Consider the following 72,089-nt stretch of genomic DNA (forward strand, 5'->3'; position numbering starts at 1 on the left):
ATCAACCCAAAGTGAGAGTTCGCTTTAGAAATCCGGTGCGGAAAGTGTGAAAGTATTCGAATTAAGTTTCGGAGTGTTCCTAATTTTATGTTATGTATTTAAGATCGTGATTTCAGTTGGGATGTATAGCCCTTTGAATAAGCTTTCCGTAGAGTCCAAAATCGTCAAAATAATACATCGAGATCAAAAGTTATCGTCGTTTTCAGAGGAACAGTTGTGTTGAACTCGGATATTCCAGGCTAACCCGGATACTCCGAGCTGGGTTATCTGTTAGGACCTAAGTGATTCACCTGGATACTCTGGGTTGACCCTGAGACTCCGGTTCTGATAGTTGTCTGGACTCTTCGAGTTGTACTCCGACCAGAGCTCTTGGTTATACGTTCTAGTGTCAACCCGGAGACTTCGGGTTGACCCGGATACTCTGGGTCTATACAAAAAGCTGTGTAATGGTTAGTTTTTGGGGAATGAATATAAATAACCCCTCACCCCCACCCTTGTTTGCTGCTGCTTGGGCATGAAAGAAAAATCTTCTAGAGTCAAAAGAACTCCCTCCCACTCCAATCTAGTGTGTGATTTTAGAAAAAAGTGAGTTGGGTTGAGAGATTGAAAGATTGAGTGTAAGTGAGCTAAATCTCATTTTAAGCACCTGAGTTCATCAGTAAGAAGTTCACGAAGCATTTATTAGTCTAGAGGATTCAATCCCCTAGGCTGTTAGGCATCGCTGGCAAGCACCCAAGGTTGTGATGTACAGTGGGAAGTTTATGAAGGCTTCAATTTCGCCTTCGAAAGGGAAGAAATCAAAAGTGGAAACCCAAACTCAAGTGCCAAGCTTGGAGAGGAAAAGGGTTGAGAGAGATCCGACTTAAGTGTGATCGAGCCCCTCAACGGAGACGTATGAACCTCTAGAGGAGGTGTCCGAACTTCGAGAAATAAATCTTGTGTCTCTTCTCTTGTGTTCCTTGTTCTTAAGTTATTGCTTAATATTTATGCATATTGCTCAATCTACTTGATCGTGTGAAATTGATTGTAGGTTCTCCGTGCATTTACTTGGAATTATCATTTAGAACACACGACTTCATTCGGTTTGAGCTAGAACTTTTTTGTCATCCTTTAATTTCAGTTTCAAGTTCATTCTCTGCTGAATCCGGAAGTTCCAGATATAACCCGAAATGTCCGGATTCTGTATAATCAGATTTGAACCCGAAGCCTTCGGCGAACAGTGTTTTCAGGATTTTAAACTAGCATTTTCTTGTATATATTTTACTAGTTCTGAATAATTTTTGTCACTCTAGGATTGTAACTTTTACACTTATTTAAAGTGATTGTGCACTAGTTGAGCCTAATATATTTAGGATTTTCACTTGTGAAAAATCCGTTAGTTTATTTTCTGCTGCAAGTTTAGACAACGATAAAAGAGGACGAATTTTTGTAAAAATACATATTCACTCCCCTCTAGGCGATATCATTGCCCTTTCAGTTGCCCAACCACCCACGTTTTCTGTAAACACTGGATGATCCGTTGTACACCATCTCACACACACCGGATCATCTGGTGTGTACAATTTTCAAATCCCACATTGTGCTAGCTATCATTAGTCGTTACTGCTAAGAAATGCTCCGACGCTTCTGCTGTCTACACACCAGACCATCTGGTGAATATCATCTCCACTGTGTCGAAAAGTAATTTTCCTGTGAAATGCTCTGGTGTTGCAACCCATTGAACATCTGACCATCTGGTGTATTCAACTCCATCTTCAGTGAATTTGCACAAGTCCTATAAAATGCTCCGGTGTTCTCTTCACTCTAACACCGGACAATCCGGTGTTGAATTGTGATTTTTCCAGCCAAAAATACTCCAGTGAAACTTGTTCATCGTCGGACCATCCAGTGTACTTATCATCTCTCTGACATGAGCCAAGAATGCTCTGGTGAGTTTAACTCATTAAGCGTCGGACCATCCGGTGAGAATAATTTTTTCTGAGCTCGTATAATTCAAACTTTCTTGAGCTCTAACTTCTCGATATCTCAACCATGAGCTTCTCTAAGCTACCTATTGCTAGAACCTCACAAGTGTGCTTCTAACCAAGTCTAGACTTAACTATGTCAAGTTACTACTCTTAGCCCCGATTTATAGTATGATCAAAAGACTAAGAAAAGAGACATATACTACTCTAAGTGTCTTTCATCTACTTATAATACTTAGAACTAGAAGATCCTTAATCTTGATGCTCATATCATCTGATCGTCCATAGAATCAACTTAGGAATCAAAAATACCCAATCATCATTATGAACTAAATTTTTGATCCATTCAAAATAAACTTGTTAGCTACAATAATACGGTTATTAATCATTGAAACATTTACTACTTACCTAGGGGCTTAGATGCTACAATAGTTAAGGCATATGATACAACTGCACACACCTTCACAGCGAAGCCCATCAAGCATGACACTGGCGAGCCATTTGGGACTAACACCTTTGGGAATATTATGATTGATTACCCGTAACATACAATAACCCTTTCATTCAGTTCTTGGTATGGTTATCATGCAAAACAAATTGAAAAAAAATACAAAACTCATTTGGTAGGTATGTAGAATGTACATCAACAACAATTGAGGCGCTGACATCTTCAAGAAGCTCTACCCTGGGCATCACAGGAAAGATGTGGACAACTGGATCAGCAAGGCTGCTAATTTCATTGACATCATTCAAAGAAGCGATGGTTCATGGTTAGTACATGGACTCCTTTGAAAATATTAGACATGGTTAGTACATGCACCAGTGGGATGAGCGTTGAGCGACCAAGTATTTGCACCCACTTTTGTCGGTCAACATCACTGCTTATGAAACTTTACTGACCATTTTATATCAATTACACTGCCTATTTCCTCCTTGTGTGCCGCTGCAATCCGCATCACATGATCATCTTGTCTTAATTACTATCCAAGAAATGCTACGCCGGAACAAAACCGCTTGTCCGTTCCCTCGGTGCAAACAAGCAAATACCACCAACATGAAACATCTATCCTCCCGCCGGTTATAATCCAGATGAATTCATCAATTTCCAAGTTCCTAAATCCAGAGGCCACCGTTCCTTTAGGTGGTTTACTAGAACGAGAGATGTTTGTTGAAAGAAAAAACTTTATTTCGTGTAAATTTTTGGCTATCGTTACAACGCACGGGCACTCAACTAGTTACTCCATATGTTTGCTTTTGGATTTCATTTTCCATTTTTCTTTCCCTTTTTACTCCATATGTTTGCTTTTGGAAACTGTTGGAAATTCCTACTTCTCCGCATAGTCTTGGAGGCCTGAATATCCATTGAGATAGGGATGTGTATTTATTTATCCTTTTTCTTTCCAAGTTTAGAAAAGGAACTAGAAAAATGGCATGCAATTAGCGCGCTATAATGACCTGACTGTGCTCTCTGTAGAACCCAAAAGTTTTTTAGTATAAACACATACGCGCACACCATACCACCTAAATTGTGTGCACCTCGGAAATCCTAAAACTTGATCCCGGGGCGGGTGGGGCACTGCCACTATACGCCCCACCAACAGCTTGAACCCAGGTTGCCTTCGTAAAACTTGAGCGAACTACCACCCGGGTCGACAACTGTTCGCTGTAGAATCTAGAAGTTTGTGAATCTTACTATATGAATTACGTCTCTCTCAATTCTCTTATTTATAATGGCATAAAGTCCATCAAGCAACACCTTGTTTAGCCTAATCACATGTAAATATGTACTAATCACATGAAAGATAGAATTAATCTATGATAGAAAGATAATCTTAAAAGTAGAAAAGAACACTTACTTGCCTCAACTGAGCACTAACTTTTGATAGGAATACCAGGATGGCATAAAATAACACATTAGAAATATGGAAGCAAAACATTGGCAATTTGGCATTTCTAGGTACACAATGTGATATAGTAACAACCGAATCTCTCAAGCCCCAAAGAAAGTTTGTTGAAAAGTAGAGACAAAGTTCCATTTGCCTCCAGTATACTAAACCAAGAATTCTTTCTAAAATCTAATTGCACTTATAAACTATCACTCAAAAACATTAAATTCCAATATAACAGGCATAGAAATCACCTCATCCAAGATAATCTAGTTCCACCGCATCATGTGCAAGAGATGAGTATAGCTTGTAGTTAGACTAAACAAATGTAATAATATGCGTAAGTAAAAAATGCAAAGACTATCAATATTGTTCTCCTATACATACCATAACTTATTCATAAATATACATATTTTTAGTAGACTTGAAAGAGAATATATTGAATTATATCTTGAGAAGGAGGAAGTGGGGGTTGTTGAGCATTACGCAGTTGACTACTAATTTATCACTGTGAAGTATATTGTTGGTGCAAGCTTCTTCAGATAAGGATATTAATCTTCTTGAAGATTGAAGTAAAAAATTATTTTAATTGCAACAAATAAATTCATAGCACAAGTAATTGCAATATCGAAATGAAATGTGTAATTAAATCGATAGCATAAGCTTTATAGAAATAGCTAAGATCCATTGTATATTAAAAGAAAAGATTTAGTTTTCTGGGATATTTGCAAATTGTTGGTTGTCATTTATGGATCAACGTTTGACATGCAAATAATTTGCATACCAAAAGTCAATTCATAAATGTCAACTAACAATTTGCAACCATACCATAAATCTTAGTATTTTTTTTAATATACGATAGACCTTACATGTTTCTCTACATGTTTCTCTAAAGCTAATGCTTTAAACATTTGTTTTGGGTACACAATTGATATTTATATTACAATACAAGAACTTGTTGGATGCTAAATTTATAATAAAAATTCTATAGGGGACTCTGTTTCTGCATCCAATAGTTGTGCCTTATGGTGTAACAACAGAACAAACTAATAGTAAAATAGCAAAAACAGCTATAATATGTCAAACAACGAAGTTATAAGTGTAATATGGAACTAAACAAATACTCAAACTGGGCATATATATTTTAAAAAGCTATTAATAGTCAAAATTTCAAAAAATTGACTTCATGTATGTCCAAAATATCATGTATTTGTGACGGAGAGTTGGATTTTCTGTTTTAATCTGATTGTCATGTTATGTAAGTATTCTCATTGCAACATGTGGTAGGAGGGATCACATTCTGTTGAACCTAGTGATCTCCCTTACGTCCTTTATCTTGGTGGTTCTACTTTAAAATTTTATACAAAATGTGGAGCATTTAAAAATGTAATAGATGAATCATGAATCCATATAGTGGTTTCACATTACTTAATTCATAATTTTGGTCTTTGATAGGTAAACGATTGAAGGGGCAAACTCAAAATACACAACAAGCTAGTCTACTTTGAGTCTGTGTTGATGTCTAGAACAACATGGTTTTGTGACTGGAGGGAGTAAAATAACCACTAATCAAAACTAACAAAAATATATTTACAAGTCTTACTTCTGCAAAATCAGAATGATTTCAAATGAAACGGGTAAATATCTGCATACCTACTGAGCTTTGACCAATGAATTCAACATGTCTGATAAGTCTATTATCAATACTTTGTAGTGAGCAATATGTTTATCTGCATCGCAAAGCAAGCACCAAAATATTCAACCTTTATAATAAATTGACGAACAACAATGGGAATAACATCGACATGCTTAAATTATAGCAGTATGTTTGCGATCACCAGTACAATAGGAATAACAGTGTCATTTTCACATAAATATGGTTTTGACCATGAACACTTAACACCACTTCATAGGTTGGTGACCATGAGCACTTAGCTGATGTCCTCCGCAAAGCAAAATTGAATATGTCAGATATTTTTTGTCGGTCTCATCTGGAATCTAACTTCTGACTTGCTGTAGTTATAATGTAGATGACCCTACCCTGAATACCAAGGTACCATGTCTAGGAAATCTGGTTTCATATGTCTCTTCAGCTTCTCCTCCTCCAAATTTATTGATGGGTGTGTAAGAACGCAGCTGAAAACCAAAAATAATTAAGAAATGCAAAATACTAAATATTCAAATGAGAGAATTTGAGGTCTCAGAAAGAAACAATAGTAGCCTCCATCACGACAACAAGTAATGCATCAATAATAATAAACACTAAACACATACCCAGTTAATCTCTCGACAACAAAGTTTGTGTTACAGAGGCCCATGAATGTAGCCCACAATGAGTACAAAAGAGATAGTTCATCCGATGGGCCAGCATAGGATCCACTACAAACTAACTAGATGTCATACAGAAGTATGAGAAGAACAAATAGATGAATAAAGGAGAAGCTAGTGGTACCTCCCCATAGATAACCCATTTGGCAAGAAGAGTATAATCACTTGCAGATCCAACAGGAGCAAACCAAGATGAATATATCTAATCTTTCAACTGATTCATACGGAGAAATCTTGATATTCACGTACTTCCATTTTCATTTTCAACAAAATCAAGCAAATTTGGATTAGAACTACTACCAAAAGATTTGCTTTTGTGCATAGCACAATTACCACAATAACTGTAGAATACACAATAGGCAATACTGATTATCTGAAAGAATTGCAAAATTAATCTTCTGAGGAGCAACAATATGGAGGAAAATAGAAATGGCCAATTTAGAAAACTTATAGTACAGTTTTGGACAATTGTCCATATTCCTGGCCTCGTTCCTGCCATGCGAGCAACCAACCTAATGTGCCAGAGACCAATAAATATGACATGAAAGGCAATTATGAAAAGAACCGAGGAGAAATATATTGTCAAAAAAGTGAAAGGTTCATGCGCATATCAACCCCCATTGATTGGAAGGTAGGAAGATGGTACAAAGATGTGAAGAAAATCCAAGCAACATGCCTACAAATGTGCAATATATCGAGTTTTCAAGAAGTCTGAAAACATAAACATAATAACATACCAACGGTTGAAATTTGAGTAACATGGTTGAATGGTTCATCCAAGAAAAGCATATGAAAAGAAATAGAAGAAACCAATAAGGCAAACATACATAGACCACCACTTGATATTGTCGTAGTTTATGTATGAGTGAATGTATATTTTAGATGATATAAAAAAGAGACAGATAATAATCAGTGCAATCATGATATGCCTAGAGTGTTCATGAGGATATGGATAGGTATGCATTAGGATAGTCCTAACCCTCCCCATCTTGAGGTTCCCAAGAGTGGGCTACCATTCTACTTGTCTGAACTCATCTAAATATTTGTGTATAAGTAATATAGCTAGTTTGCTCAGAAAGATAGTGTGCCACCGAACTTCTCCTTCAAACTTCAAGCAAAACTGATGTACTGCATGATTAAATACCATGTCAGATTTCCGCAAAAGAGAGTTGATTATATGAATGTGAGACGCTTGCTCGTTACCATGGAAAGAAGGAATGAATCCGAGCCGAATGGATCGAGTGGAATTCAATCCAACACAGAAACAACAGATTATAACCTGCAAAAATAATTCAGGATTGTAAAGAATAGTAGTCTCACACCTTAGGAGTAAACTCATGTAAAATCGGCCGACTAATGCGGTACACAGTGAGCTATTAAGGAAAAAAAATTACATAGATCAAAATAAAATCTTTATCTTGATCTATGGTTTCTTCAATTATACCTTCGATCTGAGTTGTTTTCTTGCGGCAGAGAGTGGGGGATAGAGAGAGAGGGAGAGAGAAAGAGAGACGGATAGAGAGTGTGAGAGAGATAGATTCTTCGATCCAAGTTGCTTTCTTATGACAGCCAGAGAGAGACTCACAGAGAGAGAGAGAGAGAAAGAGAAAGAGAGGAAACTGACTCTTCAGGAGGACATCGTCGTCCACCACCTAGTGCAGCACCACTCTGTCTAATGCGTCCAGCACCTAGAGGCGGGCGTCGATTTGGTCCCGGTGGCACTGCCATGGCGGATACTAAGCACACCGACGGCGGACAGGGGGTAAGTGGCTCGATGGTGGAAAGAAGACCAGAGAGGAGGGGGAATCTCGGCGAAGAGGGAGATGGCTGGAGAGGGCGACCGGGAGAGGGGCTCGCTGGTGGCGATTCTTGGCCGAGCAACGCGAGAGGAAGACCATGGGGGGGGGGGAGGAAACCGGCTGGGGAAAGGAGTTCACCGATGGTAGACTCCACGCCCGAGCAGAGAAAGAAGAGCGCCGATAGGTCGAGTGGTGCAATAGGAGGCGAGCCATGGCGGGGAGAGCTGTGGCTTCGCGGAGCCGAGCGGCGAGGCACAACGGTGAAGATGGGTGCGGCGGCAAGAAGGAGGACGTGGGAACAGATTGTCGGAGCGGATGTGGGAGGCACAACGCACGGCCTTGGCTATGGAGGTGGTTAGCTTAGTTGGGATCTTGGACTATTCGAAGGAGCTCTTCCTCTCGAGAGGGTTCCACAGCTCTAAGGAATCGATTGGAATGGAGTCGTCGCTGGTTGCTCATGAAGATTACCGTCACATGTCGATAGAAGATTGGACGGCTGATGTCGAGCTGGATGATGTGGCCTAGCTGGTTGGCCTCGAACGAGACCACATTTAGAATGTTAAAGGTGTGATTTTTTCTCTTTCCTTTTACTTTTGCTGCCTTAAATTAAATTACAGAATGCTGCACATGGGTTTGGCTAGTTGCAGCTTGGGGACTGAAGATACCGTAATGGATCAGAAGAATTAAATGCAAGAGGGGAGGATCATCACTGAATCAGAACAATAAGAATAAAGAAGTAAAATTAGTGAAATTACATAGAGAAAAACAATATCGTTAAAGAAAGAAATATTACTAAATTAGGAAAATCTTTCTCAGTATTTTTTTTTGTCCTCTAGAATCCGTGCCAGTAAACTTTCCAAAGTTTGAACATTGATATGTTCAAATCTCTAAACATCGATTATATGAAAATCATACTATTTAGAATCATTTTTTGATAATCTTCCATAAAAGAATAAATGTATTATTACCTATAGAATAAAGTTGCACAAGTAGAGTTCGAAGGTGCAACTCGAAGATGCACAGCATGGTGGAGGTGGTCGACGACGCCAAGACGCATACTCCGGCGACAACCACGTCAGGCTCACTGGCGACTGGGAGCAGAGTTTATTTTTTATTTTTATATTTCTAACATTAATATTTAAATAAAAAGATCTCTGATGGATAGAGTAGCAAGAATAGACGCTCACCGCTTTTTCATAGGACGGTGCATCGGACTGCTTATCGTCCTATGAAAGGATGGTAAGGGTCTTATGGGAGGATAGTAGACGTCTATTCTTGTAATTTTTTTCATCAGAGATATATTTATTTAAGTATTAATGTTAAAAAATATAAAAATAAAAAAACTCCTGGGAGCAAGGTCATACGGGTCGTGCCCCTCGTGTGTAGCGGGCCAAAGCCCAGCACGGAGACGCCAGCCAACACTCGTGGGGGCCCTGGCCCGGGGCAACGATGGACCCACTTGCCAGTGCACTCCACACGTGGGCCCACAAGGCCCGCGAGCCTCGCATCCCGACCTCACGTGCCCCTCTTCCTCCGTCGCTCGCATCTGAGACGAGGAATAGGGAGCCGATCTTGTTCGCGGTGGGAGCCGAGGGGTGGGTGTTTGACGTTTTTGACTCGGATCATGGCGAGCAGTGGCTCGAGCAGGTAGAGAGCTGACCTGAGGTCGGAGACGCGGATCGTTGGGTAGAGGTAGAGCCAAGGAGGAGATCAAGAAGAGGGAGAGGGAGAGGGAGAGGGAGAAGGCGCGAGGGAGGAGGATGGTGCTGGTGCTTGCGCTGGGGGATCTGCACATTCCGCACCGTGCGCCCGACCTGCCTGCCAAATTCAAGTCCATGCTCGTGCCCGGCAAGATCCAGCACGTCATCTGCACCGGGAACCTCTGCATCAAGGTCAGCTTCCTCTCCTGGCCAGCCCGCTGGCTACCCCGCAATCCCTCTTCGATCTTACTATCTCTCTCTCTCTCGCTTCCTGTGTCCAATCTGGGCGCGTTGGCTACTTCGTAGCGCCATGGATAGTATCATCCGGAGATGAATCTTTTTTGTTCTCAGATGGGGATGAGATCAGCGGCATCGGTGTATGACAGTATGAGTCTTCTGCGGTCGTTTTTTTGGTACGGTTTGGCAGCCTAGGTGCGGCGATTTGGGCTCCTGGGTGGAGAGAGCACCGAGCTTACATGCGATAAAGTATATGACCGAACGTGATTCTGTGAGCTTTCCTTTTATATGGAAACGAATTGATGATCGCTGGACACCAACTGTCTGGATTCATGGCAGCCATCCTGTAATAGCTATATACAACCTAAGATATATTAGTGTTCCAGCTGGAGTATAGTATAGCCGATGATGGCCTTTCCCCCTTGAGATCAGGAATGTTAAGTTAATGCTGTGAACTTGGCTTTGTTTACCATTTCGTGTCCTGTTCACAGATTGTACCCCATTGTTGATGCTTTTTCTCTGTCAAAAATCAATGGTTTATGATTTTGTATGCTTACTATTTATCCTAGGTTTGTCAAAAACCACAAACATTGCATCTTGCACATTAATTATAGAGCTCCAATTCTTGTTACAAACTGTCTAGGGAAAATTCTCAATTGGCAACATGTGCACCATATCTATGTCTACTAGGCATTATGCAATTGTATACATTGTGGAGTTTTTTCCAGAAAGAACTTTGGTTACCGAAGCAACTCTGGAATTGCCTTATTGTCTGAGTAGTTTTCTCCTTGTGCAAATATCATGTCTATTTGTAGGTAGGTTGATGATATCACAGTTTACAGATGTGCTTACAAAAAAAAAGTGCGATTATTTCATACTTTTAGCAAGTTCTCCATTTTAATGGTGAGCTTCTAAAATTACAAATTCTCTAAATCAATTTATTGTCAGCTCTTCCTTGATGAAACTATATTCTCTTCGTTGATTTTTGAAAGTAAACTGCATGAAATGCATAATATCTGCCACCAGTAGACTTATCAAATGAAGAACCTAGAATGCATTATTCTACCACTAATCTTCATTTTACTATCTAGCTCCAAACGATTGGCTGAATTACCTCTTTTTTCATCATTCATATTTATTATTATTGAATACTTATCATAAGTTTAGTCGCTTCCTAATGTCTTAGAGGGCAGAGTATCGTAGGTTTATGAAATGTTGCCGAAACTGAGAACTGTAGGGGAGGGCCCTATTGGATACATATTAATTATTAAATATAATAGGCACAAATGGAATCTGTATAGAAGAGCCCATAGGATCCAATTTAGCTAGACAAAGCTGCAAAATAATCAAACCTAAAAGATGGAAATTTCAGATTCATTCAAATGGAAGCCTGAATCAAAGCCTCTTCTTAAAGCAAAACGAGTTATCTAGAGATATCATGTATCATCATCTGAGGAATTCCAAATCTTGAAGCAGAGATTTCTTGCATCGTGTATATTTGGAGGAACCTTGTCACATATCATTCTAGGTATTCTGACAGGCAAGGGTGACTAGCTCCTTGAGAAATAATTCAAGTTCCATTGGCTTAAAAGTGCTACTCAAATTTGTCAAAGAATGATTTCAATCTTCGTCTTTTTGAGAAAACATCGGAGAGATAATAACAGTAGTGCACATTTTTCATGATTTTTATTGCATTTAACTGAGCTAGATTACTACATTCGGAGGGAAAATGAAAGCTGACAGTGTCTTCTGGTTAATCCATTCAAACAGCAGCTCGTAAATATATGGGCAGGTTGGTTCTTAATTACCAAATTCTCAGTTCTCTCTGATCGCCATATCTCCAAGGAAACAGAAGAAAGTAATTTCGTGACTGCTAACTTGCATGTTGACAAGGATAGCTGCGGAGAATAGTGCTTCAGGTCCCATATATTTGCTACTTAATCACTTACAAGTTTTTAGGCATCACATAAACATGCCAATTGATATGGTCCTATTTGGCCTAAACTTCTCCAATAAACTAGTTTTGGCCTAGCTTTGGCTTGGAATATCGCAGAAGGTGAAGTTGAAGCTAGGCCAAACAGGCCCATATATCTGATTTGGTGTCATCTTTTTTGTAAGCATAGGACTATATTACATGCCAAATACACCAAGTTCTAATGTTTAAACTTGCTTTGTTGGCAAGAGTATCAAATTCCTTTGTTTTGTCTTGCTGTGCTGTCAATGATGTGTTTGAATTACCCATTTGGAACCGAAAAGAGACCAGGAGTATACCAAGAGCGCTACTCCTGCATATATAGGAGTCATTCTGAGGCAAATCTTGTGCATCAGGCACCAATACATAGGATTTTTAAACACTGACTGGAACTCCACCCAGTAGAAGTGTTTCTGGCTTAATGCAACCTACATATAGAAGATTTTTTTAAAAAGAAAAGGAACAGTAGAGAAAAAAATTGCATTGCATCTTGATCAAGTTGGTGTTTACGTCTTATTTTATTCTATGTGTGGGTGGGGGTGGGGTTCTGTATCTACTACCTACATTTGTTGGTAGATGTGCACTTAAAAATATGGAGGCATGAGGAGATGACAGTTCTAAGTCGGTTTTCAATGGAACCATTGCATTTCCCCTGGGGCATACCTACTCTTTTTTCGCAGGATAATGGATATGCTATCCTTGTCAAGGAGTGTTTGATTTTTGTATACGATCATGTATTGGTTATTCCGATGTGGGACTTGGTATTCCAGTATTCAACTTGTCATTATTTCAGTAGGACTTTAGAATCGGGTTGTGGTTTTCCCATTTTTCTAATGCAGATTGATGTACTTGTATGAACTATGTGTTATTATGTTTTTATTCTGATGAAGTATGGACTGATAAATTTCATAATTTCCATCTAGGAAGTCCATGACTACCTGAAAAGCCTTTGTCCTGATCTCCATATTACCAAAGGTGAATATGATGAGGATGCTCGGTACCCAGAGACTAAGACACTTACAATTGGCCAGTTTAAACTAGGCTTGTGCCATGGTCATCAGGTTTGTTTTTTACTTCATAATATAAATGAGAACTGTTACTTTCATGCCCATGAGGCCATGATAATACATTTTAGTCTTACACATACTCCTTGGTATGTATAGAATCTCGAACACGCAGGAGAGCTGCATATCATTGCATTAGGAGAAAAAGAGTATAAGAATACAACACCCCCCCCCAAGGCAAATAGGTTATATTAGCGCTAGTTACAGAATAAAACGACCCCACAACAAGCCGACTCTAGATCACACACCTAACTACAAAATCCCCCTGGCACTAGCCAAGCCCCACAGCTGTGCCTCTTCTCTAGCAAGTAGTAAAACCCGTTGAATGCTAGGAGACGCTCCATTGAAGACGCAATCATTTCAATGTTTCCAAATCATCCAAGCACCAAGAATTATTAGCGAGTGCAAGCCCTGTTTTAGTGGTTGAGCCACCAGAGAATCAACCTTAACCCACCAAGCACTGAACAGAACATCTTCCAAAGTTGGCGCGAACTCCTGGAGGCCAACCTGTTGAGCAAAGAAAACCAAACCTGTCTGGAGAAAGCACAGGTGATAAGTGGTGCATATTTTCTTGCTCTTGATCACATAGAGGGCATGTCTCCGGATGTGGTAAACCTCTTCGAGCTAGCCGGTTTGCTATCCAACATCTATTGTGGACAGCCAACCATAAGAAGAATTGACACTTTTTAGGAGCCCAACTTTTCCAAATTAGCTTCCAAGGTTCAAATGAAACCGATCCTATGAAAAAGGCTTCATATGCTGACTTAGCCGTATACTGTTGTGATGGAGAGAGTTTCCACTGATGTTCATCCTGGCACTTAGGTTGGAGGACCACCTCGGACAAAAGATCCCAAATGTCCAAATATTCAGACAAAGCCACCACCGAAAGGGCCCCTTGTATATCCTGTATCCAAGCAAATCCTTCCAAGGCATCCCTCACAGTACGCTTGTTGGCTCGACGCTTTGGCACAAGGGCGAACAGATGGGTGGCCAGATTAGCAATTGAGTTATTGTGCAACCTTCTATCAGTCCAAAACAGCGTATTAGCTCCATTGCTCACCTTGGTCACCACAGCTACCGAAAATAGAGCCTTGACATTCGCATGTCCAAACAATGCCCAAGGTTTATTAGGATCGGTTTTGTGCAGCCACATCCATCTCATCCTCAAGGCCCAACCAAGGGACTTTAGATCATGGATCCCTAATCCGCCTAACTCTTTTGGCCGGCAACATTTAGGCCATGCAATCAAGCAATGACCTCCATTAGCTTCTTTCCTTACTCTTCATAAAAAACCTCGACGAATCTTGTCAATCACCTTGAGAGCCCAAGGGGGAAGATCCATAGCAATTGCAAGATACACCACCATCTAAGCGAGCACAAACTTGATTTGTACTAACCTGCCCTCCTCGTTAAATCAGCTTTCTACCCCGGGAGTTGGTTAGTGATACGATCAATGATTGGTAGAATTTGTGCCCTTGTCAGCTTCTTGAAAGAGAGCGGCAAACCAAGATATTTGCAAGGAAAATCCTTTATGTCACATGGCAGGTGCCGCTGGACCACCGATAGATTCTCCGAGGAGCATTGAATTGGTGCAACACTACTTTTCCGAATGTTGGTTTTGAGCCTAGATGCTTCACCGAACAGCTGCAATATGTCCAAGATGAATTCCAAATCTGATGCCACTGGTCTCAGAAATTACACCACATCATCAGCATAGAGGGAAACGATGATGAAGTGGTCGATGAGATAACGGTTGCAGGAAGCCCTCATCGTTTGCCTTCTGAAATAGACCATTTAAAACATCCATAATGATCACAAAAAGCATTGGGGACAAGGGATCACGTTGTCTCAATCCACGTTGATGTTGAATTTCCTCTCCTGGAATACCATTAAGTAAAACCTTAGTGGATGAAGAGACCAACGAACCACATATTTGTTGGGGAACGGGGTTGGCTACGCTAGCCTAAAAACAAATTTATTCTACCGCATTCATCCAGAAAACTATGCAAGTAGGAGATCATAGATCGTTACCACTTGACGCGCAGTGCAGCGGAAGAAGAGTTAGAGTAGACCGATCTAATGTCGTGCGCGTCAAACTCCTTGAGCAGCTTCTCGATCAGATACGTGACCAGCCCTGCACAGGTAGTCACGCTCCTCGACCAGTTCCTCGAGCAGGTCTATCGCGTCCTCAATTAGCTCCGAGTGGTTGTGTCGTGCTCCACGACTAGGCGAGCAAGTATGACGACCAGCCGAGTAGGTCCTCGACCAGCTGGACAGAAGAGTTGCAATCTTCACGTCGAGGAGATTAGCGTCGCAATAGCAGCAACACCTTTACTGTATCCAAACGTACTGAGCAAGATGGCTGATCGCCAATGTGCTAGTACTGCGCGCACGGCTAGGCTTTTGGGAGATCGTGTGGAGGGTTGTGGCTAAGGTTTCGGAGTTGCTCACCACCCCATGCCCCACCCCACGCCTCTCATATAGAGCTCGCTAATGGGCTCCCACGTTGGAAGTCCTTTAGGACTCTCACACCTCACGGATCATAATTCAATCAAACCTATATACGAATCCAATTCGTATGTTTTGGTCCAACCCATTAAGTGTGTGACCTGTTAAGTTAATGTACAAACGGTTACGACTCGAAAACCCTTTTCAAACCGAAATCAATAGCGGTTCCTAGCAGGACATGTTGACTCCCGAGTATACACAAAGATCATATCGGCTAAACCTTGATATACACATGTACCGATCTTTTCGCCTCAGGATACCAGTCAAGCTTAAGACGAGATACGTGCCACTCTTGTAATAGCTCAACTATTTACTCGAATCCGAAAACTACCTTTATGATTACCCAATTACAGAATAGTGTTTGGCAACCCTAATAATGTTCTAGGAGTCAATGATGATCTCAGATCTAAGGATCCTGCAGATACACCATCTGAGATAACAACTGATGACACATCATAAATAACAATCTCAGCAATATCTCAAGATGAGTCTATCCAACACCATGTTCTTCAACATAAATATCCACATTATTGACCTGGTATCTCTATATCTATGATCTGCGAAACGTGATTATCAATCAAAAGATATGCTGGTTTTATGAATTATCACAATGACACGTGACCAGGGATCAATTTAGAATAACATCATGATACACACAAAGAGTTCTACGAACAAATCACATACTTGCCGATCAATGTAAATAATAGTCATTCTTTGAATAACACATTATTCAAAAATATATAAACATAGAGTGATACAATCATCTCTATGTTTGCCTTTAGGGCATATCACCTTCAAAATTAGCCTCCTCCAGACAGGGCCAAAACCCACATGGCGCATTACTTCCAATGAGAACGACCAAGAGACGAAGTCAAATGCTTTAGATATATCCAACTTTAAGAGGATATGTGGCTGTTTTTGTTGGTGTAAAAATCCCGTAGTCTACTGCACCAACATGAAATTATCCTGAATACATCTCCCTTTGATGAAAGCACTTTGATTCTTTGCAACCATATCATTCAGCTGACCAGCCAAGCGATTTGCTAACACTTTTGTCACCAATTTAGCAAAACTATGAATTAAACTAATTGGCATGAAGTCCTTGACGTGTACTGCACCATCCATCTTTGGGATCAATGTTAAATAAGCAGAATTCAGAATCCACAAGTTTCTGTAATTCCCTCCATAGACTGCAGAAATCGCTGCCATTACATCATTCTTGATGAATGACCAACAAACTTTGTAAAAACGTCCTGTAAAACCATCTGGACCGGGGCTTTGTCCGGAGGCAAATGTTTAGTGGTAGCCCATACTTCTTCTGTAATAGGAGCATCAAGGGACTCCAACTCATGTTGCTGCAATTGCAGTTCCTCCAAATCAATTGTGACAGCCCACTGATCCACTGAACCAAGAAGGTTCGAATAAAAAACAAAGACGGCCTATGCTTTATCCTCGTGACTGATTAGAGTCTGCTCCCCATTACGTAACTTGGGTATGAAATTCTTCCTCTTCCGGTGACGCGCATGTAAATGGAACGGCGCGGTGTTGGCATCACCCTCCTTGATCCACCCTATTCGGGAGCGTAATCTCGCAATAGTGCACAGCAAAGAGGCCAGAGCAAGAGTGTGTTTCTTGAGAAGACATCGCATCCAAGATTCCTCACTAGAAAGAACTCTTGAGTCCCATGCAATCTCTAATTGATGTAATATTTCCTTGGCCAACATGAGCTGCGTTTTAACATGCCCTACATTCTTTTGGCTCCAACTCTGTAAAGCCCTGGCAAGAGCTTTGAATTTGACTGACAGGGTCTCAATTGGGCAATGCCGCGGCTGTACCTCAGACCAAGCCCGTTAAACTTCCTCCATAAATCCTTCAATCTTTGGCCAAAATGCCTCAAAATGGAAGCGTCCCTTGCCTGGAACATTAGCCTGTAAACCGAGCAGCAAAAGGCAGTGATCAGAGTCTTCTGTTGCAGCACTTTGTAGAGGACAGCTCGGGAACAACTGCTCCCATTCCACAGTACAGAATACATGGTCGAGTTTAACCAAAGTTGGAGAGTCCCTTTCATTTGACCATGTAAATTTGCGGCCAAGTAATGGGATTTCTTTGAGTGCCGTATAATCGAGGCACCGGCGAAAATGACCCATCATTGCTTGGTTGAGGTTTGTATTATTCTTGTCCTCTGCTCGGTAAATAAAATTGAAATCACCTGCTACCATCCATGGGCTTGGACAGTGAGCACAGATATCTCTTAACTTTAGGAAGAGGAGCTTATTTGCTGTTTCTTGAGGACCATATACACACATCTGCCACCAAGATTCACCCTCCACCGAGCTGAATTGCATAGAAGCTGAAAAAGAGCCCACCCGTTTTGCAAGGGCTTGGCCAATTCTGTCCCTCCAGGAAATCAAAACTCCTCGCAGACCAGCCGAAGGTAGGTAAACATAGTTGCAAAAATTCGGCCTCAACATGGATAACATAAGCTGTTGTATAATAATGTCCATTTTAGTTTCCTGAAAACACACAATGTCCACTTTGGCGGTGTCAACCATTACCCGAACTGAATCTTGTCTCGCGGTCGAATTCAAACCACGGACATTCCAAACAAGAATGCAAGATGGATTCATGATCTCCAAACGAGAAGTACGACCAAAGAACACCTCTTTACAGAGAACTGAAGATACCCCCAATATCTGATGCTACAAACTCAGAAGGGGCCCATCCAAAAAGAGCAGCTAAAGCATGTATGTGAGCTGCTGACAGTGGCTGACCAAAAAGCTTTGCATAATCATCCAGAGCACGCTGAACTATCCTTTCGTTATTTTGAATTATTCCCAATGATCGCATCACCTTCTTCTTAGGTTCATTAATGGCTGTCTCAGGGGCTCCACACCAACACCAGTGATCCTCTTGCTGCGACGAGGCAAGGTACCAGGAGGCTAGGTTTTCGTTCTTCTTTTGTTGATTCGTGGAGCCTGCATAAGGTCTGACGTTTTCTTGGGGACCCTGGCAATGAAATCAACCCAGTTGGCCTCTAGTGTTGAGAATTGCAGGGGCCTATGGGGATGGAGCAACAGACGCCTGAGGGGAGGCCGCACTCGACAACTCTATGCCAATTGTTGCCGCTGGTATAGGGACAGGACCACAAGTCGTCGAGACCAATAGCGAGAGGTGTGCGAGGAGATGCAACATTTGCCGCCCTTGTGTTCCCCGATGCCCGTCAACGAGAATAAGTTTTGAGGCCGATAACTGAGAACGGTCGCAGTGGAGTATAGAACTTGCGTGGGCATGATGAAGTAATGTCCCGCGTCGTTGTCACATCACGTCAAGGCAATCCTTTGACAGGTAGGGGCGCGCCTTCGGTTGAAGGGCAACCACCTTCTCCAGCAAGAACATTAGCAGCGTATGGTTCATTCGAAGAGCCTAGCCTAAAAGAAACTGGGGACACATGCCTCTGATGGAATTGGGCTGTTCTTGGGTGATAGAAGGCCTATAGTGAACCAAGCCAGACACGGGAGAGTGAGGCCCAATCTCAACCGGGCCATGCAAAGGAGAACGAGGTCCAGCTTCCACCAAGCCAAGCCCGGGCGAATAGCAGTCGCTAGCGCCAGCAACATCAGACGTCTGACCCGCCGCGTCAGTTGAAGGAACAAGGGGGCAGCAAGATGCCTCATGCCGGATCTAAAGGCACGTGAGATCCGCTTTGTGCTTCAAGAAAGAGCCATTCCCAAGAGGCTCATCAATGTGAGCCATCGGACTAGTCAGCTCGTGGGACGAGGGGACGTCGCCGCCATCTTGTGCCGCGGTCGTTTTTGGGGCCTCGAGCGAAGCCTACTGAGACCACTGCCTTTTGACTTGCCAGGACGAGTAGTCCTGATGTTCTCCACAGCCCTCGACGAAAAGGTTGTAGAATGTTGGCCTCCCTCCCCAGTGTATAGTGGGCCCAACCCCCTCTTCACCAAGACTCGCACAGGAGCTCCGCTCCCATGGTCGCCAGCGACATACGAACCCCGGTGTGAGGTCGGAGCTGGAGAACGCTGGCGTCGACGTTGCCGTCTCTCGTCATTGTCATCATTAGGATCTGACGTGGGAGGCGGATCCGAGAACGATGGAGCAGACTGAAGCACATTCGACACGACGATGCTGATAGGGTAGATCAATGTCCTTGGTACCATGAACTCGCCCTCCATGGATGGCATCCAAGGCTCCACAATTAGCAGGTCCATGAGGTGAGGGGTGAGGTCTGGTCGAGTCGTTCACGCAGATAGCCGAAAAATTGACAAGTTCGACCGATCCGCAGTGGAAGGATGAAGCTCGTGAGACCAGCAGAAATGATTGAGGAGTTGCGCTGCAGTGCTAAGATCCCATGCATGTGCAGGCACACTAGGGAGCTCAAGTTGAACTTTAAACGATAATGAGCCGCCAGAGGAGTGGGCCTGACGAGTCCATCGCCTGATGTGTAGTCGAAAATAGCTGTACACACAGGCTGTCCATTGTTGTAGACCAACACCGCAGATGGTTCATCCGGGAGAACGATGAGATAATCTTCAGGCTGCGTACGACGTACGCTAAGCTAGTCAGCTTCGAGGTTGATCTTGATACATATTTCCCCCAACACCTCCGCAGCCGTGACCGTCGGCCTGCTACCAATGATCGTGACAAACGTGGCGCGCCGGAGATCGTCTTCCGCACAGGCAATGTTCTCCGAGAGATCAATGAAGCAGCACCTCTGAAGAACACCATCTACAACAACTACGACATCCTCACGGGGGGCACGTCGGGCTGGCGAGGGTTCACGAGGATCCTGATCGCACCATCTAAGAAGGGAGGTGGTGGAGCACTAGCGCTGCCAGTAGAGCGACGCCTACGTGAACGACGTCGCGGACGCCTACTGCGCGCCTCCTACGCCGATGACTCACCCGCCGCGGCAGCGCCAGAGGACGACTGTGCGCCACCAGCTAGAGATGCACCAGCCCTAGTCGCAGCAACAGCGGTGCCATGCGCAGGCATCCGGCAGCGCCAAACCAGCTGAGGAACCACGCAAGGCCACGAAATACCACCGCCTGGGAGGACACTGTGTTGTTAGGGTTTCGCCGTGGACATCCATGAGCACGGTGACCCAAGGCCGAGCACCTGAAACAACGCATGCTCGATCGGCACTCGGCAGCACGATGTGATCTTGAGAAACAGTTGAAGTATTTTCCTCGAAGGTCCGTCGACACGCGATTGCCGAGTAGACAAGTCGACTCGACTCGAGTTCTCCAGGATCGTCTGCTCTCCACCACCACCTAGCTGTCCGCATCTGGACCGCGCCTCACCGAGGCATGATGTACCTTAGAGCGGACAGTGGGACCTTGCCGGATTCGAGGAAGCTTGAGGGTCTTCGGCCTTGGGGAGCCCGCGGTAGTCGAACCGTCAACCCCGGCCGCCATTGATGCTAGAGGGGCCACTGAGGAGGAGGCAATCACCACCATGATAGCATGGTGGCCGCACCGTCTCCAACCTCGAATCACCGGATATGGTAGGCGATGGGGTGTCGTCTTTCCAACGGAGTTCCTTTGAGTGGCCAGACGGGTAGAAAGGCCGTGCCAACAAGGAGAGAGGGGAGGGAGAAGGGGAGCCCGACGCCTCGGGGAGAGGAGCGGATGGCAAGGTGGCCGCCAGGCCTGGGCGGGTAACCGGCGTGGGGCTGGAGGGAACGGAGGCGCAGGCGCCGGGAGAGGGCGAGGGGGAAACGGAAAGCATTTTCCTGGCATGTATAGAAAACCTATGCTTGTTTTATAATGTGTGGAATTTATTTCACATGATATCGTGTTCATTAACCTGGTTAATTATGCTGCATTGTTCTACGCTGATGAAATGTCTCGCTGTTGTTTGCATATTCTTGATACTAGACTGTGGCTTTAGTTGCATGAAATTAAATCAGTTATGAAATTTTGTTTGTGTTAAGTGATCTCACTTTAGCGCAGGTTCCATAAACAGTTTTGTTTCTCTGTACATTAGCACATCCATTTCCTTCGTGTAGATTTGACATTTCTTTGCAACTACCACCAATTATGCTGCCATCACGGATCATTCATTCATAATTACTTGGGAGAATTTTCTTTCTGATCTTCTTAAGATCAGTAGAGAAGTAATTCTCTCCATTTCCATAATGAAAACCTGGGTGTGGCAACTGCCTAGGCTTTTTTTTAAGTACAAATCGGACGCACGCATGCACACACCACACTCACGTCTACATATATCCACGTGGGTGCGTTCTAGCACACGTCTAAACAAGATTAGAGGCATAACCTCATATAGCACGAGCATGTGCTTGCACCCATGTGTGCATGTACTATTTCTCTCGGGATTTAATACCAAGAAAATACAAGCACCCATGCCTGAATCTAGGGCTCGAACCCGGGTAAGCAGGTTTCACCACAAGAACCTTAACCAACCGAGCTATGCTCAGTTCGCTACAACTGTCTAGACTGCTAGACCACAATAGCAACTTTCATTTTTGCACTTCTCTTCCAACCTGTTCTGGACCAGGAACAATACACCATCAACTTGGAGTTTGATTGGTGATGAAAATGAACATATTGGCAGTTCCTTACACGAAAACGAAAAGAAACACGGGTCTCTCTAATGTGGCAATATGTTTCTCAGTTTTTCTCTGGAGAGGACATTTGACTTTTAGTTATAGAATTACCGAATTAGGTGTGTATCTATTGAAAAACATGAAGATCAAAACATGAGTTGTAGGCTTCAGTGTCATTTGTAAGGTCAACTGTCTTGTCCTCCAAAATGCAGTTCCATAAAGTGTAACCAGTGTGTCTACTGGTCCAACTTTTGCAACGAAACACATGGCTGCGCTGTTGCAATATGGCAGCATTCAACGCATCTTCTAATTGTCTTGAGTTTCATTCAAAGAACAGATATTATTTTTTTGTAGTTTAGACTACTGATGGTGACATTGTGTCTCATGGGAGTAGGAGAGAGTGGTCCATTTCCATCGACCATATCCATAAAGTGATTTGATATACTCCCGCCTTGGGGACATCAAGTCTGTCCACAAAAGAAAACATACTTGGTACCTTGAACTTTACTTCTGGAGGACCATGCACGATGTCGGTTCATTGTATCTACCAGTGCATACACCATGTTCTGCACTATTTCTTGCATACCACTTATGAATTTTTTTGGCACTCCATATCCTCTTTCATTCTGTACTTCGGCATTTGTAGCCATACGACTTTACTGAACATGATTAAGGGGCAGGAGCTGACTGTAAGCGCATCATTTGCGAATTATGTAGGCCATGAATTCCAGTAGACCAGTACTATATCAACTCTTTTTTAAAAAAATCTAATATATCGACTCATGATTAACCCCAATGTCAAATATCCACTTGTTCTTATGCGGTGTGCCAATGACTGTCAAATCTATATTTTTCCTAACCATTTTCCCGCAACTTGTGTATGGACCATCAGGTTGTTCCATGGGGCGACCTGGATTCACTGGCGATGCTCCAGCGGCAGCTGGACGTGGACATCCTCGTCACCGGGCACAACCATCAGTTCAAGGCCTACAAGCACGAGGGGGGCGTGGTCATCAACCCGGGCTCCGCCACCGGCGCCTACAGCAGCATCACCTACGACGTGAACCCGAGCTTCGTGCTCATGGACATCGACGGCCTCCGCGTGGTGGTGTACGTCTACGAGCTGATCGACGGCGAGGTGAAGGTGGACAAGATCGACTTCAAGAAGACGGCGACGATGCACGCGTAGCTTGGCCCGGCACAGAAAATGCTGCAACGAGTTTCCGACCTGTCCAGTTCCTGTTTTCCCCCTCTGCTTGATTCAGAGCTCCCTTGAACTCTTGTTTCTACCGATTGTTCTCGCATGTTCATGTGCAAAACACTGGAGCTGTTTTACAGTTTTAGCTAATCAGATTGTCAGGGTGGTGATGTTAAAATAAATGTTGAGTCAATAGTATTGCATTTGGCCCCGTTTGAAGCAAAAACAGCTGAGCCTTAATCTGTACTTATTTATATGCACAAGTGAAGAGAATCCGGGCAATTCAGAGAGCAATGGCCAATGGAGCATCCTTGAATTCAGCTTGCCAAGTCGCCGTTCAGCGCCCATGGCGTCAGTCGTTTTAACTCGTGTGTCTCCGTGCGGCGGCATGGCCGGGCCCCCAAGGTTGCATGGAGCCCACACGTGCCACGGCATGGGAACTGGGAAGGCATGCATTGGGCGCTGGACGGCACCGACGCGGCACGCGCAGAGGCAGGCCAGCGTGGCTGTGGGTACGGTGGAAACGGACAGGATACAAATAGAAATAGTTCATTTTTCGTATTGCTATTCATGTTTTAGGGTATTTTTTATTGGCAGTTATAAATTGTTACGTTTAAGGTTAGGTATCAGCCATACTTGTGGCTAGCCATATTATGTGGTAATGTTTGGTTGGTAACTAAGGTGTGGCAAATAAATAATGGTAGCTGTTTGGATGGTGCCACATACGTTTGGCAAAAAAACACTGACAGCTGTTTGGTTTGCTTCCACAAGTGGTTCAGATCACCTTAATGCTAGAGTGGTAAAATTATCAACCCTTTTATCTCATGAAACAATTATATTTCAGCATATGCTAAGAAAATTTATGCATTACAATAATATTTCAATCACAAAGAGATAATGAAGAATTGAATGGTAAGTAGCTCAACTCCATGGCCCGATTCAATTGATCTCTCGGTTCAATTCATATGCACACGGCCGATACAAGTTTCGGCACATGGCTCACACAAAATAAACATACAGTTGTTCATACAAGTTCCAGCAAAAATACACTTCAAATGCAATTACAATTCATGGAGTTCAACTTCGAAAAGCACCCAAAATGATAACATAGCTACTACTAAACTTCATAGGTTAACACTAGTATTAATAACTCAATGGCTACTAAACACACAGCACAAAGTTGTTCACCAAACAACTACATCACAAACTAAACTTCAGAGATTAATACCTTATTTGTCACATAAGAACTTAAACACCCAGGCATGTAGAGTATCAACGCTTGCATTGCACAACCAGCCACGCCTACCTTTGTTCTCCTTGGAGGATAAATGCACACCCACAAGAACCCTCTGATCAGATGTTATTGGGATTGCCCCTAGTCTCTGCCACAAAGTAGCATGAGGGTCAGTAGGCTGTGGCATTTGGGGAAGAGCAGTGGCAACAAGTGTTTCCCGAAGTGATTTCACTGTAGTAGTGATTTCATCAGTGGACTTTGCAAAATAACTCTTGTTTTTTGATGGCTTCTTAGCTGGTGACTTGTTGCCTCTTGGACGCTTCTTACTAGCTCGACTAGTGCTGAAAGAGCTATTATCAACACTTGCATGCCTGATTGGTGTTGGTAAAGTGTCAGAATCCTCACCAAGTGGGTCTTCAGGTTGTGTGTAGCAGTTGAGGTCAAGTAGCTCTCATGAATCATCACTATCTGACCCATCACTAACATACATGCATGTGTTCTGGTCCATAGCCAAAGAACCATTAGCACTAGATCCTGCGAATAGCTCCTGCATCTCATTGAAGAACTTGATGGGCTTAGTGAAAGGATTGAATGGCCCAAGAGGGGGGAGGGGTGAATTGGGCTATTGTTATTTTTTTACTCCTACTGAATTCTAAAACAAGAAGCAACTTTAATCTAGATGAATTGAAATACGACTACACGATCAAACTAGACGGAAGCATGAAAAACAAGAAGCTAGAACACAAAGTAAATACAGAAAGTAAAACTTGTAAGTAAGTAAAATTCTCAAATATAAATATGGAAAAGTAAGGAGATAGAAAAGAGAATACCAATTTTTCTCGAGGTATCGAGGAGTTGACACTCCTCCTAGTCCTCATTGGAGCATCCACAAAAAATATCACTCCCTCTTGAGTCACGAAGTCTCAAGTGCTCACTCATGATTGCCACTTCTTTATCTCCGGATTGGCGGGTATCAAACCAAACACATAGCTCTTCTTATGACTCTTACAAGAACTCCAAGAGCTCACCAAGACACCTTGAGTCATGAAGTCTCAAGTGCTCACTCATGATTGTCACTTCTCTATCTCTGGATTGGCGAGCATCATACCAAGCACATAGCTATTCTGGGGCTCCAACAAGAACTACAAGAGTTCACCAAGATATCTCTAATCACCAAAACTAGCTAGGTGTTGTCAACCACAAGAGTAACAAGTCAATAACTTCGCTTGACCAAGATCATACCTAGACTACAGCTAGATGCACACTTGCTACTCTCCAAGTACTAAAGATATCCTTAACTGTTGAGTTTAACTTTATTTTTCCAAGCACTAAAAATTCTTCTCTGCAAGAAAAGCTCCAGTGCTCCCATCTTTCCATCACTAGATAATCCATTGAGTTCAACTTTATTTTTCCTGGGAAAAAATTGCTTCTGCTAAAAAAGCTTTGGTGCTCTCACGGGAGTAACACTGGACCATCTTGTGCAACACTTTGAAAATTTCAGGACACATGTCACCAAGAAAAAGTTCTAGTGATACCTGCATGTTAATCACCGGACCATCCAATCAACACATGTGATTTCAGTCTGAACAAAAAAAATGCTCCGGTGAGAACACGAGTCACATCATTGGACTATTCGATAAGGCTAACTTCACTGAGCTCTTCCAATTCAATCTTTTCTTGAGCTCTAACTTTACGACATCTCAACCAAAGACTTCTATGAGCTATCTGGTGCTAGAATTTTATAAGTATGCATCAAACCAAGTCTAGACTCAACTAGATCAAACTACTACTCTTAGCCGCTCTTAATAGTACGGTCAAAAGACTAAAAAAGAAGACATATACTACTCTAAGTATCCTTTCTCTCACTAGTGACACTTAGAACTAGAAGATCCTTAATCTTAATGCACATCTCCTTTAATCATCTATATAATCGCCTTAGGGACCACGAATATTCTATCATCATTGTGAACTAAATTGTTTGATACTCTTCAAAACAAGTTTATTAGACACAAGGATACGATTGTCATTAATCACCGAAACACTTACCACTTACCTAGAAGTCTAGATGCTACACTTAGAGAGCAGACGCTTGCTCTGTCCTGCATTCAGTGCAAACAAGTTGGATTGCTATATGTAGTTCAGATTCTAAAATAGAACAAATAATTAAATTCAGTACAAACAACTTACACATAGGGATGCCTTTTCAGATTCTGAAATAGTCGGTAAGCATCTAGTATGGTCAAATGCATTGCCACTCTTGCTCAATGCTGCTCCAATTTTCTTCGTGGTACCTATAGTGACGGTCCACATAATCAACAGTCACCCCCATAGCAAACTTCTTGTTTAAAGCATCAACACACATCATGAGATGTTGCTTCATAAACTTAAATCCTACATGTTGTTTTTTGAAGTACTATATGCACCACTCTAGCACGAATCTGGTCTGATCCTCATGCAGGTTAGAGTCCTCTCACGAGAGGGTGCACAAGCATCAACCTTCCCCTTTCCCTTGGTCATTGTTGTTTTCCATGACAAGAGATATTTCAACTTAAACACATATGAAGTAAATCAACAAGAAACTACCAACAAGAGCTCAAGACATAATAAAGCATCACGCTCATAAGAATAAATACATATTGTCAAAACAAAATAAAGCATGACACTCATTTGTTTCATACATAGAAATATGGAACAACTTCAATCTAAGCTACAACTAGTCCGACTCTATCTTCCCACATCTTTTGAGCTATGTCATCTCTTTTGTGTGTCCATGCCACATTCTCTTGGTGCATATCACCATGGTTTCTTCGACTCCGTGGCAGCGCTGCATACCAAGAATCATCATCATACACATACTCATCTGGACCATCCTCTAAGATCCAGTTATGAAGCGCACAACAAGCCATCACAATTTTCACTTGTGTTTTCAAAGGGAAGAATAGCTAACTTCCAAATATTTTGAAACGGGTCTTCAAGGTACCAAATACTCGTTCAACAGTTGTTCTAGTTGTTCTAAGTGAGGAATGGCGCATGTTGAATAACTCCCTTGGGCTCTCTGGTTCTCTAGTGCCCATATATTCTTTTAGGCGATATCGAGCACCATGTTCTGGGGGTAATATACCAAGTCTTGCTACATATCCAGCGTCAACTAGAAAATATTTACCTACATCACTATTTTGTACATATTAATTAGATAAGAACTAAATTAAAGTTTTAGATTGGAGCTTCCTTCTAGTATTTTAAGGCCATTAGGACGTGCTAGAGCATCTTAAAGCACATAAGAATCATAGACAGAGTCCTCCCATCCAACAAGAACATACATGAACCTTATGTCAAAATCAACCGTTGCTAGCACATTTGGGTGGTAATGGACTTTCTAACCCTAAACCTCTTGCATATGGATAGGTGTGCACGCTGGTATATGTGTACCATCTAGTGCTCCTATGCATCCCTACGAAAATAAGCTTTATTCAATTAAATGAACATGACACCTAAGGTATACTTGAAATAGTGATCACCAATCTAGATGTACCTCAAAGTAAAGGTGAAATCTACTTGCAGAATTTATTATCTTTGAATGTGTGTCAATCGATCTGATGCCTATGAGGTAATATGCAAGGATACAAAGGGCATCTAAAATAAGATTGAAATACCTACTAACAGTCTCACTTGATTGATGGAACTCAAAAGCGGTTGATCTGATTGACCAATTTTGACCCATAGCATGAATAAACATGGCGACTTGTTCCTCTATTGTGACATGAAAGATGTCCTCTAGCAGAACACGTGATCTAAGCTCAGCACACAGCTTGTGAAAGACATCTTTCCTCATACGCAACTCACTTATGCAACGGGCCTCAGTTCCATAATACAATCGATTTAGACGTGACAATCTTTTAACATCTCTATCAAGCATGGGAGCATATGTTATGGCTCTTTTCCTTTTCCTTGTATGAATTCTATACCAATACATGGCTAGATACATAAGAATACCAGCAATCAATCTTCTCTACATGTAATGGTAGTAGTCCAAGTAATATTGTAAATATAATTTCCTTTGACCCCATCTAAAACATATTTTAATAAATAAGATGGAATCAGTAAAGAAAAGGAATGAAACAGATACTACTCTTGTCCAAATTTTACAAACAGAGGAGATAGCTCAAAAAAAAAAACAGAGGAGATTTTACAAACAGAGGATAAAAAATTATCTTCTCTCGCTGCATGGACTAGGCAACAAAAAAAAGATGAGATATCTCAAGAGAATGTGGATTACCAAATGATACGGTGTACAACTAAAATTTGCATATTCTCAAACATCATCAATTAAACAACACAGGGGACTACTAATTATTCAGTCATCATCAACTAAACACGGAAGCACCTGTTGACATATATGCATGCATACGGGATGAAAAAAAATGAGAAGTTGGTGGGGATGGTTACTCTAGGGAGATGGGGAGATGGCGCTTGTTACCTTGCAAGACCAGGCTGCAGCCAACAACTGCTCTTCCGTCGACAGCTTCGGTGAGGACAGGCAGACGAGCTCACAGCTTTTGCAACTCTAGAATCGTCCAGATTTGAGGAAGGGAGGTGATGAGATGGTGGTGGTGAAGACCACCGCTGCAGCACCCTTGAGAGAGATGCGGCAGCAATTCATCAAGCATGGCGACGAGGACAAGCGGTAGCCATGGTGGAGTGGTTCTCGCGGTGGTGAAGGACTCGGTGTGAAAAGGGGAGGATATGGGTGACTTTAACGTGGTAGGGAGGTGATGAGATGGTGGTGGTGAAGACCGCCGCCACAACACCCTTGAGAGAGATGCGGCAGCAGTTCATTGAGCACGGCGACAAGGACAAGCGATAGCCATGGTGGAGGTGGTTCTCGCGGTGGTGAAGGACTCGGTGTGAACAGGGGAGGATATGGGTGACTTTAACACGGTCGGTGTGGAATATTGTGGTTTCTTTGGCGCACGGGGGGTGTTGTGGCGCGAAAAAGCCCGCCACATATTTGGTAAAAAAAACTGAAGGAAATTACCCTTGTATCATTATAAAGATCTGTATCTTATCAAAATACCACTGGTATGTCTATAACATATGGGGTTAGGTTTCACATGTTATTGGGACAGTTCGGTGGTATTTTGACAAATTAGAAGAAAGAGTGGTATGATGGTAATTCTCCTAAAAAACCTGTGGTGAGTGATTTTTGGAGTTGTGGCTAGCTGAACCGTAGTGGTCAACAAAACACCTACCAAAGCAACTGTAACAAACCTAACTTTAAGCGTGATAATTTATGGCTGGCAACCAAACAGATCCTTAATACGAATACAAATACAACTTCAAATATTTTTTTATAATACAAATGCAAATCAGATTATTTGAATATTAATTCGCATCTAAATACGTATTAGATTCAGTTCTACACGAATATCCTACAGTTTTAACAATAAATTATGAAATAATAAATTTACTTGATATCAACATGATGGCAATTTAACATAAGTAACTTTATTGTTAATGGATCGATCATCTAACTTAAGTCAAAGAACCACTTTTAATATAATTATATGACTTTAGAGATTTTGAACTATTGGATGGGAGATGACGGGCTAGATTTATCGTCAAAGTAAATGGTATATTATCAAATAGTAAAATAATAGGTATGATAGAAAGAATTAAGTAAGGGAACAATATATTTGAATACTGTAGTGCTACAGAACAAGATAAAAAAATAGAACTTTATGTTACTCAAATCTATACTCTATAGAAGTATTTGTAGATATTATCCATATTCAAATCTATTTCTGGGAAATAGATCCAGATATATCTATATTCATATATATCTGTCAATTGGATATAATTTTTATTACCATATTTATATTTTGCAAAATAAAAATATCGAATAATACGAAATAGATATCACGTGCCCACCCTCACGTGTGCAAGTGGAGTCCCCATCACATCAGCATTCCGCCACGTACCAACTCAACAGGGCCTGTACATTTTTAGGACATTCTTGTATCACAGAAACCTCATTGTAGTTATTTTAAAAAAGAAAAGAAAAGAAAGGAACTTCATTGTACGACGGCCTGGCGCCTGCCGTAGTTACTTCGAAAAAACAAAGGAAATTCACGATGCTTTCACAGGAATTTCATGTAAACTATTTGATTCTCGTCATCTCGTGGGAAAAAAGGTAAATTTTCTTCATGTTCAAGCATGTTCTGTCATTCAAAAACGCACTGACGGTCTTTCTAAATAAATAATTTGGCCCTTTTTACTGAGGTTGTCTCGTACCCACGCTAACGAAGCACTTGGACAACGAAATCATCACGTGGCGTCGTGTCTTCGCACTTTGTAACAAAAAAGCTACTAGTAGTAATAGAATCCAGATGTGTACTGTCGTTTGTGCACTTATCTCCCACGTACGTGTGCATAATCGGCCGTTTGGCAGACCACACCCGAAGCCCGGTGTCCGACTTGGAAAGCAAATTTTATGGGATTATATTTTATTAAAGATTTTTTTTAATGATATGTATCTATTTTTTTTTTCTTCAGTCTAACTCTTAGATCACAAGATCGATAATTTAAATAGAATCTCATAAGAATCTTTTTAAACAAAATACTATAAAATTTACTTCATCCGCCTCCTTTCTTAAAAATATGCCAGAAGCTCCCCATTCCGTCTAAAAAAATGTGCATAATTGGCGAGATTGCAACCAGTTATGTTACAATCCATCCATCAAGTTGCATGTTTTTAGATCGGATGGTTAGCGGAGACGGTGTACTTCTTACCCATTAAAGATTAAACTTTAAGTTTCTCTTTTATGTGTCTCACCAAAATAAAAAAAATTCAGTGATAAGTGACTGAAAGGATCAAATGGCTTAAGAGTAAGAGTGAATTCGGTTCTAATTAAAACTATTTTAATCAAACTCTAGAATAAGTAAACAACTTTATCCTAGATAAATAGTAAATCAATAACAACGACTAAATTTGATAAAATGCTAAGTAAAAAAACATGCAAGCTATAACAATAAAAGAATTATGGAACATTAGTTTACAAGAAAGTAAATACGGGAAACTAAAGAGATGGGCAAGAAGACACTAAAATTTTTTCTGAGGTATCGAGCAGTTGGCACTCTTTCCTAATTCTTGTTAGAGTATCCAATAAGGATATCGCTCACTCTTGAGTCACCAAGACTCAAGTGCTCCCTAGTGATAGCCATTTCTTCATCTCCGGATTGACAGGTTTCAAACTAAGCACAAAACTTCCTCTTAGTGCTCCTACAAGAACTTCAAGAGCTTAGCAAGACACCTCTAATCCTCAAGACCGGCTAGGTGTTGCTAACCATCAAGAGTAACAATCAAATAACTTCACTTCACCCAAATCAAGCCTATACAACAGCTAGATGTACACTTCACTACTCTTATACACTAATGATGTCCTTAATCTTCAATTAAGAACTTTGCAAATCACTCTAGTGCACTCACTTACCTTTTGATCACACACTAAGTATTTCAGATCTTCTAAATCGAAAGGGTGCCTAGTGAGATGAAATGAGGGGGTATATATAGGCAATATGTGCAAAACTACTGTTGCCCAACTACCCATATTTTTCGTGAATGTTGGATAATTCGACGTGCACAGGCTCCAAATACTAGACCATCATGTGTAAATCGTACACCCAAAACTAGCCGTTTCAAGCATTGAATCCTCTGATGAAGCCTTTGATACATACGCTGGACCATCTTGAGTGCATGAGTCCAACTTCCATTGAACTGAAAGAAATTCATCTAGACTTTACTCTAGCAACGCCTCTAATATATGTGCCGGACAAAGAAATCCTATGGACTTTACTTGAGCGATGCTTCTGATATATGCGTCAGACCATCCGACGTGTATAATTCAGTCTTCTAGAGAACACAAAGAAATTCTTTGGACTTTACTCCGGCGAAGCCTCTGATGGTACACCGGACCATCCGTCGTGTTCAACTCGAAATCCCACTTTTGAGGGATACTCCGGCGTTGCCAACTTCTCTTCGCTGGATCATCCGGTGTGTACAAGAGCGCTGAGATAAAAGCTCTGACGTGTATAATAGCCTCACCGCCGGACCATCTAACGAATATAGAGTTTTTAGAACTTATTCAACTCAAACTTCTTTAAGCCCCATCTTCACTCTAACTCATTCATAGGCTTCTATGAGCTATCTAGTGCTAGAATTTCACGAGTGTGCATCCAACCAAATCTAGATTCAACTAGGTTAAGCTACTACTCTTAGCCCCTCTTTACAGTACAATCAAAGAACAAAAGAGACTATGCTACTCTAAGTGTCCTTCATTTCTTATGACACTTAGAACTAGAAGGTCCTTAATCTTGGTATTTACATCCTTTGATCGCTCAACCATTTAATTAAAGGACCAAGATCACCCAACAACATTGTGAACTAATCTTTTAATTACCCTTCAAAATAAACTTGTTAGTCACAATGATATGGTTATCATTAATCGATGAAACAATTACCACTTACCTAGGGACCTAGATGCTACAATCTCCCTATTTTTTGTGATTGATGACAATACAAATGAGTAGAGAAATTTAAATAAAATATACCATAGCATAATAGGAATACAATGACATAGAATAATAATCAAGGGAAAACATAGCATTAGAAAAATCTATCATGCTAGTTTGAAAGAGAATTAAGCCAAGCACGAATTAAACCACAATGATATGTGTCGGTGAATCAGGAACCGGGGGTCCCCGAATTCCGAGGCCAGGCCAGCAATCCGCCACGTGGCGCCATCCCGCGGAGTCTCCTCCGTGAAGTACAAAAGATTAAGTCCCGGGAGAGGGCGCTCGGGGCCACAGTCAGTGGTCCCCGAGTACCCAAGTTCCCCGATGATCTGCGAAGTCTAAGTGCCGGGAAGAAAGTGCTCGGGGAGGTATACGGTGGCCCCAGAGCACCCGAGTCCCCCGACGATCAGGAAAGCTAAGTACCGGGAGAAATGTGCCCGGGGCCGCGAGCGGTGGCCCCCTGGGCACCTAAGTATCCCGAGGACCCACTGAAGGAAGTTCCGGGAGAGAGTGCTCGGGGCTGCGTGCAGCAGCCCCCGAGCACTCGGTCCCCCGAGGATCCGTACTAGCGTGCCCAGGAGAGAGTGCTCGGGGAGGTGAACAGTACCCCAGAGCACTCGGTTCCCCGAGGATCAAGAAAGGGCATTCTCAGGAGAGAGTGCTCAGGGAGGTGAACAGTGACCCCTGAGCACTCGGTTCCCCGACGACTCAGAGAGCCCCCTGACAGTGGCCCCCGAGGGGCCCACTGATGAGGTGTCAGCCAGTCAAAGGCCCAAGGCCGCATTTAAAAAGCACGCGTGGCCTGTCACCCTAACTGCTCCCGCCACGCTCGGTGTCAGTTCCTGCCACATTCTGGCAGAAGGGTGTGGGGTCATTAAATGCACGGGTCCCATCTCATGCCATCCGGCCCATCTCAGGATAACGTCGTAAGGGTCGAGGCGTTCCGTCTGTCGCGCTGCTGTGGCAAGAGAACAAGACAGGGCGGGCACACCGGGCCACTCTGCGGCTGCCCGGTGGTCCCTCTGAATGGTGACGGATGACCGGGCGTGGGGCGCATTTTCCACCCCCGGTCACTTCGCACAGAGGCTATGATGATGCCCTTTCCATTTATGGTATCTTGGAACTCGTGCCCCCCTCCTGTTCGGGGCACGCTACTGCCGGCGGGTATTTAAAGCCGCCGGCAGCACGGACAAAAAGAGGGAGTTTTTTAGAGAGAGTTTTTGAGAGGCTCTGAAGTGAATCAACCACCCACAAGCAAAAGAAGTTCTTGAAGCTTTGAAATCTCTGAGCAAGCTGAGCAGCGAAGAGAAGAGAAGATCGAGAGCACCCAGAGCCAGCAGACACGCGCAGACTGAAGAGTAAGGAGCCTCAGGCTCTAAGATAGACAAACATTCTTGTAACCAGCAATATCTTTGAGGAACATTCTCAAGGCATTTATAGTATCCATACAGGAGTAGGGTGTTACGCCTCCGTGCGGCCTGAACCTGTCTAAACACCAGCGCATTTACTCCGTTCCACACTAGATCATTCCACCCCACCGGCCATCGTATTCATACCCATTTATTTCTCCGGCGAACATATTCAGGATCATTCTCCCGGCCGAATTTCTAAAAAGGGGTCCCTCAGGATCCCTACGACATGAGTTAACCCTCCGATAGCTGGCGCGCCAGGTAGGGGGGGAAGCATCCCTGAATTTGTTTTTTGGTTTTCCTCTGCAGAAAAAATGACCGGTGGTCATCGTCTCCAGCGCTCCGGCTCCAGCTCCAGTGGGGAAATGGAGCCCCTCTCTCAGGAGGCCCCAGTCGCTGTTGCGTCCCAGCAGCAGCCGCGATCTGCACGCACGGTGTTCCCCTCTCAAGGGGACTAGGGCGCTGGGCCTAGCAGGGTGGCCGCCGCCGTCGCCGGTGCACCACCCAACCCCCAGCAGGTGGCCGAAACTCCTGCCGCCAGGTCCGCGTCTGGACAGCGCCGGGCGCCGCTACGGCGTAGGCTCGCCTTCGGCGAGGCCAGTCCCGGGAGCGCACTGCTTGCGGCGCACACTCTCCTCAGGCATCCGCCAGTCCAGGCGGCGGGGGAAACCTTGGAGGGCTGCTGGCTCCTGGAAGTCGCCACCCTAGTCGGCACGGCCCACCGCCAGGTGCTGGTCGAAAGTTCCCGCGCCACCTCCCAACGTGGCGCCGCTAGGACCGGCCCATTGTCAGGTGGCGGTCGCGCTGGCTGCGGGGCCTCCAGGCGGAGCGCCGCCCCCCTGGCCACTTCCGGAACCCAGGACCTCCGCTTACACCTCAACGAGCGGAGGGGCATCGAAGACGCGCGCGTCACTCTCGAGCGGCAGCAGGAGACCCGGCAGGAGACTGAAGCCGAGGACCAGGCCTCCTCTTTGCCGGCCCATGATCGTCGAGGCTCCCCAGCTCGTCGGCGTTCACCGCCCAAGGGCGCTGCCCGCGCCGCAGGGTACATCACCGGTTGCCGTGCCTTCACCAGTGAGCTCCGCCTGGTCAAATGGCCCACCAAGTTCCGCCCTGAGCTGCCAGAGAAGTACGACGGGTCCATCAACCCCGTCGAGTTCCTCCAGATATACACCACCGCCGTCCAGGCGGCTGGTGGCAGCGAGAAGGTGATGGCTAACTACTTTCATGTTGCCTTGAGGGGCTCTGCCCGCTCTTGGCTTATGAACTTACCCCCAGGGTCTATCAGCTCCTGGGATGATCTTTACCACCAGTTCATGGCTAATTTTCAGGGCACATTCACGTGCCCCGGCCTGGAGTGCGACCTCCATGCCGTCAAGCAGCAGGAGGGGGAGACGCTGCGGCGCTTTATTCAGCGCTTCAGCCAAGTCCACAACACCATCCCGCGGATAACCCCCCACGTTGTCATTGTCGCATTCCGGCAGGGCATCCGCGACGAGCGGATGCTCGAGAAGCTAGGCATGCACGAGGTTGAAACCACCGCAGAACTTTTTGCGCTGGCCGACAAGTGCGCCAAGGTGGCGGAAACTCGGGCGTGGCACGTTCCGCGCCCTGAGCACCCCGCTGCCGATCAACCAGGTCCTTCCCGCTCTGACAGGCGGGAAAAGAAAAAGAGAAGGAGGCGCGAGGCTGTCCCCGTCGAGCCAGCCCAGGGCCCCGCCCGTGGGCCGGCCCAGGAGCCCGACCGCCGGCAAGCACGCCGGGCTGCCGCTGACAGACGGCCCGCGCCCGCGAGGGCTCCGGCCCGAGCCCCTCCTAGGGCTCTGGCTCCCGCAAGGGCTCCGGCGCCCGCAAGGGCTCCGGCGCCCGCAAGGGCTCCGGCGCCCGCAAGGGCTCCCGCTCCGGCAAGGGCCCCCGCTCCTGCGGGGCCGGAGCTGGGGAAGTGGTGCCCGATTCACCAGACCTGGTGGCATGACCTCACGGAGTGCCGCACGGTCAAGGGCCTCATCGAGCAGCGCCAAAGGGACCGCGAGGAGCCCCGCCAGGGTGGCGACGACAAAGCCGCCCCCAACAACCCAGAGCTTGGCTTCCAGGAGCCCGAGCACACCGTCGCCTTCATCGAGGGAGGCGCGTACACGCCCTCCTCCCGCCGCAGTGTCAAGATCATGCGGCGCGAAGTGTGCTCGGCGACCCCGAGCGAAGAGGCCGTAAGGCCCCTAAAGTGGTCAGACGCCCCGATCACATTCAGCTTGGTCGACCACCCCGCCAGTACTGCAGGCGTGGGGCGACTACCCCTGGTAGTGTCCCCCACCATCTACAATGTGAAGGTCAGCAGAGTGCTGATCGATGGGGACGCAGGCCTTAACCTCCTCTCCAATGAGGCTTTCGAGAAGCTGCAGGTGCCCTTCAGGCGCCTAAAGCTGTCGCTCCTGTTTTACGGGGTGACACCCGGGCACTCCCTGCCCCTCGGGCAGGTCGAGTTGCCCGTGACATTCGGGAGCCGGGACAACTTCCAGACGGAGAACGTCATCTTCGACGTCGTGGAGCTCCCCCTCCCCTACAACGCCATCCTCGGGCGTCCGACGCTCGCCCGGTTCATGGTGGTCACGCACTATGCATACCTCACGGTTAAGATGCTGGGCCTAGCGGGCCCCATCTCCGTATCCGCCGAGACCAGCAGCGCCATCTCCTGCGCCGAGCAGTTATACTCGGCCTTGGTCTCAACTCGAGCCGAGGTCGAAGGTCGTCCAGGGGGCCCGGCACCCTCTTCATCCAAACCTCGACTCGCTGCCGACGCCTCCATTCCCACGAAGGACGTCGTGGTGGGCGAAGACGCCTCCCAGGTCGTCCGAATCGGCGGTGACCTGGGCGGCAAATAGGAAAGCACGCTCGTCACCTTCCTCCGGGCTAACATCGACGTGTTTGCATGGCAGCTGTCCGATATGCCCGGGATCCCTAGGGAGGTGATCGAGCACCACCTGGTTGTGCGCCCGGACGCACGCCCGGTGAAGCAGAAGGTCCGGCGGCAGGCGCCCGAGTGCCAGGAGTTCATCCGGGAGCAAGTCAGCAAGCTCCTTGACGCCGGATTCATCCAAGAGGTCCTCCACCCCGAGTGGCTGGCGAACCCAGTTATCGTCCCGAAGGCCAACGGCAAGCTCCGCATGTGCGTGGACTACACCGATCTAAACAAGACTTGCCCCAAAAATCCTTTCCCTTTGCCCCGCATAGATCAGATTGTAGATGCAACCACGGGATGTGATCTTTTGTGTTTTTTAGATGCAAACTCTGGTTATCACCAGATTCGCATGGCCATAGAGGATGAAGAAAAAACTGCTTTTACCACTCCGGTGGGGACTTATTGCTATGTATCAATGCCTTTTGGTTTGCGCAACGCTGGGTCTTCTTTCTAGCGTGCTATCCGCATCACCCTTGATTCGCATGTTGGTCGCAACGTCGAGGCCTACATCGACGATCTCGTGGTTAAGTCCCGAGACCGTGCCACCCTGCTCGAAAATCTTGCTGAGACTTTCAACAGTCTCCGCACTACCCGCCTGAAGCTCAACCCCGAGAAGTGCGTCTTCGGGGTGCCTGCGGGCAAGCTCCTCGGTTTCTTGGTTTCCAGTCGAGGGATCGAGGCCAATCCAGAGAAGATCCGGGCCATCGAGCAGATGCGACCCCAGGCTCGACTCAAGGAGGTTCAGCGTCTCACCGGCTGCATGGCGGCCCTCAGGCGCTTCATCTCCAAACTTGGGGAGCAAGGACTCCCCCTCTTCAAGCTTCTGAAGAAGACCGGTCATTTCGACTGGACGCCGGAGGTCGAGCAGGCCTTCCGCGATCTGAAGAAGTATCTCACCTCGCCACCCGTACTGGTGGCCCCATCCGAGGGTGAGCCACTACTGCTCTACGTCTCGACCATTCCTCAGGTCGTGAGCATGGTACTAGTGGTGGAGCGCGACGAGTGCACAGGGTTAGGTGCTGGGTCTCAGCTCCCGGCCACCCCCGAGCACTCCCCTATCCTCGTGGCTCCCCCCGAGCAGGGGGTCGAGCCCAAGCACTTGGCTCCCCCCGAGCAGGGGGTTGAGCCCGAGCACTTGGCTCCTCCCGACCAGGGGGTCGAGCTCGAGCACCCGGTCAGCCCCGACCACGTCGCCGAGCTCGGGGGCTGTAGCAGGCCCTCGGGTGAAGCCGCAGCCCGGGCCCGCCGGGTACAGCGACCGGTGTACTTTGTCAGTGAAATCCTCCGGGAGGCCAAGGCAAGGTACCCCCAAGCTCAGAAGCTGCTCTACGCCATGCTCATCACTTCCCGGAAGCTGCGCCACTACTTCCAGGCGCACAAGGTCTCGGTGGTTACCACGTACCCATTGGGGCCCAACCTCCGAAACCGAGAAGGCACCGGGCGCATCGTCAAGTGGGCGGTGGAGCTGGCGAAGTTTGACCTACACTTTGTCAGCCGCCAGGTGATCAAAAGCCAGGCGCTCTCTGACTTCCTGGCAGAGTGGACACCCTTCCCTGAGGTCGTTCGAGAAAAAATCTTCACATATCCCGGGCACGATGTGCCCGGGTACTAGATTATGCACTTCGACGGTTCCCTCACGCTGAAAAGCGTGGGGCCGGAGTGGTTCTCACCTCCCCAACGGGTGAAGAACTTCGGTACATCGTGCAGCTGCAATTCCGCGCATCTAACAACATGGCGGAATATGAGGGCCTCATTGCCAGCCTCCGAGCCGCGGTGGGCCTCGGGATTCATCGCCTCCTGGTCAAGGGAGACTCCCAGCTGGTGGTCAACCAAGTATCGAAAGAATACCAGTGCACGGATCCTCAAATGGCGGCGTACGTGGCGGCAGTCAGGAAGCTAGAGAAGCCTTTCGACTGCCTGGAGCTGCGGTACATCTCTCGCCGCGACAACACTCTGGCCGATGACCTCTCTCGCCTGGCCTCCTCCCATGCGCGCGTCCCTGCCGGAGTCTTTGAAGAAAGACTCACACAGCCTTCCTTCCTGCCTGCCGAACAGGACGAAGGGGAAACCTCGAGCTCAATTCAGGGGACCCCGGCGGCGCCCTCAGTGGGAAGCCCCGACAGGGTGCCACCGTCCGGCGAGTGCACTCCGCTTGCTGTTAGTTCTCAAGATGCCTCATGGATGGACGAGACTCGAGGGTACTTGAAGGAAAAGTTCCTCCCCGGGGATGAGGCCTCTGCTGAAAGAGTTGCTCGGCAGTCCAAACGCTATACCATAGTAGATGGGGATCTCTACCGGCGTAGCGCAGGCGGCATCCTCTTGAAATGCATCACCCGGGCAGAAGGCGGTGAGCTTCTCACTGAGGTCCATGAGGGTGAGTGCGGTGTCCATGCATCGTTCCGCACGTTGGTCGGGAAGGCCTTCCGGCAAGGTTTCTACTGACCTACAGCCCTCCAGGATGCTTTCGAGCTGGTTCGGCGCTGCAGGGCATGCCAGTTCTAAGCAAAGCAGATTCACCAGCCAGCTCAGGCTCTTCAAACCATCCCCTTATCATGGCCTTTCGCGGTCTGGGGGCTGGACATTCTGGGTCCATTCCTCTGAGCAATTGGGGGCTATGAGTACCTCTACGTTGCCATCGACAAATTCACCAAGTGGCCGGAGGCGGTTCCAGTCGTCAAAGTGACCAAGAACATGGCGCTCCAGTTTATCAGTAGTATCACCAGTCGCTTTGGTGTCCCGAACCGGATCATCACCGACAATGGCACTCAGTTCACAAGTGCCCTGTTCGGGGACTACTGCGAAGACCTCGGCATCAAGCTCTGCTTCGCCTCCGTCGCTCATCCTCGGAGTAATGGGCAGGTCGAGCGCACCAACGCAGAGATACTGAAGGGGCTCAAAACTCGGACCTAGAACGTGCTCACAAAGCACGGGAAAGGGTGGATCGACGAGCTGCCTACCGTGCTATGGGCCAATCGGACCACGCGAAGTCACGCTACCGGGGAGACTCCTTTCTTCCTTATGTACGGCGCTGAGGCGGTCCTCCCCTCTGAGCTCACTCTAGGCTCCCCTCGGGTGCATGCCTACTCTGAAGGCGAACAGGAGCAGCAAAGGCGCGACGACGTCGACTATTTAGATGAGCGCCGGCGGCGTGCCGCCGTCCGAGCATCCCGCTACCAGCAAAGCCTGCGGCGCTACCATCAGCGTCACATCCGGGCCCGGTCTCTCGAGGTGGGGGATCTAGTTCTCCGACGCATCCAATCGCGCGAAGGAAGGAATAAACTGTCCCCTATGTGGGAAGGCCCCTTTACCGTGATCGGTGTCCCGCGAGAAGGCTCCTTCCGGTTGGCTGCAGAGGATGGGCAGCCGCTCCCCAACGCGTGGAACATCGATCACCTGCGCAAGTTCTTCCCGTAGATGGCCATGCATGCAGGCTCAGGTCAACCAGGCTGGGGGCTCCCCCCCTGTCGGAGGATTAACTGCTGTCGCAGGGATCCCGAGAGACCCCTTTTTAAAGATTCGGCCGGGGGGATGATCCTGAATAATTTCATCGGAGAAATAAATGGAAGTGGAAGTAAATGCAACGGCCGGTGGTAGGGGATGATCGACCTAGTGCAAAGGGAAGTAAATGCACCGGAGTTTAGACAGGTTGGGGCCGCACGGGGGCGTAATACCCTACTCCTGTATGGGTGCAATAACTTATCCTGAGGGGGATCCCTCAGGGATATATCTGGTTACAAGAATATAGTGTCTAACTAAGAGCTTGAGGCTCCTTGTTCTTCGGCAGGAGCTCTGCTGAGGCTTGCTTGCAATGTTTTTGTCCGTTGGCTTGGTTCGTTGTGGGGTTCGTCTTTTTCTTCTGAGTGTGGCACGGTCGACTGCTTGGGCTTCCTTCTCTTCTCTCTCTGTATGCCGATCCTTTTATGCACTCGCCTGCCGCGACATACCCCGAACGGGAAGGAAGGGGCACAAGTTCCAAGACGCCACGACTGAGAAAGGCGTCATCATTTCCTTCTGGGCGAAGTGACTGAGGTGGTGGAAAAATGCGGCGCGCGTCCGGTCGCTTGTCACTGTGGACGCCCTGGCGACGGGCGCCGTTGAGAGGGCCCACCGGGCAGCCACAGAGGCACCTGGCGTGCCCGCCCTGTCTTGTTCCTCTGCCACGGCAGGGCGGCAGGCGGAACGTCTTGATCCTGGTGACGTTATCCCGAGACACACCAGATGATACGGGATGGGACCCGTGCAATTAATGGCCCCACGCCTCTCTGCCAAAGCATGGCAGGGACTGACACTGCGGCGGGAGCAGTTGGGGATGTCAAGCCGCGCACGCCCATTAAATGCGGCCTCGGACCTCTGACTGGTTGACACCTCATCGGTGGGCCCCTCGGGGGCCCTTCTGGGTCGTCGGGGCACCGAGTGCTCGGGGGTACTGTTCACCTCCCCGAGCACCCTCTCCCGAGAACTCTCTCACGAACCTTCGGGGAACCGAGTGCTCGGGGGCTGCCACGTGCAACCCCGAGCACTCTCTCCCGAGCACTTTTGCACTGACCCTCGGGGAACCGGGCGCTCGGGGGCTGCCGCACGCAGCCCCCCGAGCACTCTCTCCCGGAACTTAGCTCTTCTGATCGTCAGGGGACTAGGGTGCTCGGGGGTGACCGGGCACCTCCCCAAGCACTTTCTTCCCGGTACTTGGACTCTGCGGTCGTCGGGGAACTGGGGTGCTCGGGGACCAGAGGCTGTGGCCCCGAGCGTCTTCTCCCGGAACATAGATTTTACGGGTCGTCGGGGAACTGGGGTGCTCGGGGACCAGAGGCTGTGGCCCCGAGCGCCTTCTCCCGGAACTTAGATTTTATGGGTCGTCGGGGAACTGGGGTGCTCGGGGACCAGAGGCTGTGGCCCCGAGCGCCTTCTCTCGGAACTTAGATTTTCCTCATCCCGCGGGAGGGACCTCACGGGATGGTGACACGTGGCAGACGGCTGGCCTGGCCTCGGACCTTAGGGACCCCCGGTTCCTGATACACCAACAGTAGCCCCCGGGCCCATTGGCAGGTGATGGCACGGAGACTGCGGATGGGCCCTTCGTCGCGGACGAAGCTGAGGCTGGCGTGGACGCCACATGGCAAGCTTTCAAGAGGTGGCCCTTTAGACCCGGGCCTCTGGTACGGCCCAGCGGGGAGACAAGCGGACGCGTGCCCACACAACTCCCGAAGGGCATGACAATAGTACGGGCGGCACGCGCGGCTGCCGTGCAGATCGAGAAAAATACGCCTGGCAGCCGCTGACGCCGCACGACCAACGGGAGATTCGCCTGGCAGTTGCGTTGACCGAGGAAGCCGTCCCGCTGAGCGAACCGTTGGCAAGCGATGTTTGAACTCTGAGATATAAAAGGGGGAGGGGATCGATCCGCCCCCCTCTTTACGCCCTCTTGCGATCTTGCTCTTGTCTCCTTCGTGCTCCGGAGCCCTTAGAAACCCTTCAGGCGATTGGAGCGCTTCTCCTCCTTCCGCTCCGCCACCAGACAACCTCCTCTCCTGTCGAGATGCCGAGAGCCGGAGGAGGCCGTCGTGATAGGACTCCGGACAGCGTGCTACCGGAGTCTCACCTGAAGAATGAAGAAGCGGCTGATAAGATCAGGAAGCTGCTGGTCCCCGAGGGCCAGCAGGGAGCCGCGATGGTGACGCCGGCGAACTTCCCACCGGCGACGACCGTTCCTGGGCGAATTGTCTTGTTCACGTCTTTCGTGGCGGCGGGGTTGGTGCCGCCATTTTCAACTTTCTTCCTCCAAATCCTCGACACCTACGGCATCCAACTGGTGCACTTGAGCCCCAACTCCGTCGTGGTGCTGGCGGTCTTCGCGCACCTCTGTGAGATGTTCGTGGGGGTGGTGCCTTCAGTGACGCTTCTCTGACATTTCTTCATCCTGTGGCCGGCCGGGAAGAAGAGGGGGTACTCCACGGCGGACGTCGCAGGGTGCTGCAATCTTCGGCTGCGAGACGGCTTGGGGGAGCAGTACATCCCCCAGGTGCTGCGCAGCAAATGGGAGGAGTGGCGGCGGGACTAGTTCTTCATCGACGTCGACCCCCATGATCGTCTCGCTCTACCGGAGGTGCCACCACCGGAGGACGCGAGGTTGGAGCCGGTGTTCGAGTGCATCAGATTCCTGCGCGACTCTGGGCTGACCTCGGTAATGGTGGTGGCGGACTTCTTACGCCGTCGCCTGGCGCCCCTGCAGGAGCGGGACCGGCCGTGCTGGCTCTACACCGGGCCCGAAGATATCACCCGGACCCAAATAGGCGCAAGCTGGGATCTGGGCCCAGTGGAGCTGAGGGGCATGACTCGAGTGGTGACCGGCGTGAAGACCGCCTGCGTCGAAGCCGCACGGGAGCAAGAAGATGCCGCCCGCCTGGCTGAGGCGTCGCGGTAGCAGGCTGCCGAGGCCCTTGCCAAGGAGGCGCGGGCGCGGGAACGGGAGGAGGCGGTCGCTGGCCGCGAGAAGGCGGCGGATGACCTCCGGGCTGAGCTAACCCGACGAGAGGGCGAGGCCGAGCGGACGCGCGCCAGCCTCCAACGTTGGAAGGAGGAGCTCCAGAGAACGGACAGAGATGTCCGACAGTGGGAGGAGGACGTCTCCATCCGGGAGGTCGACAACGAGATTACGGCGGCGGAGCTGGGCGCCTGGGAAGACTCGCCGACCCGCCGGGAGGGGGAGGCTACCGCGGCAGCGGCGGCCGTTGCCGCCAGGGAGGAGGAGAACGCTAAACACGAGGCAGAGCTGACCGCCCGTGAGCGCGCTTTGTCCGAACTGGTGGCATGGACGAAGCAAGCCGCCAGCCCGGCAACCGACGCTGGCTCTTCTGGCGTGGCCGAGGGCCAGGGACTCGAGGAGCAGCTGCGGGCCGCGAAGGAGAAGCTTGAGGCTGCCTTTGTCTCGTGGGTCAACTTGCAGCAGATGTTGGAGGACGTACTCCGGCGGATGCGGCGGGCCGTGGAGAGGGCCGGCCTTGGGCGACTCGTCGCGGACAAGAAGAGCGATGGCCCCGCACGACAAGTCTTGGGGCTTCAACAAGTCTGCGAGCACCTCGAGGCGCTGCCCTGGGCCGTCCAGGAGCTCGCCGCCCGGGAAGGACGCGGCTTGGCCCAAGCAGTGGCCAAGCACGTCCTGGCCTGCTACCGGAGCAGAGACTCGAACTTCCCGCTGGAGCCAGCGCGGGAAGGAGTGGTCGAAGCCGAGGGAGAGGCCGCCCGGGAAGCAGTTCGGAGCACCGCTGCCGAGGTGGCGGCCGGCTTCAGGCGGGAAGTGCCGCCGCCGCCAGCCCCCAGGGATGGCCAAGACGACTCCGATGCCGACTCTGCCTCCGATTAGGCTTTTGTAGTAGTTTTCTCTTCTTTTATTTTTGTCTTGGCTGGATGTAAATATGGGAGCGATCCCTTAGAAATGCTTGTATTTTCCTTGTGAATATAATGGGAGCTTTTCTTTGGGCTTGCAACTCCAGTGTTTTTGAGTACTTAGTGTTTCTTCCGATGTTTTGCCTTGAAGCCCCGGGGAGTACTCAGTCGGACCGTTCCCGACCTTTCCGTCTCCGAGAACGAAGTCGTCCCGATCGTTTTTCTTGGCGCGTTCAGCCCCCGAGCCTTCGCGAGTCCGCATCGACTGAGTCAAGAGACAAAGACACGAACTTCCTTGCTCGGGAGATGGATCGATCTAGCACGGAACACGCCATGACCGGTGAATACTTTTTCACCTCGCGACCTCTCAGTCAGCAGACCGGAGAGACGCATGGGCGGGAATGCGACCAAGAGTCCCCATGGTTCGGTGGTGCCCGGGCTTAAGACGGACCGAACCGAGCACCGACAGCCCACCCCTGAGGCCTAGGCTCCAGACTACTCGAGTGGCTCGAGCGACAGGATTACCCAGGGCACCCAGGGACTCGGTAGTGCTCGGGGCCCTTAAAAGCGGACCGAATACCACGACCACCACGAAGGACTTCGGTCGGACATCACCGCACATACGGTACACCTTTCTACAGACCGTTCTGTCGTTCTAGGAAAAAGTAGACACACGATAGGGTTTTGTGCGCGAGGAGATCATCTCACCGGGCAGATTAGAATACGAGGGCCCCCTAAGATGACTCGGGAACAGAATACTGTTGAACGTAAATTTATCTGAATTTAATCACTCACCGGATAGCTGTCGGCCTTTCGGCCGGCCGATCCAAGAGGAGCGTGCGCTCCGAGCTCGGGGTGCCCGGTGGCTTGGTTCCTTCAGCCGGGGTGCCCGAGCATCAAGGGGCACGCGAGGATCCCGGGGTCGGGTGATCTCGACCACTCATGCCTAAGCGGTAGGACCACCCGAGGACCCTTGGGGCCGATCAGTGACCTGGGCATTGAGGCCCTCGCGGTCGAGCTGCTTTTGTTTTGATTGTCGACCTGTGACTTAAGAGAGAATAGGGAATTTCTTTGCTTGGTGCGCTCTGTCAGTGCGGTACTTGTTATAGACTGCTCTCGTTTTCGACCCGAGACCTCTCGAATACCCAGACCGGCGGACAAGAGCAGGCAGAGGCATAACCCAGAGGTCCTATGGTTCGGTGGCGCCCGGGTATGACAGACCAGACCGAGCACCGACAGCCCGCCCTGGGGCCTGAGCTCCGGACTACCCGAGCGGCTCGGGCGATAGGATTACTCAGAGCACCCAGGGACTCGGTAGCGCCCGGAGATCAGCCACGATACCGAACACCACAGCCTACCACATCGGACGTAAGTCAGCGGCAGCTGCCCGCGCGCATACCGATCGGGATTCTTTTATCAGCGGGGAAAATGAGAGAGCGAACTTTTCTCGCACAACCGAGCACCTCACCAGACAGATTAAACATATGGAATCCGGAAAAAAGAAATTGACATACAACTGCACATTAATATTTACATTGAATTGACAAATTTTACAAGGTTGGGTGACTTACCTACCCAGCTAGCGGTAGCCCCCGGTGAACTTGGGCGGGGGGGGGGGGGGGGGAAGCCCCCGGCCTGGTTAACCTGAGCCGCGAGCATAGCCATCTACGGGTAGAACCTGCGCAGGTGCTCGATGTTCCACGGGTTGGGAAGCGGTCGCCCATCTTCTGCCGCTAGCCTAAAAGAACCTTCTCGCGGAACCCCAATCACGGTGAAGGGACCCTCCCACATAGGGGATAGCTTATTCTTTCCTTCGCGCGACTGGACGCGTCGGAGAACTAGATCCCCCACCTCGAAGGACCGTGGACGGACGTGGCGCTGGTGGTAGCGCCGCAAGCTTTGCTGGTACCGAGCCACCCAGACGGTGGCACGCCGCCAACGCTCTTCCAGGTAGTCGACGTCGTCGCGCCTTTGCTGCTCTTGCTCACCCTCAGAATATGCATGCACCCGAGAGGAGCCTAGAGTGAGCTCGGAGGGGAGGACCGCCTCAGCGCCGTACACTAAGAAGAATGGAGTCTCCCCGGTGGCACGGCTTGGCGTGGTCCGATTAGCCCATAGCACGGCAGGCAGCTCGTCCACCCATCCCTTCCCGTGCTTTACGAGCACGTCATAGGTCCGGGTTTTGAGGCCCTTCAGTATCTCCGCGTTGGCGCGCTCGACTTGCCCGTTACTCCGAGGATGAGCAACGGAGGCGATGCAGAGCTTGATGCCGAGGTCTTCGCAGTAGTCCCTGAACAGGGCACTCGTGAACTGGGTGCCGTTGTCGGTGATGATCCGGTTCGGGACACCGAAGCGACTGGTGATGCCGCAGATAAACTGGAGTGCCGTGTTCTTGGTCACCTTGATGACTGGGACCGCCTCCGGCCACTTGGTGAACTTGCCGATGGCGACGTAGAGGTACTCATAGCCCCCGATTGCTCGGGGGAATGGACCCAGAATGTCCAACCCCCAGACCACGAAAGGCCATGACAGGGGGATGGTGTGAAGAGCCTGAGCTGGCTGGTGAATCTGCTTTGCGTGGAACTGGCACGCCCTGCAGCGCTGAACCAGCTCGGAAGCATCCTGAAGAGCTGTAGGCCAGTAGAAACCTTGCCGGAAGGCCTTCCCAACCAGCGTGCGGAACGATGAATGGCCACCGCACTCGCCCTCGTGGATCTCAGCGAGAAGCTTGCCGCCTTCTGCCCGGGAGATGCATTTCAGGAGGACACCTCCTGCGCTACGCCAGTAGAGATCCCCATCTACTATGGCATAGCGTCTGGACTACCGAGCAACTCTTTCGGCAGACGCCTCATCCCCGGGAAGGGACTTTTCCTTCAAGTACCCTCGGATGTCGGACATCCACGAGGCATCTTGAGAACATTCAACGAGTGCAGCACACTCGCCGGACGGCGGCACCCTGACGGGGCTTCCCACTGAGGGCACCGCCGGGGTCCCCTGAATTGGGTTCGAGGTTTCCCCTTCGTCCTGTTCGGCAGGCAGGACGGAAGGCCGTGCGAGTCTTTCTTCAAAGACTCCGGCAGGGACGCGCGCACAGGAGGAGGCCAGGTGGGAGAGCTCATCGGCCAGAGCGTTGTCGCGGCGAGGGATGTACCGCAACTCAAGGCCATCGAAGCGCCTCTCCAGCTTCCTGACTGCTGCCACGTATGCCGCCATTTGAGGATCAGTGCACTGGTACTCTTTGGACACCTGGTTGATCACCAGCTGGGAGTCTCCTTTGACCAGGAGGCAACGAATCCCGAGCCCCACCGCAGCTCGGAGACCGGCGATGAGGCCTTCATATTCTGCCATGTTGTTGGATGCGCGGAACTGCAGCTGCACAACGTACCGGAGTTCTTCACCCGTTGGGGAGGTGAGAACCACTCCGGCCCCCACGCCTTTTAGCGTGAGGGAACCATCGAAGTGCCTGACCCAGTATCCGGGCGCGTCGTGCCCGGGATACGCAGAAATCTCTTCTGGGACGACCTCGGGGACGAGTGTCCACTCTGCCACGAAGTCGGAGAGCGCCTGGCTTTTGATCGCCTGGCGACTGACAAAGTGCAGGTAGAACTCCGCCAGCTCCACTGCCCACTTGACAACTCGCCCGGTGCCTTCTCGGTTCTGGAGGATGGGTCCCAGCGGATACGCGGTAACCACCGAGACCTTGTACGCTTGAAAGTAATGGCGCAGCTTCCGGGAAGCGATGAGCACGGCGTAGAGCAGCTTCTGAGCCTAGGGATACCTTGCTTTGGCGTCCCGGAGGACTTCACTGATGAAGTACACCGGTCGTTGTACCCGGCGGGCCCGGGCGGCGGCTTTACCCAAGGGGCTGTTACAGCCCCCAGGCTCGGCGGCGTGGTCGGGGTTGGCCGGGTGCCCGGGCTCGACTCCCTGGTCGGGAGGAGTAGAGTGCTCGGACTCGACCCCTTGCTCAGGGGGAGCCAAGTGCTCGGGCTCGACCCCCTGCCCGGGGGGAGCCAAGTGCTCGGGCTCGACCCCCTGCCCGGGGGGAGCCGCGAGGACTGGGGAGTGCCCGGGGGCGGCCGGGAGCTGGGACCCAGCACCTGGCCCCGCGCACTCGTCGCGCTCCACCACTAACACCATGCTTACAACCTGAGGAGTGGCCGATACGTAGAGCAGTAGGGGCTCGCCTTCAGAGGGAGCCACCAGCACGGGTGGTGAGGTGAGGTACTTCTTCAGATCGCGGAGGGCCTATTCGGCCTCCGGCGTCCAGTCGAAACGACCGGTCTTTTTCAGAAGCTTGAAGAGGGGGAGCCCTCGCTCCCCAAGCTTGGAGATGAAGCGCCCGAGGGCCGCCATGCAGCCGGCGAGACGCTGGACCTCCTTGAGTCGAGCCGGGGGTCGCATCTGCTCGATGGCCCAGATCTTCTCTGGATTGGCCTCGATTCCTCAGCCGGAAACCAAGAAACCGAGGAGCTTGCCCGCCGGCACCCCGAAGACACACTTCTCGAGGTTGAGCTTGAGGCGGGTGGTGCAGAGACTGTTGAAAGTCTCAGCAAGGTCCTCGAGCAGGGTGGCGCGGTCTCGGGACTTGACCACGAGATCGTCGTTGTAGGCCTCGACGTTGCGGCCAACCTACGAATCAAGGGTAATGCGAATGGCGCGCTGGAAAGAAGACCCAGCATTGCGCAAACCAAAAGGCATTGACATATAACAGTAAGTCCCCACCGGAGTGGTAAAAATAGTTTTTTCTTCGTCCTCAACGGCCATGCGGATCTGGTGATACCCGGAGTTTCCATCTAAAAAACATAAAAGATCGCATCCTGCGGTTGCATCTACAATTTGATCAATGCGGGGCAAGGGAAAAGGATCTTTAGGGCAAGCCTTATTTAGGTCGGTGTAGTCCACACACATGCGGAGCTTGCCATTGGCCTTCGAGATGATAACTGGATTTGCCAGCCAATCGGGGTGGAGGACCTCTCGGATAAATCCGGCGTCAAGGAGCTTGCTGACCTGCTCCCGGATGAACTCCTGGCGCTCAAGCCTACCGCCAGACCTTCTACTTCACCGGGTGGGCGTCCGGGCGCACTGCCAAGTGATGCTCGATCACCTCCCTGGGGATCCCGGGCATGTCAGACGGTTGCCATGCAAACACGTCTGCGTTGGCCAGGAGGAAGGTGACGAGCGTGGTTTCCTATTTGCTGCCCAGGTCACCGCCGATCCGGACGACCTGGGTAGCGCCTTCGCCCACCACGACCTCCTTCGTAGGAACAGAGGCGTCGGCGGCGAGTTGGGGTTTGGATGAAGAGGGTCCCGGGCCCCCTGTGCAGCCTTCGACTTCGGCCCGTGCTGAAACCAGAGCCATGTACGACTGCTCGGCGCAGGAGACGGCGCCGCCGGAGTCGGTAATCACGGAGATGGGGCCTGCTGGGCCCGGCATCTTAACCGTGAGATACGCATAATGCGCGGCCATCATGAATTTGGCGAGCGCTGGACGCCCGAGGATGGCGTTGTAGGAGAGGGGGAGCTCCGCGACGTCGAAGAGGACGTTCTCCGTGCGGAAGTTGTCCCGACTCCCAAAGGTCACGGGTAGCTCAACCTGCCCGAGGGGCGGGGAGTGCCCGGGTGTCACTCCGCAGAATGGGAGCGACGGCCTTAGGCGCCTGGAGGACACCTGCAGCTTTTCAAAAGCCTCCTTGGAGAGGAGGTTGAGGCCTGCACCACCATCAATCAGCACCCTGCCGACCATGACATTGCAGATGGTGGGGGACACTACCAGGGGTAGTCGCCCCACGGCTGCAGTACTCGCGGGGTGGTCGGCCATGCTGAACGTGATCGGCGCGTCTGACCACCTTAGGGGCCTAGCGGCTTCCTCACTCGGGGTTGCCGAGCACACCTCGCGCCGCATGACCTTGATGCCACGGCGCGAGGAAGGCGTGTAGGCGCCTCCGTCGATGAAGGCGACGGTATGCTCGGGCTCCTGGAAGCCGAGCTCGGTGTTGCCGGGGGCGGCCTCAGCATCGCCTCCACCGCGGGACTCGTCGCGCTCCCTCTGGCGCGGGGCCCTGGGCCGGCTCGATAGGAGCGGCTTCGCGCCTTCTTCTCTTCTTCTTTTCCCACCTGTCGGAACGGGAAGAACTTGGCTGGTCGGCGGTGGGGCGCGGAGCATGCCACGCCCGGGCCTCCGCCGCCTAGGTGCACTTATCGGCCAGTGCGAAGAGTTCCGCAGTGGTTTCGATTTCGTGCGTACCTAGCTTTTCGAGCATCCGCTCGTCGCGGATGCCCTGCCGGAAGGCGACAATGATAGCGTGGGGGCTACCCGCGGGATGGTGTTGCGGACTTGGCTAAAGCGCTGAATAAAGCGCCGCAGCGTCTCCCCCTCCTGTTGCTTGACGGCGTGGAGGTCGCACTCCAAACCGGGACGCGTGAATGTGCCTTGAAAATTAGCCAAAAATTGGTGGCAGAGGTCATCCCAGGAGCTAATAGACCCTGTGGGTAAGTTCATGAGCCAAGAACGGGCAGAGCCCCTCAAGGCAACATGGAAATAATTTGCCATCACCTTTTCACTGCCCCGGGCCGCTTGGACGGCCGTAGTGTAGATCTGGAGGAACTCGACGGGGTCGATGGACCCGTCGTACTTCTCCGGCAGCTCAGGGAGGAACTTGGAGGGCCATTTGACCCGACGGAGCTCAGTGGTAAAGGCACGGCAACCGGTGCAGTACCCCGTGGCGCGGGCGGTAGTCCTTGGTGGCGAATGCTGGCGAGCCGGGGATTCCTGGCGATCGTGGGCCGGGAAAGAGGAAGCCTGATCATCTGCCTCGGCCTCCTGCCGGGTCTCCCACTGGCGCTCGAGAGTGACGCGCGCATCTTCCTGGCCCCTCCGCTCGTTGAGACGCAAGCGGAGGTCTTGGGCTTCGGACGTGACCAGGGGGGTGGCGCTCCGCCTGGAGGCCTCCCGGCCCGCGCGAATGTTGCCTGTTGATGAGCCAGTGCTGGCAGCCCCACGCTGGGTGGTGGCGCGAGAACTCCCGGCCAGCACCTGGCGGCGAGCAGTGCCGACCAGGGCGACGACGTCTTGGATCCACCGGCCTTCTGGAGTGTTCGGCGTTGCCTGGACAGGCGGATGCCTGAGGAGAGCGTGCGCCGCAAAGTAGGGCACTTCCGGGGCCAGCCTCGCCGAAGGTGAGCCTACGCCGCAGAGGCACCCGGCGCTGCCCAGAGGCGGACCTTGCGGCCGGGGTTTCGACCACCTGCTGGGGGTCGGACGGTGCACCGGCGGCGGCGGCGGCCCTGCTGGGCCCAACACCCTGGTCCCCTTGGGAGGGGAAAGCCGCACGTGCAGATAGTGGCTGCTACTGAAACGCAGCAGCGACTGGGGCCTCCTGGACGTCGGGCAACATTTCCTCATTGGAAGTGGAGCCGGAACGCTGGAGACGGTGTCCACCGGCCATTTTTCCTGCGGAAGAATACAAACGAACAGATTCAGGGATGTTCCCCCCTACCTGGCGCGCCAGCTATCGGAGGATTAACTCCTGTCGCAGGGATCCCGAGAGACCCCTTTTTAAAGATTCGGCCGGGGGGATGATCCTGAATAAGTTCATCGGAGAAATAAATGGAAGTGGAAGTAAATGCAACGGCTGGTGGTGGGGGATGATCGACCTAGTGCAAAGGGAAGTAAATGCACCGGAGTTTAGACAGGTTCGGGCCGCACGGGGGCGTAATACCCTACTCCTGTATGGGTGCAATAACTTATCCTGAGGGGGATCCCTCAGGGATATATCTGGTTACAAGAATATAGTGTCTAACTAAGAGCTTGAGGCTCCTTGTTCTTCGGCAAGAGCTCTGCGGAAGCTTGCTTGCAATGTTTTCGTCCGTTGGCTTGGTTCGTTGTGGGGTTCGTCTTTTTCTTCTGAGTGTGGCACGGTCGACTGCTTGGGCTTCCTTCTCTTCTCTCTCTGTATGCCGATCCTTTTATGCACTCACCGGCCGCGACATACCCCGAACGGGAAGGAAGGGGCACAAGTTCCAAGATGCCACGACTGAGAAAGGCGTCATCATTTCCTTCTGGGCGAAGTGACTGGGGCGGTGGAAAAATACGGCGCGCGTCCGGTCGCTTGTCACTGTGGACGCCCTGGCGACGGGCGCCGTTGAGAGGGCCCACCAGGCAGCCACAGAGGCACCCGGCGTGCCCGCCCTGTCTTGTTCCTCTGCCACGGCAGGGCGGCAGGCGGAACATCTTGATCCTGGCGACGTTATCCCGAGACACACCGGATGATACGGGACGGGACCCGTGCAATTAATGGCCCCACGCCTCTCTGCCAAAGCATGGCAGGGACTGACACTGCGGCGGGAGCAGTTGGGGATGTCAGGCCGTGCACGCCCATTAAATGCGGCCTCGGACCTCTGACTGGTTGACACCTCATCGGTGGGCCCCTCGGGGGCCCTTCTGGTTCGTCGCGGCACCGAGTGCTCAGGGGTACTATTCACCTCCCCGAGCACCCTCTCCCGAGAACTCTCTCACGAACCTTCAGGGAACCGAGAACTCGGGGGCTGCCACGTGCAACCCCGAGCACTCTCTCCCGAGCACTTTTGCACTGACCCTCGGGGAACCGGGCGCTCGGGGGCTGCCGCACGCAGCCCCCCGAGCACTCTCTCCCGGAACTTAGCTCTTCTGATCGTCAGGGGACTAGGGTGCTCGGGGGTGACCGGGCACCTCCTCAAGCACTTTCTTCCAGGTACTTGGACTCTGCGGGTCATCGGGGAACTGGGGTGCTCGGGGACCAGAGGCTGTGGCCCCGAGCGCCTTCTCCCGGAACTTAGATTTTACGAGTCGTCAGGGAACTGGGGTGCTCGGGGACCAGAGGATGTGGCCTCGAGCGACTTCTCCCGGAACTTAGATTTTACGGGTCATCGGGGAACTGGGGTGCTCGGGGACCAGAGGCTGTGGCCCCGAGCGCCTTCTCCCGGAACTTAGATTTTCCTCATCCCGCGGGATGGTGACACATGGCAGACGGCTGGCCTGGCCTCGGACCTTAGGGACCCCCGGTTCCTGATACACCGACACCCCCCCCCCCCGCCCAAGTTGACCGGGGGCTACCACTAACTGGGTAAGTCACCCAACCTTGTAAAAAATTGTCAATACAATACATATATCAATGTGCCGTTCTTATGTCAAATTTCATTTTTCTGGATTCCATATGTTTAATATGTCTGGTGAGATGCTCGATTATGCGAGAAAAGTTCGCTCTCTCATTTTCCCCGTTGATAAAAGAATCCCGATCGGTATGCGCGCGGGCAGTTGCCGCTGACTTACTTCTGTCGTGGTAGGCTGTGGTGTTCGGTGTCGTGGCAGGCTCCCGGGCATCACCGAGTCCCTGGGGTTCTCGGGTAATCCTATCGCTCGAGCTGCTCGAGTAGTCCGGAGCCTAGGCCCCAGGGGCAGGCTGTCGATGCTCGGTCTGGTCTGTCATACCCGGGCGCAACCGAACCATAGGACCTCTGGGTTATGCCTTTGCCTGTTTTGTCCACCGGTCTGGGTATTTGAGAGGTCTCGGGTCAAAAATGAGAGCAGTCTATAATGAGTACCGCACTAACAGAGCGCACCAAGCAAAGAATTTTTCTATTTTTCTCAAGTCACAGATCGACAGTCAAAATAGAAAGCAGCTCGACCGCGAGTGTCTCAGTGCCCAGGTCACTGCTCGGCCCTAGGGGTCCTCGGGTGGTCCTACTACTCAGGCATGAGCGGTCGGGATCGCCTGATCCCGGGCCCCCCATGCGCCCCCCAGTGCTCGGGCGCCCCAGCCGCGGGAACTAAGTCCCCGGGCACCCCGAGCTCGGAGCGCATGTCTCTCCTGGATCGGTTGGCCGAAAAGCTGACAGCTGTCCGGTGAGTGGTTAAATTCACATGAATTTACATTCAGTAATATATTGTTCCCGAGTTGTCCTCGGGGCCCTCGTACTCTAATATGTTCGGCGAGATGGTCTCCTCGCGCACAAAAACCTGCCACGTGTCCGCTTTTCCCGGAACGACAGAACGGACAGTAGAAAGGTGTACCGTACGTACGGTAATGTCTGACCGAAGTCTTTCATGGTGGTCGTGGTGTTCGGTCCGCTTAAAAGGCCCCGGGCACTACCGAGCTTCTGGGGTTCTCGGGTTATCTCACGGCTTGAGCTGCTCGAGCGGTCGGGAGCCTAGACCCTAGGGGCGGGCTTTCGGTGCTCGGTCCGGTCCGTCCTAGCCCGGGCACCACCAAACCGTGGGGACTCTTGGTCGCATTTCCGCCCGCACGTGTCTCCAGTCTACCAGTTTGAGTGGTCGCAGAGTGGGAAAGTGTTCACGGCGTGCTCTGTGCTGGATCGATCTATCTCCCGAGCAAGGAAGTTTGTGCCTTTGTCTTTTGACTTAGCCGTTGTGGACTCGCGAGGGCTCGGGGGATTGAAAGCGCAGAGAAGGCCTCACTACTCGGGCGACGAGTGGTCGGGGCGACTTCGTTCTCGGGGAGGGAAAGGTTGGGCTCGGTCCGACTGAGTACTCCTCGGAGCATCAAGTGAAAAGAACAGAAACTTTATCAAGCACTCAGAAGAACACTGGAGTTGTGACCCCAAAGAAAGGCTTCCATTATATTCACAAAAAAGAACAGCTATTCTGAGGGATCACTCCCATATTTACATGAAGTCAAAGAAAAAGAAAAACTACAAAAGCCTAATCTAAGTCAGATCCCTCGCCGCTGCTCCCCGGGTCCAGAGTCGGCGGCGCTTCTCGCGTGAAGCAGGCCGCCACCTCGGCGGCGGTGCCCAGAACTACCTCCCGGGCCGCCTCCTCCTCGGCTTCGACCACCCTTTCCCAAGCTGGTTCCAGCGGGAAGTTCGGGTCCCTGCTTCGGTAGCAGGCCAGGACATGCTTGGCCACCGCTTGGGCCAAGCCTCGTCCTTCCCGGGCGGCTAGCTCCTGAACGGCCTGGGGGAGCACCTCGAGGCGCTGGCTGATTCTCTGGAAGCCAAGGGAGATGTGGCCGATGCCCATCCCCTTCGTCTCCACGTGGACTCGCTCGAGCCCGACCACCCTCACGGACCTCTGCGCTTGCCGAAGGATGTCTTCCATCATTAGCTTCACGTTGGCCCGTTCAGTCTTGGCGGTCTCGAGCTCCTCTGTCATGCTCTGCAGCCGCTCCTCGAGCCTCTGTCCCCCGACCACGCCGGCCGCGGCGGCACTGGACACCTGGGCTTCAGCCTGCTTCACCCGCTCTGCAAGGGCGGAGAGGGCCTGCTCGCGGGCGGTCAGCTCTGACTCCAACTTGGCGGCCCGCTCCTCCCGAGCAGCTAAGGCCAGCACCGCCTCGGCATCCTCCATCTCCCGGAGGATCAGCAGTTCCTCCCGGGCTTCCAGATCCACCGTCGTGATGCCGACGTCGGTCTCTCGGATCGCGACGTCCTCCTTCCGGCGATGGAGCTCCTCCTCCCGGCGCTGGAGTTCGGCGCGGATCTGGTCAGCCTCGCCTTTCTGGCAGGCCAAGTCAGCCTGGGAGGCCTCCACCATCCTCTCGCGGGCCAGGACCGCCTCCTCCCCCGCCTGCACCTGCCTCTCCCTGGCGAGCGCCTCGGCAGCCTGCTGCTACGATGCCTCGGCCAGGCGGGCGACTTCTTTCTGCTCCCGCACGGCCTCCGTGTGAATGCCCTCCAAGGCCTCCCGCTCCTCCTCCAGCGCGCGCCGCTCGTTCTCGTTGACGGAGCACGCCGCGGCGACGCGGGCCTCAAAAAGGCGCCTGCCCTCACCAAGCCGCTCCCTCTCCACAGCAAGGGCGGCGCAGCTCGCCTCAAGCTACATCATCTCCCCCACCACGGCCGCCTCCAGCCGCCCAATCACCTCCCGGGCGCTTCCTAGCACGACTGGGAGAGGGTCGGCCGGACGGCTGGACGACGGCTGGGCGCTGGGTCCCCTGCGAGCCTCCTTCGAGGGGCTCGGGGTCCCCAAAAACTGCCATGCAAGCACCTCCCATGATGAGGTAGTCCGCCCCACGCTCGACGCGCTCAGGGCGGGCTCAGCCGGCGCCGGTTGCTCGGGCGCGGCCGCTGCCACCCGCTCGGGGCTGGGCGGCGCCTGTGGTTTCGTCTCGGCCGGCGCGCTCAGTGACTCCGGCTCCACTGGCGTGCTCGGCTCGGGGGCTGGAGCCGGCCTCGATGCCTCCGGCCGTCCTTGGTCTCTGGTGGCACCTGTAGGCGGCCTGCAAAAGAGAAACGAGGTTAGTCTCTGAACTCACTCCGGTCAAGGCATGCTCAGGAAAAAAAGGGGGGAAACTTACGCATATTTGGGTCTTTCGTATTGCAACCTCGATTCCGGGATCCTATACCCCGGGCCCGATGATGTTGGCCCGGAGTCCTCCCTCCTCCTCTTCCACGGGGGGCTCTGCGGGGCCGCCGCGCGGTCTCCGGGCTCCAGACTAGGCCCAAGCAGATCAAAGTCTGGTTCCAGAACCGTAGATGCCGCCCCCACCGACGGCCCCGCGCTGGACGATTGGCCGTCCCGGCCTCCCTCCTCGTCGCCAGGTGACGGCGACAGCGGGGACGTTGGCGCAGGAACGAAAGTCCGGGGGTGCTTCCCTCTGTCCCCCGGCGCTGGCACCGCCCCGCTGTCGGCGGCGCCTCCTCCTCCGGCCTGGCGGCTGCTGCCTCCAGTAGCGCCACCGCTGGCCTGCGGCCCGCCGCTTGTGGTGCACAGGCCACCGGTCTGTGCCGGATCGCCTGCGGCCTCCTCGCCGGCCGCCTCGTCCACCCCGGGAATCTGGATAGTCTTGGGGTTCTGGCGCCCCGGCCGGTCGATCAGCCTCTGGGCGTCGAACTCTGTCAACTTCGCTTGTAGCGCCACTAGGTCAAGGTCGGCACAGAGCGCCAGCTCCTTCCAGGGGAGCTCCGCCCGGCTCAGGTCGTCCACCCCGATCACCACCCGGAGCAGGCCCCTCAGCGCCGCTTTGTCTAGGTCCCATTCCGCGCCGATCTGGGTCCGGGTGATGTCCTGGGAGCCTGTGTACACCCAGCAGGGTCGGGGCCGCTCCCGCAGTGGCACCAGGCGGCGACGCAGGTAGTCCGCCACCACCATCACCGAAGTAAGCCCGGCCTGGCGCAGGAAGTCGATGCGCTCCAGGACTGGTGCCATCCGCGCGTCCGCCTGCGGCGGCACCTCCCAGGTCGCCTTCTGGGATTCCGCCACCATCTCCGGCAGGGTCAGACGGTCGTGGGGGCTGACGTCGACGTAGAACCAGTCGCGCCACCAGTCCTCCCACTTGCTCCGCAGCACCTGGGGAATGTACTGCTCCCCCAGGCCGTCCCGCAGCCAGAAGTTGCAGCAGCCGGGGACGTCCGCGGTGGAGAAGCCCCTCTTCTTCCCGGCCGACCGCAGCACGAAGAAGTACCGGAAGAGCGTCACCGACGGCGGAACCCCCACGAACATCTCGCAGAGGTGGGCGAAGACCGCCAGGATGACGACGGAGTTAGGGCTGAGGTGCACCAACTGGATCCCGAACGTATCAAGGATCTGAAGGAAGAACGTCGAAAACGGTGGCACCAACCCGGCCGCCACAAAGGAAGTAAAGAGGACGATGCGCCCCGGCACATCCATTGCCGGCGGGAAGCTCACCGGCGTCACCACCGAGGCCCCCCGCTGGCCCTCGGGCACCATCAGCTTCCGCACCTTGTCCGCCGCCTCCTCGTTCACAAGACGGGACTCCGGCAGCACGCTGTCGGGAGTCTTGTCGTGGCGGCTTCCTCCTGCTCTCGACATCTTGTCAGGGTGGGGGACGATCTGGACGGTGGGGGAAGAGGGGTGCTCTTATCGCCTGAGGAAAGTCTAGGGCTCAGGAGCGCAAGGAAGCCGAAAGCTTGATCGCAAGATGGCGTAAAGAGGGGGGCGGTTCGCTCCCCTCCTCCTTTTATACCCCAGGGAAATTCAAACGTCGCCTGCCGCGGCACGCTCGGTGGGACAGTTTCCTCGGCCATCGCAAACCGCCAGGCGAATCACCCTCAGGCCGTGCAGGTGTCAGCAGTTGCCAGGCGTATTTTCCTCGATTTGCGTGGTTGCCACGCGTGCCGCCCGTCCCGTTATCACACGCCTCGGGAGTCGGTTGGACGCGCGTCCGTTTGGCTCCCCGTTGGGCCGTACCAGAAGCTCGGACCGGAAGGACCACTATCTAAGAGCGCGCTGTGTGGCATCAGTACTGGCTTCGGCCTCGATGATGACGAAAGGCCCATCCGCAGTCTCTGGGCCATCGCCTGCCAATGGGCCCGGGGGCTGCTGTCAGTGAATCAGGAACCGGGGGTCCCCGAATCCCGAGGCCAGGCCAGCAATCCGCCACGTGGCGCCATCCCACAGAGTCTCCTCCGCGAGGTAAAAAAGATTAAGTCCCGGGAGAGGGCGCTCGGGGCCACAGTCAATGGTCCCCGAGTACCCAAGTTCCCCGATGATCTGCGAAGTCTAAGTGCCGGGAAGAAAGTGCTCGGGGAGGTATATGGTGGCCCCCGAGCACCCGAGTCCCCCGACGATCAGGAAAGCTAAGTACCGAGAGAAATGTGCCTGGGGCCGCGAGTGGTGGCCCCCTGGGCACCTAAGTATCCCGAGGACCCACTGAAGGAAGTTCCGGGAGAGAGTGCTCGTGGCTGCGTGCAGCAGCCCCTGAGCACTCGGTCCCCCGAGGATCCGTACTAGCATGCCCGGGAGAGAGTGCTCGGGGAGGTGAACAGTACCCCTGAGCACTCGGTTCCCCAAGGATCAAGAAAGGGCATTCTCGGGAGAGAGTGCTCGGGGAGGTGAACAGTGACCCCCGAGCACTCGGTTCCCCGACGACTCAGAGAGCCCCCTGATAGTGGCCCCCGAGGGGCCCATTGATGAGGTGTTAGCCAGTCAAAGGCCCAAGGCCGCATTTAAAGAGCTCGCGTGGCCTGTCACCCCCAACTGCTCCCGCCACGCTCGGTGTCAGTTCCTGCCACATTTTGGCAGAAGGGCGTAGGGTCATTAAATGCACGGGTCCCATCCCGTGCCGTCTGGCCCGTCTTAGGATAACGTCGTAAGGGCCGAGGCGTTCCGTCTGCCGCGCTGCTGTGGCAGGAGAACAAGACAGGACGGGCACGCCGGGCCGCTCTACGGCTGCCCGGTGGGCCCTCTCCACGGAGTCCGTTGCCAGTGCATTTATGGTGACGGATGACCGGGCGTGGGGCGCATTTTCCACCCCCGGTCACTTCGCACAGAGGCTATGATGACGCCCTTTCCATTTATGGTATCTTGGAACTCGTGCCCCCCCTCCCGTTCGGGGCACGCTACTGCCGGTGGTTATTTAAAGCCGCCGGTAGCACGGACAAAAAGAAGGAGTTTTTTAGAGAGAGTTTTTGAGAGGCTCTGAAGTGAATCAACCACCCACAAGCAAAAGAAGTTCTTGAAGCTTTGAAATCTCTGAGCAAGCTGAGCAGTGAAGAGAAGAGAAGATCGAGAGCACCCAGAGCCAGCAGACACGCGCACACCGAAGAGCAAGGAGCCTCAGGCTCTAAGATAGACAAATATTCTTGTAACCAGCAACATCCTTGAGGGACATTCTCAAGGCATTTATAGTATCCATACAGGAGTAGGGTGTTACGCCTCCATGCGGACCGAACCTGTCTAAGCACTAGCTCATTTACTCCGTTCCGCACTAGATCATTCCACCCCACCGGCCATCTTATTCATACCCATTTATTTCTCCGATGAACATATTCAGGATCATCCCCCCGGCCGAATCTCTAAAAAGGGGTCCCTCAGGATCCCTGCGACAGGAGTTAACCCTCCGACAATATGACAATCGAAATACACCAAAAGAGATAACCAAAAGACTTATCATTACATTAAAAACCATAAAGATCCAACATACTCCTAAGCTCCCCCTGTCTCTATTCCCACTCCCCCTAATTCAGCTCCCCCTAACTCCCTCCCCCTTTGGCATCAAATCTAATGCAAGCTATATGACAAGCTATAAAAAAATCTATCTTATCATATTACTTTCCTTCTCAAGCTTATTCATGGTGAACCTAACTATATGCCTTAAGTGAAACGAGAGGGCCACTAACTAAAGTAAAACCCGTGTTCACAACTATCTTAAGAAGGTTAGACAAGCGTCTAGAATATATACATGTGAAATGCATATATATGACAAGGTATCACATAACGTTTGAAGCATCTATGACAAAAGAGTGGAACCTTCTCTAGATGAACACGCATATGCTAGGTGTATGCTTTAGGAATCTAAGGATCCTCTTAACCGTGCTAAGATGAGACTCATTAAGATTAACTTAAAAATGAGGGCATGTGCATACATTAAACATAAAGGAGTGACCTAATCATAGAACGATAAAACTTTTGGTCAACCGGTTTACCGTTTTTATCCAAGTAGAGATGTCCATTTCTAGGCATAGGAGTCTTGATTGACTTGTAATCATCCATCATGAACTTCTTGAGGATGTCCTTCGTGTACTTTTCTTGATTGATAAATATCCCTTCCTTCAATTGCTTGATTTGAAACTCAAGGCAGTAGTTGAGCTCGCCAATCATCGACATCTCGAATTCCCTAAACATCATGTCACCAAATTTTTTGCAAAACTCATGGTTAGTTGAACCAAATATTATATCATCAATATAAATTTGACACAAAAAGTTCATTGTCCATGATCTTTATGAACAATGTGGTGTCCACCCTTCCGATCTTAAATCCTTAGTTAATAAGGAAGTCATGTAGGCATTCATACCAAACTCTTGGGGCTTCTTTGAGTGCATAAAGCGCCTTGTGAGACCTATAAATATGGTTAGTATAGCTAGGATCCTCAAATCTAGGAGGTTGTTCAACATAGATAAGTTCATTAACGAGGCCATTTAAGAAATCACTCTTCACATCTATTTGATAAAGTAATGTCATGATGCGAAGCAAATGCAAGTAGGATACGAATGGCTTGAAACCTTGTCACGTGAGCAAATATTTCCCCAAAATCCACAAGATAGATATAACCATGTCTAAAACCTTTAAAGATTAGTTCATTATGATCCTTGCTAGATATGACAATATCAAGATCACTAAACAAACATGTGAAGTCTATATCACATAGATGAGCTATGGAAAACAAATTAAAACTAAGAGACTCTACTAAAAGCACATTATAGATTGAAAGATCATTTGACATTGCAGCCGTACCGAAACCTACTATATTTGCCTTTGAGTTATTACCAAAGGTGACTTTGTCATGATCACCCACTTCATCTTCTAGTGAGGTGAATATTTTTACATTATCGGTCATATGTTGTGTGTATCCACTATCAAGCATCTAATACTTGCCACCAGCTTTATAGTTCACATACACATATATGATCAAGCTTGTTGTTTAGGTACTCAAACAAGTTTGGTACCCTTGACATCAGATACAATAGCTTTAGGCACCCAAAGTTGCCTATGAAGCTTGTCCTTAGCTTGAGTGCCAATAAACTTTGCCATAACTTTGCCACTCTTAAGCTTATGCAACAAGAAATGATTTTAATTGAAAATGGACTTGTAGTTAGGAGGTAAAGTAAGGAGGGGCTGAGTAGGAATTGTACACTCCCTTGTGTGATGGCTGGTGACCTCACAATGGTGGCAATATGAACCAACTTTTTTGACAAAGCAATCCTTGATTTCCAGTGACTTAGTGATGTTTTTCACCAGGTCGGGGAAGCACCTAAGGCCTCTCTTGTCGAAGTACATCGCATTCTTTGTGAGGTTTTCATTGTGCTTGTATTCCCCATTGATCAACCGGTCTGCATAAGAATTGAGTCTTGTAACCTCATCTTTGAGCTCTTGCTCCCTTGCATGGTTAACCTTAGAAGATGCAATAATATCATATGAAGAAGAGCATGATAGATCAATCTTCATAAGAAGTAGATGCATTGGCCTTAACAATATTAATATTATCCAACTCATTATTGCTAGGATCAATGGCATCATAAGCAAACTCAAACTCTTGATACTTGCACTTCGAATCTACATGCTCAAGTTTAAGCTTCTTGTTGCTTTCTTCAAGCGACTTGCTAAATACAACTATTTTATCATGTTTTTTGACCAAATCATTGTATTTAGCAAGTAACTCATCATGACTAGATCTAAGTTTAGCATGTACATTTTCAAGGGACTTGAGTTTAGATTTTTGCTTTTTGATGATAGTAATATAGTCATTCATGAGCTTAGATAGATCGTTAGGTGAAAGATAATTATCATCACTACTACTATAATGTTTCTCCCTACTGACCTTGTAGTTACATTTTGTCATGAGACCCATATGTGGTGGATGAAGTGGTGGATGCTCATTAGAGATGACGACCCCCATGAATTTCTTATCTTCATCATCACTTAAGCACTCGCCAGAGACCCATTCACGAACAATGTAGGCTTAGCTTCTTCTTTTTTTCTTGTCTTGACTATTCTTCTTGTGTTTGCACTAATCACCATCACTTGAATCATTTGACTTGTTCTTGTTTCTCTTATCGGGATGAGCGCAATTACATGACATGTAGCCATAATTACCACAATTATAGCACTTCTTCTTGTCCCTGCCACCGAACTTGTCAAATTTCATTAAGCAAAACTTGTTCTTCTTAGGATCATAAATGTAGCCCTTCTTGCCCAACTTGGATATCATCTTTGTGGATTTTCTCATGAGGTGGGTAAGCTCAGAGTCGGAGTCATCATCATCATCATCTTCTTCATCACTTCCACTCGATGATGGAAGCTTCACCTTCTTCTTCTTGTCTTTCTCAACCATCTTGACCTTAAGAGCAAAATTCTTCTTGAAGGAAGATTCTTTATCTTGATCCCCAAATAAGAACATCTCATGAGCATTAATCTTGCCCACGGCATTGGTGATAGTCGTCTCATTGATGTCTTTCTCATGAAGTAGAGAGATGATGATGTTGTATTGTGGCTTGGGAAGCACCATCAAAATACGATGAATGATATCCCATTGAGACAATTTAGTAATCCAAGTGAGTTAATTTTCTCAATAAGCATGTTCACGAGAGAATACATATCATTGCATAGCTCATTGGAAAGCATCTTAAATTGAATAAGATTATTCATTACCACATGATATATTTCCTCCCAAACTTTCTTTGATCCCTTATGAATTTCACATAGACTGGTCCAAATATCATATGCTAACTCTTTGCTTCTTACTTAGAAAACTTCTTCACTAATTCATTCAAAAATAGCACATATAGCCTTAACATTCCATCTAACTTCATATTCGGCAAAAGGTTCTTCAAACTCAATGGAGGTGGCTAGCCAAACATTGGAGGAAATAGCCACAAGATAGCTTGTCATGCAACTTTCCACTAAGCAAAATTCTTTCCCTCGAACTTTGGCATGCTACCACTAATGTCGGGGGCTATTTTTCTATGGTGTTAAGCCTAAAAAGAGCATGAAACTCTGATATCAATTGAAGTGATCGAATGGTCCAAGAGGAGGGGTGAATTGGGCCCAAATTAAAACTATTTCAATCGAACTCTAGAACAAGTAAACAATCTTATCCTAAATGAATAGTAAAGCAACTACAATGACCAAATTTGATAACACTCAATGAATGGGGAACTGTGTATTTAATTAATGTCACCCACCTTTTTGGTTACAGCGCTGCCCTATTTATAAGTCGTACCCATCCACTCTTTGTTACAATGTACAATAATACCCCTCTAACTGCCACAGTCCCGAGATATTTGAGGGCAATGTGGTATTATTTCTAAGTACATCTACCCTATTTACAATAATACCCTTTTGGGTCCTCTGTTGCCAGCATCTGTTTCGCCTCCACCGTCCTCCCGATAGTCTACGACCGATGGCGCCTTTGGAGCACCCTCAGTCGTCTTCCTCACATCACCATGCGATGGTCTTCGCCTTGCCTTCGAAGGCTCAACGAGGGCTTCGCCTGTGATGGCGCCTCCGGTGTCCCTTCGGTCGACTCCCTCGTGAAGCCCATCAGAGATCTTTGGTCAACTCTCGAAGGCCTGCAAATGGCTTCGCCGATACCGGCATCTGGACACGCATTGGTGGCACCGAGCATCCGTGAAGTACCTTCGGCATGTCCGAAGGATTCCTACAACATGTCAAACACACAACAACTATAAGCTGTTAGTAATGGTCACAGAGGCCTTTAACCCTTTTCCGAAGGAGGCTGTTAAACCATCCCCCAACAGTATCCCCCCACGGGCAAGGCTCTTCTTCGATGGGCCGAAAGCGTGAACTAGATTGTAGCACTAAAACACCATCACCTTTGGCCCATCAAAAGACTCTCGGCCTAACATTTTCCTTCAGCGAAGGAGCCCACTTTTACGTATGATCAGTATAACTTTGCGCTTGTAACATTTGCTGGCGAAACGGCTCAAGTTTTTTTTTGCAACTATTTTGCATTAACTACCACAAAGGGGACGGTTTGATCCCAAATGGACACCTTAACTACCGCTAGGGACAGTTCATATCTCAAACTAACGCTTTAACTACCATAAAGAAGGCGGTTTGGACCCTGAACCAACGTCTTTTCAACTGGCCTTAGACTTTTTACCAATATATATTTCACCCCTAAGGTCATTTTCACCGTGAACTTTGTTGCTTCAATCTTGCCCGCACAGCTCTTTTCACCCTGAACGAAGGTATCTGCAACCCTTCGTACACACAATCCAGATAACCTAACACAATGGCTCCAAAGACCAAATCTGGCAGGCCGAAGACATATTGGATTAGAAAATCTTAAGTTGATGAAGAAGCCTTAACCGGATTGATCAAGGAAGGCCTTATTAGCAATGTCTCCAAGGTTAGGCTCCTAAAGGGCCAGGAGTTTCCTACGCTGGAAAAAAATGAAGCCGTTGTGTTCAGGACTACTCTCGAGCTGGGCTTCGCCTTCCATGCAACAAGATTGTCCTGAAGGTTCTGAAAATGTTTGAAGTCTTCCTTCATCAGTTGACATCGAACGCCACCGTACGGCTCAGTCTTTTCGCCTAGTTTACACGGTCAGAGGGAGCGAAGGCCTCGGCCAGAGCCTTCGTTGCAACTCACTAGCTCTGCCACCAATTGAAGCGAGTCTTCAAAGCCAGCATGCAAAGCAAGGCCCACTACAGTTGTGTCAACTTTACCTACCGACCTGGCCTGACGATTGAGTACCTTGTATCCAAGTGCCAAGAGTACAAAGGGAATCGAGCCCCAGATGTGCTACTGAAGGACTCCCAGCGGGCGGCCTTTGAGGCATTCACAAGGCACATGAAGTACTTGAGCATGCGCGACCTTGTCGAAGAGTTTGTGGCAGCCAGGGTGTGGCCTTTGAGCGAAGGGTGGTCCATCCCTGGCTTCATCTCGAAAGGACCAGTGAAACTCTGCCGCCCCCAGCTCGACGTTAGAGGGTTTACCGGTATGTTCACTGAGCCCTTCTTTTTATTTTTCTTCAATTCTGTGTCATTCTTACATTTTGCCCCGTGTAACAGATTTGACAGTAGTTGAGGCAAAAGCCGAAGTCACGCTTCTTCTAGGGAAATTTACCCAAGCCGAGGCTCAAACCTGCGCCGAACAGGGCCTGGGCCACCAGCTCAATTTAATTTTTGAGCTACAGGAGCTCGCTTAACAAGATAGGCCAAAGCCGTCCCGGTCCTCAATGGCTCATGCTAAAGAGGGTTGCTCTTTGAACACTGACATAAGTGAAGCCGGTGCCATTAAAATTCAGAGGAAAAGAAAAAATGGGGACCCTCCAGTTGAAGGAGCCAGAAAGAAGAAAGCTTTGGCCCTGAAGGAAAGGCCTCACCCAATAGTCTTCGATGATTTTAGCGGTGAAAAAGACCTTGGGGTTCCGAAGCTATCCTGCATTACCCCTTGAACGGGCACCCCCAAAGGATGCACCAGAAGTCCCCGTAGCTTCGCGGAAGTATGCTACTACTGTGCAAGTGAATCTCGCCCCACTCTTGCTCAGCGGTGAAGTGGAAAACGAGCTGCTGGACCCACAAGTTGCTACAGGACCAACGATGGAAGAAACAGAGAAAACCGAAGAGCCTAAAGGTGCCGAAGTAGTAGGAATTGAGTCATCCCCTAGCTCATCCTCCAGCTCTACCTCTAGCTCTAGCTTGACCGAAGTTGACAGAGCCATAGAAACCGAAGAAGAGGGGAACACTTTTCCACCTCGACCCTGTCATGCCGGCAAGGATCTCATGTCTGTTAGCACCTCACGCGATGCTAGGGTAATCAATACCAAAGCATTCAAGATTGCTTTGTTCAACAATTTCATCCTTCCCAAGCTCGAGATACAACTGGTGCGAAAAACTACCTATGAACTCATAGATATGTTTGATGTGGCACCTGCAAAGGTATTTTGGCTTGCCATCAGGCTATCCTTTGCATGCCCATTTTTGTATTGTTGTATTATCACATGTTACGCTTCTCTCACGCGCTTTGTACAAACAAGCGGAGCAGGCAGAAGGTGGTGCGAAGGGTGCGGAGGCCTTGAAGGCCATGTATCTCTCACGGGTGGAAGAAGCCGAGGCCAAGCAAAAGGATTATGTCCGGCAAACGAAGGTGGTCGTGCTGCACACACAAAATCTTGAAAAGAAGTGGCCAATCTTCGCTCAGGTATGCGAGACCTTGAACAAAAGGTAATGACCCTTCATGCAAGCGTTGAGGTGTCTGAAGGTAGCTTATCAAAGCTTCAAGCAATTTACGATGCTGAAAGAGCTAAAAACCAATGGTTGCATGAAGCATTGCAAGAGGTGAAGCAATTCTCCTGCGACGCCCGTTAAAGAGAGGGTAGAGGTCCTGGAGCCAAGGGCAATCAAGGCTAATGAAGCTATCAGGCAAACTCTTGAAAAACTAGGTGCTTCGGCCATGCCTCCAATGCTCAAGGAAGTTGATCTGGGCGACCTTCTCAATTGGATCGCTGAGTCTTCTAGCAGCCTTCAAACTGCAGCCCAACTATATGGTGGCTGATGAGCCATGGTATTAGCTCAAAGCCTCATGCAATCAATTGAATTGACTAATTGCGACCATCACAAGGAGCCCCAGAGCCAATCGTTCTGTTACCCTCTGAATTTTTCCACTGGAGCGGTGTTGGCGGCATCGAGGGCATTCGCGAGATCATTTACCAGCAATTACTTGTGTAAGCATGGGCATGATCTGGCCCTCTAAGAGGCGGATAATAACTATCTTCGAGTGAGTGTCTTTTGGTACACCTTTGAATCCGTTTGATCTTTTCTCCACATATTTTTGACTTTTTTTTTGCTACAGGCTGTCGTGAAGGCCAAAGGTGCTCCGTCTTCTATGGGACCCTCCGCCCAAGGAGCCCCACAGTCTGCCCATTTGCAAAGCATTAGCAACGAGCAGGTGTGAGCGATGAGCGACGTATTGTCACAATTTTGAAACGCTCTATGTTTCTTGAAGCGTGTAATATATATGTTTATTTAACTTCTTATTAAATATTTTGACAACCTTAGCTTCTTGCGCAGGTCCTGCTTTCAGACACTATGTAGTTAGTCGAAGATGTTGTACCGATCACCTTGATGCGGGATAATTTTTTCATGTCTTGGACTTTTGGGACTTTTTCATCGTCGCCATCTTGCCATAAAGTTTGACAAGTATTGGCGAGCGAAGGCTAGGTTGTATGAGACGAGAAACGCTAACCCAAAAGTTTTGTGAGTCATTCTGCCCTTCAGACCTAGAGATCCGAAGGGCCAAGCGGGAAATCTGCAGGATAGCACGTGAAGACTATGAGCCTCTGCTTGTTTTCCTCGAGCCGAAAGCTGAGCTAGTGGATGAAACCTATGAATCCCCGCTCAAACATTTTCAATTTTGTTATTGTCGAGGTCCAGGTCCTTCACACATTACCATACACCGAGGATCGTAGTGCCTCGCATGTGATTTCACATAGCACCTCTTCAGACAACTATATCATATCTCCATTAGATCTGACGTGGTCTTTTCATGCTAGTCAAGGCATTTCTTTCCAATTTGATCGTAGCCAATTGTATAAGGACTTTGTAGATCCTAACACCAATGAATTTGTCGAATAAATTTGTTATCCTTTGTTGTAGTCTCGATAAGTCCTCGGCCCCAGAATTTTGAGCCACAGGGACCTTCGGCAGCAACATGCGTGAAACGATGATCGAAAAATTCTGCCCCCCCCCCCCCCCTCAACTTTCAAACCGCATGGACCTTTGGTAGCAAAGTGCACAAAGCGTCAATTGAAAAACTCCACTCCCCCCCCCCCCAACTTTCAAGCCACAGGGACCTTCGACATCAACATGTGCGAAGCGTCGATCAAAAAATGCCCCTCCCCCCCCCCCCATTTCAAACCGCAGGGACCTTCTATTGAACGTTGTTTCGGTATTCACAGTACATTTGCTTTTACATTTTTTTTAATGGCACGCGTATATTGACGATAATGTGGTTTTTCCATTTCTATGCAATTTGAGCATTACTTCACCTTTATTGGTAACGAAGTGTGTAGCCCCCACTTTGGCTTCCCTTTCTTTTATATCTTTGAAATTAAGGGGTTTATTTTGTTTGCTTTGTTTTAAGGTAAAGCAACACTTTGACCATTCCCTTCTAATTGTTTGCTTTGACTTCGGTGCGAAGCTAGTATGGTTAGGCCCCATCTTTCTTTATGATTCAAATGCATGTTTTAGTCTTCAACGCGAGGATAGGCTCTCTTAGCCCTCATCTTTCTTTATGATCTGAAGGCATGATTTTGTCTTCGGCGCGAGGACAGGCCCTCTTAGCCCTCATCTTTCTTTATGATCCAAAGGCAAGTTTTAGTCTTCAAAGCGAGGACAGACTCTCTTAGCCATCGTCTTTTGTTTCTAGAGGTGTGTTGCCTTTGCTTAAGGTGAAGTAACACTTTGGCTTTTTCTCGAGGGTTCATACCCGTCTTTCAATTGAAGGACAAGGTGTCAGGCACACTGACATTCTTTACCTTGTTTTGCTTCATCGATTGGTGTGCATCATTCAATCAAAGGCTTGCACCACTACGATGATGAATTATGCAGCAATTCAATAGGAGCAAGTGCTTTCTAGGGGGTTACTTTTTATAATCATAAGGGTTTACAAAGGTGTCTGCCTCGTTAAAAACCTCACGCCCTAGCGAAGGGAAAAGAGTACATCATGTGTACATGAATTAAAATGCTTAATATAAAAACACATGAAAGTAAAGGACTTTGCCTACAACTACGAAGGTCTCTCTTGATATCTTTTATTACACATGGTACTTGTGAAGGAATCTCTTCTCCTTTGAAAGTACCCAGGTGATAAGACCTCAGCCTCTTCAAAGTCTTGACCCAGAAAGGTCCATCCCACTTGCTTCAGAGTATTCCCATAGTCAAAGCATTTGGAAGCCTTCAGAGCACTAGGTCCCTCGAGACGAACTCCTTCAGAGATATGCTCTTGTTCCTCCATCTTCTTGTTTCCTCCTGGTACTTCAATAGGTTTTCCATGGCCTACAATCTCATTTCCTCCACTACATATTAGGTTATCATCTCTTCATTTTGATCCATCTCAGTTGTGACACGAAATGATATATTTTACATTCCTCTGGAGTTATAGCTTTTTCACCAAAGAGCAAGCGAAACCCGTTGGTCTTGTTGTTGTCATCCTGATTGACCACAATACCTTCGGCAACTCTTCAACCTGCTTTCCCTTCGGCAAATGTTGCAGGCGCCTTGCCGCTCCTATCAAGATGATTCCATTCGCTCTCTCCATTGATCCATTCGACTAAGGATGGTATACCAAAGCGAAGTGAATTTTAATTCCCATGTCTTCACAAAATTGTTTGAAACCTTCGCTGTTGAATTGTGTCGCATTGTCAACTGTTACTTCCCGTGGAACATCGAAACGGCAAATGATGTTTTGCCACAAGAATTTTTGTACATTTCTTGACGTTATCTTCACCAACGGAGTTGCCTTCACCCATTTGGAAAAGTACTTGATAGCCAATACAGCATAGCAACGGTTTCCCAGAGCAGTTGACAACTATCCAATGATGTCAATCCTCCAGCGAGACAAAGGCCAAATTGGGGGGATAAGCTGTATTACTGATGAAGGTCTGCTTGAGCCCTTGGCCATGTATTTGCACTTCATACAATTTTGCACCATGTTCTCTGCATTAGAGATGGCCTTCGGTCAATAGAATCCCTACCTAAATACCTTTTCAACAAGTGCATAAGTGCCAATGTGCGAGCCACACAATCCTTTGTGTATTCTCTTGAGCAAATTTATCCTTCTGTTTGGGATATCCACCACAACATTGGTGCACAAACTCCCATCTTATACAAATCAGCTCTCACAATCTTGTGGTTTTAGCTCTTTGCATCATACACTTCGCCTCCATATGATCTTAGGGCTCGTAGTGGCTCCGAAGGTAAGCCATTATGGAAGAGCGCCAATCTTCACTATCAATGATTGTGACACTTCGTGCCACCTACTGAGGAGATCCAAAGGTTGTTGTCCTCAAAACTTGATAAAAGACAACCAGAGGGAGTGGCAAACTTCACGCCATAGCCTTGGCGAGGTCATCGGCCTCATGATTGTCATTTCTTGATATGTTCTTGACAGTGAACCCCAGGAAATGTTTCTCCATGCTTCGCACGGCTGCCACACACTTAGTTAACTCTGGCTCCTTCGCCTGGAATATTTTGTCTATTTGTCCTGCTACCACCTGAGAGTCTATCTTGATTAGCATCCTTCGGGCGCCTAGAGCCTATGCCTTACGAAGGACGAGGAGAACCACTTCGTATTCTATGACATTGTTTGTCGTCTGAAAATCAAATCTGGTTGTGTACTGCATCTTCACACCCGAAGTTGAAAACAAAACTGCCGCTGCGCCAGCCCCCGAAGCCCCCCAAGCTCCATCACAATATATGACCCATATTGGGTCTAATGGTGTTTCTTCCGAGCCTTCGTTCTTCGGTGTCCAATATGCCAGAAACTCTTCAAGGGCTTGTAATTTTATCGTTGTCCTTGCGACAAAGGTTAGCATGAATGGTGCAAGCTCTGCGGCCCATTTTCTAATTCTTTCGGTGGCTTCTCAATTTTCAAACATGTTAGGACCCCGACCTCAGGTTCCCATGTACCTCATGTATCAGTCCCTAAATCAAGTAGCTGATACGCACAAAATTCAACAGAATGAATCAAATACATACTTTGAATAAAATAAAATAAAATAATTGCCTAAAAAGAGTAAAAGATAGTCTTGTGGACAAGGATCCACATCACAATAGCCAAGCAGAAGAGCCTACAGCGGAGCGAAACGAAC

The 72,089-nt window shown here is 49.5% G+C and overlaps 1 protein-coding gene and 1 pseudogene across 1 annotated transcript; one reads left to right on the forward strand and one right to left on the reverse strand.

The window, feature by feature from the left end:
• Positions 1–9,495: 9,495 nt before the first annotated feature.
• LOC133922313 (vacuolar protein sorting-associated protein 29-like) lies at positions 9,496–23,489 on the forward strand. Its single transcript, XM_062367596.1, has 3 exons — positions 9,496–9,869; positions 12,810–12,947; positions 22,934–23,489. Exons 1-3 carry the CDS (start codon positions 9,738–9,740, stop codon positions 23,228–23,230), a joined length of 567 nt encoding a protein of 188 aa, XP_062223580.1. The 5' UTR covers positions 9,496–9,737; the 3' UTR covers positions 23,231–23,489.
• An 823-nt stretch (positions 23,490–24,312) lies between these two features.
• LOC133923169 (uncharacterized) lies at positions 24,313–27,964 on the reverse strand (annotated as a pseudogene).
• Positions 27,965–72,089: the final 44,125 nt, after the last annotated feature.

The sequence above is a fragment of the Phragmites australis genome, chromosome 6 (genome assembly GCF_958298935.1).
Source record: "Phragmites australis chromosome 6, lpPhrAust1.1, whole genome shotgun sequence".
NCBI lineage: Eukaryota > Viridiplantae > Streptophyta > Magnoliopsida > Poales > Poaceae > Phragmites > Phragmites australis.

Coding starts and splice junctions, on each gene's coding strand:
- LOC133922313 (XM_062367596.1), top strand. CDS start 9,738: ATGGTGCTGGTGCTTGCGCTGGGGGATCTGCACATTCCGCACCGTGCG. Junction 9,870..12,809: donor CCGGGAACCTCTGCATCAAG/GTCAGCTTCCTC, acceptor ATTTCCATCTAG/GAAGTCCATGACTACCTGAA. Junction 12,948..22,933: donor GCTTGTGCCATGGTCATCAG/GTTTGTTTTTTA, acceptor ATGGACCATCAG/GTTGTTCCATGGGGCGACCT.